We start from the raw sequence: 72,089 nt of genomic DNA, 5'->3' as shown, positions 1-72,089 counted from the left end.
AAAGGATATATCCTTTTTCAAGGGGATCGATCATTTGAGCCAAAAATCTTTGGAAACATGACCTTAAAGGGTTAAAATAATTGAGTAAATTTTTGAAAAGGTTTGACTAAATTGGAAAATGTTTAAACATATTTTTCAAGTTAATTTTGACTTTGAATTATTTTTGATAACTTTTTGACAAATTCAATCAAATACAAAATCAATTTTACAATTTATTATTATATCAAAACATTAATTCAACAATAGAGTACGCCAAAATTTGATTGGTGATATTACATTTAGAGGGAAAGGCATTACAATGGCATCAATTTCTGATTTGAAATCATGGGGGCATTGTAACTTGGCCATAATATTTACAATTCATGAGAAATAGGTTTGCACCGGAGGGGTTTCAGGATCCGATGGAGGAGTTAATGTCCCTTACACAAGAATGTATTGTCGAACAATATTATATGATGCCTTTATTTGTATTTTAAACTAAATTCAATTTCTGGATGACTATGCTCTCCGGTTTTTTTTTAGCAAGTTGAAATGAGATATTAGTGAATAATTGAAGTTGTTTAGGCCTCGTGATTTGTTGGAATCCTTTCACAAGGCTAGATAATTAGAAATAATATTATACTCGATTTCACATTCATCACATGTGTCACCATTTCGTCCTCCACCAGTACCCAACTTAAATGATTATGTTTTGCTTGTTGATCAGTCTGTAAGGTTTTCGAAGGCTGGTAATGGAACTATTAATGTCGACGTAAGGAGTGGGGCTGCTACTCCAAGAGGACATGGATCTTCTTCGAGGATGACAATTCAAAATGGAGCTAAAGATTTGGACAGCCCGTTGTTACAACTTGATAATGAGGACAGACGAAAAGAAAAGGATTATGTTTCTGGTGTCCTGCTAAGTGTACTCCTGGTCATCGTTGAATGAAGTCTCAATTATATCAACTGCTTGTGGAAGGTGTCAAGGTTGAGAATGAACCAGAGGAGTTTGTTGACTATGCCGAGACTCTTGAAGGGAAACAATGGGTCTCGTAATCCTTGGGGTCAAGAATTTTTTTGGAAAGGGGGAATATTGTAATAAGCTTTTATAAATAAATAAATATTTTAGTGGGCTTTCGGATTTTAGGCTTTATTGGTTATAAAACTTATTATGTTTTAGGGGAAAAGGATGAGAAATATATGATGAATGAATTGTTTAGTTTCCTTCTCTCTGTCATTCTTTATTTCTTTTATTGTTCTTGTTTTGCTTATTTGCTGCTCTCTACTTTGTTTTCTATATGATCTTCTCTAAACCTCTGTTAATTTCCTGCTATTTCCTTTTTAGTTTCTACTGTTAACCATTACATTGACTTGAGTGTTGATGTTCCCCTTAAACACCTTCCAGCCATATTGAGTAAATTATTGATGAGTGTATTAAATATTATTTCATCTTGATATCATGAAATTAATGATGTGATTGATTACTTGTGTTGGTTTGTAAAAATGAATATCATGAACAAATCACTTTTTACTTCATTTTGGTTTGATTGAAAGGATCTTGAATTTTGAATTGCAGCATGTTTAAGGACAAACATTGTTTTGTGTTAATTGTTTTGGGTTAAATAGTTTGTTGAACACAATAAAAAAGTATAATTTACAGATTAAAATTAATTAATTTATTTTTATTTATTGTTAAAAATATTTATACTTGTTGTTAAAGATTCAATTTTTAAATTCGTATTAGGCCTCTAAAATCTCATAAACGGTTGACCGATGACTGAACGAAACACGCTGCTAAGTTTGAGATGTTAAATATTAGTTCAATGATTGTTCAGTCCATAGCACGCTAGTAATAGTTTCCACATATTTACCCAAAATTAGCATACAACGGAAGTTTTAAAATTTCAAAAATAAAATACACCATTTACTTTACTTATGTTCATAAGAAACCAAAAGAAATAAAATCAAAAGGCAGGGGAAAACAACTATATTCGAATTCCTAGATGAACTTGAGCCAAATAGAATAGCTAACAATAACACCCTACACTCAACCTTACCACTGAAATTATTAAATGAACCAACAAAAAATCAAATCGCTTAGAAAAAAAAGAACTTTGGATTGCATTTTAGGAAAGAAGAGCTGAATGGGTATTAAATGTTGTGAACTTGTTTAAACCTGGATTTCAATTATCACATGCCGACAAAAAATCATCCGTGTGAGAATCGCTTAGAGAAAGCGGGGCTCCAACCGCTTGATTCATCGTGTTTTGTCAAATCATGCACCTGAAGTCCTGAAAATTGTTCACCCGTGTGTCTGGACTGCACAAGGCCAAGCTCAAATTTTCTCCAAAGAGTTCTGATGAATCTTCATCGCCCATTCAAGGCAACATTCCCTTTCTGTCGTCGCCCAGCAGATAAGCAATGTGTTGAGCTCTTCTCTAAGCACCTGGAGTGAAATGAAAAATCATGACAAAAACAATATATATATAGGGATGGCCGGACCGAGCCAAAATACTAGTTCGAGGAGACAAATTATAATTAACAATAAAAAATGAGACACAAAATATAGATAACAACAAGCAAGCCAAATTCGTTTTTGATATATACTTTGAGAAATTATTTCAACTAATCAAAAAGGCTTTTCTTTCGTTCGTTCTGGGCGGTGGTGGTACCGTCCTTGCTACTTCACGCTATCTTCTGACCACTTCTCTCTAGATCTCAAAAGCCCTTAACAGTGACGCTGATTCTCTTTTTGGTCTTTGAACTTGGGATTGGTCGACCCAGCCCTGGTGTTTTTGGGGATTAGTTTTTGTTTGGCTTTCGTCCCCAAATTTGCTACTCGATTGTTTGGGTGTCCTCTTCTAGCTTGGTGAGATCGCTTCTTTATATACCATTTGTGATTTTTCCTATTTCTAATTGATTGTTGGTTCGTGCTTGAGTCTTGGGTTTTGTATGAATTAGTTTCATAGTTTGGAGTATCTGCGTGGATTTACTGTCAGCTTATGGAATCAGATCGTGATAGTTATTTTTGCTTTCAAGCCGTTTCTGTAAATGCCATAGTGAACCAGTATTTGGCTCGTTTGATATTTTACAGTATGTGGGAGAGTGTTTCAGATCTTTAGTCGGAATCTGTTTCTTTATTCGTGGATTTTCCTTCAAACACTCTTCATTGAAAAGGTTATGGCTGACAGTGGGTAGCTTTGGTGAGGTTGTGAGTGTGTTTATGTCATAGAAGAGGATTCGAGTAGGCTCTAGGATTGGATCCATTTATGTCGTTGGTTATGCAAGTGATGTTCTCTTGGATTAGCGTCTCCAGAAGTGCTTGAGTTTGGTGCAAGTTTGTCCGGGGTTGGTATGGAGGTTTTGCAGTGGTTTTTAGAGGAGCTGGAGTAGTTTTATGTATAGCATTTTAGTGTCAGTTTTTTAGTAGATTGTTTTTATTGTTAGTTTGTTATGCTGTGGCTAAAGTATTTAAGGATGATTAGCTGTTTTCTGGTGGATTTCTTCTATTCTCCGTTTACTGGTGGGTGGTGTGGTTGTCCTGTGGCATGTGCTGTGATGGATGCTGTCGTTTTTGTGCTTTGGTGTTCTAATGCGTTTGATTGCGTGTTGGTGCTGTTGTTGCCTTGTGTTTGCTTTGGCTAGCTTTTTGTTCTTTGGTGTTGCTCATAGATGCTGCCCTCTGCCCGCTCCTGTGTGTGTGTATTGCCTGGTGTATTCATTGATGGGCTCCGGTCGGTGTTGGACCGGTGAATTCAGCAGTAGTCGGTGATGAGAAGTTTCCTAGGTTACAGGAGGGTTTGATGCAGATGCTGGTTTCGAGGTAAACTTTATTGAAGAAAGTTTCAATGAAACTCTATAAAAGAAAAGTGTAGATGGTGCCTTGAAAAGTTGGTTTCCGCATGCAGCTCTTGTTGTGGGAAATAAGATGGCTGTCGGTAATTGTTTATTGGTTGTGCCCATAGTGTCGTTTGTGGGGTCGTTTTATCTGTTGGTGGATGATAACATGGGTTTAGTAGGTCTTTTTGAGAGTCTGCCCTTATTGGTTTGTCCCTATCCTTCTCTAATAATTCTAGATTATTAGATGTTCCAATAGTTGAAGTTTCAGCCATTCTAAGCAGAGTGGTAGGAATTCGGGTGTGAAGCATACGGGTTTCATTGTGAAAATTCATTTCATTTTAGGAGTTTTTGTTCTGTGATGGCCTTGTTAAAGATCGGTGTTGCAGTTTGGAGTTTCTTTGTTGTATTGTTTCGTTGTTAAGCTTCACTTCACTGGTTTTGTTGTATGCGTTTGGTTCACAGTTAGGCTTTCTTCTTTTGTCGGTCAGTATGTGTTGGTTTCTCTTTGTGTTGGATTGGGGTTTGAGGTAGGACCGGGGTATGGTCTGAATATTGTTTGTGTATTAGTTCCTCACCACCTCAAGGTACACTATTTTTCCTCCATTTAGGGTTTGAGGGGGTTTTTAATGAGGTCCTTGAGGTGGTGTACTTTGTTTTATCTTTAATACAAAGTACCCTATTTCAAAAAAAAATATAGATAACAATAAAAAAAATAGGGGTTAAAATCAAAATATATTAAAATTTGAAGGTCTAAATAGGTATTTAGTCCTACATACTTTTTAATAGGTCTAAGTAGGGATTAGAACTTTCTTAATCAATTGACAACAAGACATCTAGGTAGAACAAAATTCCCTTTTACTACTGATTTCAATTGATGGGATCAATAACGTACATTTTTTTTTGTTGAGTTTGCATGAATTTTCAGGTTGCTTGGTTATAATAGTCTGCTGTTATTTTAGCTTTGTTCTTTGATCTTGAGCATTTTAAAATAGCAAGAATGCAACTATGTTGCTCCAACGTTTTACTTTTCTCTGAGTACCTGTTCCCAACATCCGTAGCTGACACATATCTGGATATAAATCTAGGATCTGATTCTCTTTAACAACTCTCCAATACTTGAAAATTTTGAAAAGAATTTAGCATACTCACATTAACACCCGATCAAAGATACGCATGCAATCCATACATACCCTTCAAACTTAGAAGGGAGCCTCAAGTGACTCATCCCAAACTTCTGCACTTCCGTTCGAGGCATCTTCCACATCTTCTTCCATTGAAAGCCGAATGTATTCTCTATGTGCAAAACGGTCCCACTCCGTCAATTTAGGATTCTCGCGTTCCTGTTCATTCCTGTTATGTATGGCTCATAAAAAGTCTCGTTGTGGGGTTACGAATTATGTGGGTTGGGGGTGTGGGGGCGCAGCCCCCGCGGTACGGTACAGGGTTGATTTTGTAATTATGTACCAGGGTTTTCTATTATAAATAGAGATGTAACCTAGACCTAAAAAGATCATTGAATAAAACTTCTAGCGCCGCCTAGGCACCGAGGACGTAAGCACATTGCCGAACCTCGTAAAATTCTCGTGTTCTTTCATTTTCTTTACCCGTTTTCGTCAACAATTGGTATCAGATGTCAGGAGCAAAATTCGAAGTCGCGAAATTCGATGGTCAGGGTAACTTCGGATTATGGCAAACGAGGGTGAAGGATCTATTGGCGCAGCAAGGGATCTTGAAGGCTTTGCGACCTACAAAGCCGGCGTCGATGGATGAGGAAGATTGGGAAGAATTGCAGCAGCGAGCGGCAGGAACCATACGATTATGCTTGGCGGACGAGGTCATGTATCACGTCATGCATCTATCGTCTCCAGACGAAATTTGGAGGAAGTTGGAAAGTCAGTTTATGTCCAAATCCTTAACGACAAAACTGTATCTGAAGCAGCGGTTGTATGGGCTGAAGATGCAGGACGATCACGATTTGGCGCAACACGTGAATGTCTTCAATCAAATCGTTTCTGATCTGGCTCGGCTTGATGTGAAAATTGAGGATGAAGACAGAGCGATGATTCTGTTGTGTTCGTTGCCTTCCTCTTACGAACACATGGTGACTACTCTTACATATGGGAAAGAGACTATCAATGTTGAGGAGATTACTGCAGCCTTGTTGGCTCACAACCAGCGGAAGCAGAATGCAGGGGAAAGCTCTCAAGTCGATAGCTTATATGTCAAGGGTAATCGAGATCGTGGACGGAAGCCAGAGAAGGCAGGGTCCGGGAAGCGGAATTCCAGATCCAAATCCAGGGATAAGAAGACGATTCACTGTTACAAGTGCAAGGAGGCGGGACATATGAAGCGAGACTGTCCGAAGTTGAAAAAGCAGACCGATGAGAAGCGTGATGGCTCATCCAAGTCTATGAACGTGGTCGAGGATGATACTTCTGATTGCAGTGAGGGTGATATGCTTTCTATTTCAACGACACAATTGACGGATGCTTGGATTCTTGATTCTGGATGTTCTTATCACATCACGCCAAATAGGGAATGGTTTTCGACATACAGGCCGGTTAATTCTGGTTCGGTTTATTTGGGTGATGATCGATGTTGCAATATTGTTGGTATTGGTGATGTCAGAATTAAGATGCACGATGGCTCCGTTCGGACGTTGAGTGGTGTTCGACATATCCCAGACTTGAAGAAGAATTTGATTTCCTTGGGCACTTTGCACAAGAATGGTTTTATCCCTAAGGCTGACGAGGATAGGGAAACCATTCGGATTGTTAAAGGAGCATTGACTGTGATGAAAGGCAAGATGACTGCAGGGAATATCTACAGATTGTTAGGGAGTACCGTTGCAGGTGGAGTTCACTCTGTTGAGTCCTGTGATGATACGACAAAATTGTGGCATATGCGCCTTGCTCATCTTAGTGAACGTGGTATGGCAGAATTACACAAGAGAAACTTGTTGCATGGTGTCAAAAGCTGTAAGCTCGACTTTTGCAAGTATTGTGTTCTTGGTAAACAGACTAAAGTCCGTTTCAAGACTGCGAAGCACACAACTCAAGGGATTCTTGATTATGTGCATTCTGATGTATGGGGGCCTTCCACGACATCGTCTTTGGGTGGATCTAGGTACTATGTTACTTTTATTGATGATTTTTCACGGAAAGTTTGGGTGTATTTTTTGAAACAGAAATCTGAAGTTTTTGAGAAGTTCAAGCTGTGGAAAGCTGAGGTAGAAAACCAAACAGGACGAAAAATCAAGTGTTTGCGGTCTGACAATGGTACGGAGTACACAGATTCACAGTTCCTACAATTCTGTAAGGAGCATGGGATTCAGAGGCATTTTACAGTGCGCAAGACACCACAACAGAATGGTGTTGCGGAACGAATGAACAGGTCGTTGAATGAAAGAGCCAGATGTTTGCGGTTGAATGCGGGGCTTCCCAAACACTTCTGGGCTGAGGCTGTTAACATGGCGTGTTACCTTATCAACAGATCGCCAAGGGCATCGCTGGCTGGGAAAGTTGCAGAAGAGGTATGGACTGGTCATGATGTTAGTTTTGATAACTTACGGATTTTTGGTTGTCCTGCTTATGTGCATGTACCTGCTGATGAGAGATCCAAACTTGATGCAAAATCGAAGGAGTGTATTTTTCTGGGTTACAATAAAGGTGTCAAAGGATTCAAGTTCTGGGATCCAGTTGCGAAGAAAGTTGTGATTAGTAGAGATGTCATTTTTGATGAACAGTCTATGTTGCAGCAGAAGCAAGACACGACAGTGGTAGATTTCGAGCAGTTTCCAGTTGAGAAACCAGAAACTTCTCAACCGACTTCTGGTGGTTCCACTACGGATGATTTGCAGGATTATAGTCTCGCCAGAGACAGGGTGAGACGGACGAATATAAAGCCTCCGAACAGATTGGGTTTTGAAGACTTGGTATCTTTTGCACTTACTGTTAGCAGTGATGATCCAGTTACTTTTCATGATGCCGTTACTAGTCAGGAAAACGACAAGTGGATGGCAGCCATGGTTGAGGAGATGGAGTCTTTGAATCACAATCGCACATGGGAGTTAGTTCCGCTTCCTGAGGGTAAGAAGCCGATTGGTTGCAAATGGGTGTATAAGAAGAAACCAGCAGTAACAGAAAAAGAGGGGGAGAAGTTCAAGGCTCGTTTGGTAGCGAAGGGTTTTTCACAGCAGAAAGGAGTTGATTATGATGAAATCTTTTCTCCTGTGGTCAGGCACACTTCAATCCGAGCAGTACTTGCATTGGTGGCTAGTTGGGATTTGTATTTAGAGCAGATGGATGTTAAAACTGCTTTTTGCATGGTGATTTAGAGGAGCAGATCTACATGCGGCAACCTGAAGGTTTCACTCAACCTGGAAACGAACATTTAGTTTGCAGATTGAAGAAATCTTTGTACGGGTTAAAACAGTCTCCGAGACAGTGGTATAAACGGTTTGACTCCTATATGATCAAGATTGGCTACAACCGATGTGAGTATGATTGTTGTGTCTATGTTAAGAGCCTTGATGATGGTTCTTTTATTTTTCTATTACTGTATGTTGATGATATGTTGATTGCTGCGAAGAACATGGATGATGTTATCGGTTTGAAAACTTTATTGAGTCAGGAATTTGATATGAAAGATTTAGGTGCTGCAAAGAAAATTCTTGGAATGGAAATTTGCAGGGACAGAGACTCAAGGAAACTGCGGCTATCTCAACGGGGTTATGTTGAGAAAATGCTAGAAAGGTTTGCGATGAGCAGCGCAAAACCAGTTAGCACTCCATTGGCGAATCACTTTAAGCTCTCATCAGAACAGTGCCCCAAGACAGATAAGGAAGCTGAAGATATGGCAAAGGTTCCGTATTCTAATGCTGTTGGCTGCTTGATGTATGCGATGGTATGTACTCGTCCTGATTTAGCTCATGCTGTTAGTCAAGTTTGTAAGTACATGTCTAAACCTGGTAAGCAACATTGGGAAGCAGTCAAGTGGATCTTTCGGTACTTAAAGGGTACTGTGGGACATGGAATTGTTTTTGGGAGTCAGCGGGATAACCCTTTGGTTGTAGGATATGTGGATTCAGATTATGCAGGTGACTTGGATAATAGAAGATCTACGACAGGGTATGTGTTTACTCTTGGTGGAGGCCTATTTGCTGGAAGTCTACTGTTCAATCTGTCGTGGCACTATCTACAACTTAAGCTGAATACATGGCAGCGGCTGAAGCTGCAAAAGAAGCTTTATGGCTTACTGGTTTAGTGAAGGAGTTGGGTGTTCAACAAGGTGGAGTTCAGTTGCTTTGTGATAATCAAAGTGCTATTCACTTGGCTAAGAATCAGGTGTATCGTGCTAGAACTAAACATATTGATGTAAGGTTCCACAAGATCAGAGAGTTGGTTGCATCTGGAGAGGTTTTGTTTCAGAAGGTACATACTGATGAGAATGCCGCTGATATGTTCACCAAGCCAGTTACGACAGACAAGTTCAAGCATTGCTTGGACTTGTTGAATGTTTCGAGTTGTTAAAGAAGCAAGGTAACCCAACCCACATTGAAGTTTCCAAGGGGCAGGATATTCGCCAAGGTGGAGATTTGTTATGTATGGCTCATAAAAAGTCTCGTTGTGGGGTTACGAATTATGTGGGTTGGGGGTGTGGGGGCGCAGCCCCCGCGGTACGGTACAGGGTTGATTTTGTAATTATGTACCAGGGTTTTCTATTATAAATAGAGATGTAACCTAGACCTAAAAAGATCATTGAATAAAACTTCTAGCGACGCCTAGGCACCGAGGACGTAAGCACATTGCCGAACCTCGTAAAATTCTCGTGTTCTTTCGTTTTCTTTACCCGTTTTCGTCAACAATTCCATCATAAACAAGTCTGTTATCCGAAGCTTGTGAAAACATGTAATGGTATACAAATACAAGTCCTTTTTGAAGGCAATATTGATAAGTTAGTGAGAGCTCAAGTGTCACATTTACCTGACGAATGAGGAACGGATCGCGAGATTCAAAGGCCATGAACTTGTTGAGATTGAAAAGGATATTGAAAACACTTCCCGAAAGTTTAGAACCTTTTAGGTCACGCAACGTGATACAGCTTTCATCCTGCAAACAAGAAAATGTCATTAGTCAAACATGTACAACAATCTATCTTCATTAGCAATGTGTACGAATAAGAACATTGTAGATTGGAAATGGAATCATGTAAATATCTACTATTAATATTGTATTTACTGTTAATTATTATATTTAAGAGTCAGCATTTAGATGGAATCTAAGTCTTATCTCATCGAAAATATAGATAGGCTTATTTTATCTAAAGTAAAGGATATGTTTTAGTCCTAGTAAACCTCTATGTACCTGGCATATGGATAGGCAGCTTTCTGTACGATTTATAGTCATAAAATTAAGAGAATAAAAATCAATTCTCTTTACCTAAATTCTACATTGTATTAGATGCCTAGGTTTTTTCAATCGACAAAAACCTAGAAAATGAATACATGCTGGCGTGAATACTACCGGAAGGTATCTTAAAGACCATTGATGGAAATTGCATGGCAAACTAGTAGACTGGAGATCTCCTAAGTTCAGGCAACAGAAAGAGAGAAGCAAAATTTGGCAAACATGGGGAGCAGCGGCAACAAAACTTTCAGCGAAGAGCAGCTTGAATTATTAAAACAGTTGTTTGGGCAGATGACAACGACCACTAATCAAACAATGGCCTTTGTAGCAAATGAAAGTCGTCTTTCTTTTGCAAATAGTTCTGGTAACAGCAATTTCATCACTTGGATAGTTGATTTTGGGGCTTCTGACCATATGACAAGTGATATAAGTCTATTTCAAAGTTTCACGAAAGCTTCATCAAAAGTCCCACGTGCGAACGGCCGATGGTTACTAATTAATACGGATATTACTTTAAACATTGTCCTCTATGTTCCTAATTTGGCATACAACCTTGTGTCTATTAGTAAACTATCCAGTAATTTAAGATGTTCTACTAAATTTCATTTGAATTTTTGTGAATTTCATGCGCTAGATTTGGAAAAGGTGATCGGCAGTTTTAGGTTGTGTGATGAACTCTATCTACTTCAAGGCCCAATACCTCCTAAAAGACAAGTTCAATCAAGTTGTGTTTCCCAACCCCTTTCTATTTTCAATTTTACACCCAATGAGGCAATGTTATGGCATTTTAGGTTGGAAACATAAATTTCATTTATCTTGAGAGATTGTTTCCCATTTATTTCTTAATGAGAATCCTAGATCATTTACTTGTGACATTTGTCAATTAACAAAACATACTAGAACTTCATACTCACCGTCTCAATATGAGCCTTTCATTCCTTTTCAATAAACCACAGTGACATTTAGGGCCTTTCCAAGATAAAACATGTTGATGAATTTCAACTGTTTGTTTTCTTCATAGATGATTGCTTCATAACCTTTTGGACATATCTCATGAAAGACAAGTCTAAGACAGGTGAATTTTTTATACAATTTTCTCAAATAATTGAGAGTCAGTTTAAAAGTAATATCAAAATTCTCAAAACTAATAATGGGAGCAAATACTTTAATAAGTGCTTAATTTAGTTAATATTTTGCTTTTAAATTACTCCTTAATCATTGGTTTTTGTGGCTTAATTATTCGTTTTCATTCATTTTCTGTGCATGATGTTAGATTCTAGAAATTGCACTAAAAGGACGGAATTCTACATTTTTTTATTTTCGGAATCGAAGATGGATTAGTGGGCATGAATTCGGACATGAAACATCCGACGAGGCGATGACGTCAACACCTTCTAGAAGATCCAGTCAGCATTTCTAGAATCACCAATGGATTGGCAGCACGTTTCTAGAATTCGGATTTGAATTAAACTTAAGTTTAGGGTAATATTTTAAACATTATATTTTATCTTTATATTTTAGTTTAAATAGGTTTTAGTATTTTAATTAAGTTTTAGGATATTATTTTTATATTTTATCTTTATTTTAGGTATTTTAGTTTAAATAGGTTTTAGTATTTTAATTAAGTTTTAGGATATTATTTTTATATTTTATCTTTGTTTTAGGTACTTTAGTTTAAATAGTTTTAAGTGTTTTAATTAGGATTTAAGATGTTTTAGCTTGTTTTTAGGAATTTGAAGGCTATAAATACCCTCTAAGGGTGAGCCTAGAGACATATCTCTCTCATCTGAGAATAAAATCTTCTTTTTCTTTCTATTTTTCGCATACTCCTTTTTTTTTCTTTAAATTTCGTTTTCAATAATTGCTAAGTATGACTTTGGTCATGCTTAGCTAATTTTCTTTCAAGCCGAAGACTAAAGCGAAGGCTCAATTCCAAACGTGAGAATTGTAAGGTACTTAAATCGCTTCGGATTTTTCTCTCTATTTCCTGAGCTTACTTTTCAAATCAAAACGATTTCGACATTGGTCCGGATATTGTTATGGTTAACGTTTGAAGAATGATTTTCTTATTAAAGCATATTCAACTTCCCGAGAACACACTTAGCAAAATTGTTTGCTAAGAGGAAACTGAGATCATAATCAGCTATTGTTGAAACGACATAATCCGAGTTGGCAACAAAGAATTGTCCTTGTAAGACGACGTGAATCTTGAAGTAAAAATATGTTTCGATGATCTGAGGAATTTGAGACAAAGCTGAAGTTTGAGGTTGCTTTCACAATAAGTTTTTCTTTATCTCAATCTCTTTAATTTGTTTATTTAATTATTTTCTTTTATTTAATTCTTATATTTTATTTTAAAAATAACTTTTAAAAATCTCCCTTTTATATTTATTACTATTAATATTCATTATTTTATTATTTTTCCTTTTTTTATAATTATTTATTTTATTATACCTTTTCAACTTTACTTGGAATTCTATTTTTTTCTAAAATCAAGAAACAGTTTTACTAAATCACAAAAATCATAGTCCCTATGGATCGACCCAGCTTCTCTATATTACATTTTCCTTTCTATTTAATTAAAAAGTTGGAATTATTTTGATAATAAAATGACGGTTATCAAATTGGCACTGTTGTCGGGGACTAACGGCAAGTACTGATTTATTTTTCTAGTTTTTGATTTATGACCAGAAGAATCCCAGGTGAATTAGTAGATCTAGATCCGGAGATTGAAGCACGAGCACGAAGAATCCATGTACAAACGCTTCGAGAAAAGAGAAAAGGACAAGAAAAACAAGAACATAATTCAGAAGCAAAATCAATTCCAGAGACAGACTTTGAAGCAGACGCATACAACATCCCGATGACAAAAGAAGAACAAACGATCCAAGAGCTAGCCACAGCTCCTGTCACTCATATGTTATTATGCATTAATTTTCCTAGCGGCGGGACTCTGTTTCAATTAAAGACATGACTCATTCATCTTCTTCCCACTTTCCATGGCTTTCCCACTGAAGATTAGTACAAACACTTGTTGGAATTCCACATGGTTTGCACTAGCATGAAACCACATGGATTTACCGATGATCAAATTAAATTGAGAGTTTTCCATTTCTCTTTAGCAGACTTGGCTAAAGATTGGTTATTTTATTTACCTCCAAATTCAGTTAATTTATGGACTAACATGAATCAAATTTTTCTTGAAAGGTTTTTTCCAGCGGCTAAATCAAGCGAGTTACGGATGAGCATTCTTATCAACCAAACTTCAGCTATGCGGCAAATCAAAGACCAACTTATCAACCAAGACCTCCGCCTCAACATCAAACGCAAAAATCACCATTGGAGGAACTCATAGGAAAGTTAGCAATCTCACAAGAAAAGTTCATTGCATCCCAAGAAAAATTTCAAAGACGAACCGAAACACATCTTCAAGAGTTAGATAACCAAGTGAGTCGGCTAGCTCAAACTATGGGAAAATTGGAATCACAAGGAAGATTACCTTCTCAAACGGTGTTAAATTTGAGAGAGAATGTTAGTGCCATCACACTCCGAAGTGGAAAAGTTATCTCACCCGAAGTTCCAGCAGAAAAAGCCGTACATCAGAAAGAACAATAGGACACACCACCTCCAGAAATACAAGGTACGTCTGACTCACATCCTTCTCTTTCTTTTCATGAAATCACGCCACCACCCTTCCCATCAAGGTTGATGAAGCATGATAAAAGAGCTGAAGAAAGGGAGATCTTAGAGGTGTTCCAAAATGTTCAAGTTAGCATATCTCTTCTTGAAGTAATTCGCAAAGTACCAAGGTATGCTCAATTTTTAAAAGAACTTTGCACTACAAAGAGGAAATTAATGGGGGCGCGAAAAGGTAAATTTGGGAGAACATGTCTCTGTAATTTTTCAATGAAAGCTCCCAGCAAAGATGAAGGATTAAGGTATGTTCGCTATACCTTGCAAATTGGGTATTTTAAAATTAAACGTGCATTGTGTGACTTAGGAGCTTCAATCAATGTTATGTCATTTTCTATTTATAAAATGATTACTAACGAGCCTTTGAAGGAAACAGGAATAACCAACAGTTGGTTGATCGATCTGTGATCTATTAAGTAGGAGTAATGGAAAATGTCTTAGTAAAGGTCGAAGTATTATTTTTTCCTTTAGATTTATGTGTCATTGACATGGAACATGACAGGTCGGATACTTATTCCGAGGTACTTTTAGGCCGACCCTTCCTAAGCACCGCACATACAAAGGATGTTAGAAGTGGTATACTGGCAATGGAATTTGATGGTGAGATTATTGAATTTGATGTTTACAAAGCAATGAAATGCCCTGATCATGTTGAAAGAATTAATTGTGTTGATATTATAGATCCTTTAATTGATGAATATATTGAATCTAATTTTTTTTATGATATTTTTAAGGATCTTGAACTTTGTCACGAAGAGGAAGAAAGGGAGTTTGAAAATATTAATTCAATCAATTATGATTTATCATTATCTTCCTCTAAAATTAAAATTTTACCATCTGTTTTGCAGGCACGTGAGGTAGAATTGAAGCAATTACCGGAGCATTTGAAATATGTCTTTTTGGGCGAAAATGAAACTTTGCCAGTGATCATCTCAAGTAAATTATTCAAATGAGAAGAGGAAGCTTTGGTAGCAGTGTTGTGCTCTCACAAAGCAGCCATAGGATGGACCATTGCCGACATTAAAGGTTAAGTCCCTCAACTTGTATGCACAAGATCAAAGTCAAAGAATGAGCAAAGCCATCACGAGAAGAACAACGCCGATTAAATCCACCGATGATGAAAGTAGTAAAGAAAGAAATTCAGAAACTCCTTGATGGTGACATAATCTATCTGATATCGGATAGTAATTGGGTAAGTCCGATTCATGTGGTTCCCAAGAAAACGAGAGTCACAGTGGTCGAAAATCAAGATAGAGAGTTAGTGCCAACAAGAGTTCAAAATGGATGACGAGTTTGTATTGATTACAGGAAGTTGAACTCTCTTACTCAAAAAGATCATTTATATCTTCCTTTTATAGACCAAATGATTGAAAGATTAGCTGGGAAAACTTATTATTGTTGCCTTGATGATTTTTTAGGTTTTTTCCAAATCCCAGTAGCACCCGAGGATCAAGAAAAAATGACTTTTACTTGTCCATTCGATACATTTTCATATAGATGAATGCCCTTTGTTCTTTTTAATGCACCGGCCATCTTCAAAAGATGCATGTTAAGTATATATTCCGACTATGTTGAGAAGGGCATCGAAGTCTTTATGGATGACTTCACGGTTTATGGTAATTCTTTTAATGAATGTCTTGATAATTTAACTAATGTGCTTAAAAGATGCTTAGAATATAACCTTGTTTTAAACTATGAAAAATGTCAATTTATGGTTGGTAAAGGGTTTAATTTTAGGTCATATTGTTTCTTCAAAAAGGGATTGCGGTTGATAAAACTAAAACAGATGTTATACGCTCACTTCCTTACCCCACAACTGTGAGGGGAATTCGTTCTTTTCTTGGACATGCAGGATTTTATCGTAGGTTTATTAAAGACTTTTCAAAGATGGCACAACCTTTATGCAATCTACTTCAAATGATCAAGACTTTGACTTTAATTCAAAATGCATGGAGTCTTTTGATTCATTAAAGGAAAAGCTTATTTCAGCTCCAATTGTTCAGCTGCCAGATTGGAATTATCCCCTTTGAACTTATGTGTGATGCATCGGATACTAGAGTTGGAGTCATTCTCGGCCAAAAAATAGGGAAAAAGCCACATGTCATAGCCTATGCATCCCGAACTTTGGACTCGGCTCAGAAAAATTATTCAACTACGGAAAAAGAACTTTTTGTTATAATTTTTGCTTTAGAAAAATTTAGATCTTATTTGCTTGGCACTAAAAATATTATTTTTCTGATAATGCAGCTATAAGGTATTTCATGAGCAAAAATGAAGCAAAACCGAGGCTTATCCGGTGGATCCTGCCACAGAAAAACTGACTTATTTGAGACATGCATTGTTCTTTTAGTTCCTTTGGAGGTGGAGGGCCTTTTTCAAAGTAAAAATGGAGCATTTTCAAGTATCAACACAACAACTATCACCAACTTCATAATAAAAAGGCAACTATGGCAGATAAAACACAACCAAGGTCAACAGTTGAGAAAGAAACCTATCATATCAATTAAACAGGATTCAAGCCTGTGGTATTAATTCTTTCACAGACTCACTAACTACTTTCAGTGGAGAACCCAAGTTTGACGGACCAGTCTTGTGTTTTACTGTTCGAGGAGAACCTGATGTACTTCTTGGTGAAAGGGGAGGAACACTGCCACAGGAAACATGGAAGGTAAATAATTTCCTGCAACAGTACTTCCAAAGGAAGTATTTCCAGGAACAGTCAAAGGATTGCCTTAGCATCATTAACCAATGATGTTGCCTAGCAAAGTAACAAAAATTAAACAATGGTGCACATCCAGTCATAGGCTCAGATGAATGTTTTAACAAATATATGAATTACATATGATGTGCTTCAAATATAAAGTAATATAGATTCTATCATAGTTTGAGACTACACAAAAGCTATTTCGGGATATATTAAGATTAGGGTTTTAAATCACGGTCCGAAAACGTGATAGCACCCGCAAAATAGCATTTTCGCTGCCGTCCGAGTTACCCGCAATAGATGCCAATAGCGCCCGCGACGGCCACAATCACGGTAAACCCGAAATGACCGAAAACGCGATCGCGACCGCGATTTGAAACCCTGGACTTAAGACGACTAAGCAGACTTAATATCAATTACCACAGAAACAACAATAGTAGGTCGCAATATTACTTTCAAGGGGGATTGCATATTTAAATGCAAAGTAATATAGATTTTACCATAAAGATGAGACAAAATCTATTACGGGATATTGTTAAGATCGCTAAGTTTCTTAACATAAATTCAGTTCACACATGAAACTCTAAACTTGACCAATGTTTGACAATTAACAAAGAGTTCTACAGAAACAACAAGCGGATGTCACCAATATTCTTTCCAAAACCATTAAAATACCTTGATTTCTTCTTGAAATATGGATTTCACATACATATATTGTTGAAAGTAAAAGTCAGAAAGGGGGCGCATGGCTTTTCAACAAAGGGCGAATGGATTTCTTCTTGAAATATGGATTTCACGTACATATATTGTTGAAAGTAAAACTCAAAACCAATTTTTTATTAAAAATATAATAGGGTTAATTACATTTTAATCCTTACACACTTTAGGATATTTACAAAATTAGTCCTTAAGTTTCAACTATAAACAATGTTTTTAAAACCGGACCGGACATTGAACCGGTGAAGGTATTGGTTCACTGGTTCAACTAGGTTCAACCGCGGTTGAATCAGATTTTATATAAAATAATTTTTTTTTTTAATTTTACATAATATTCAAAGAAATATTAATATATATGTAATACTTTTTTTAAGTTTACAATATTAAAAGGTATAAAAATATCACAAGTCATAACATATATAAATTAAAAACCATAAAATCAAGTGAAACAAAATGATTCAAATCAACTACAACATAATATTTAAGGTAAAACATATTAAATAATAAATATAATTATATAACTATAATCAAAAAAATTGGGGCTTAAAAAATCATAATAAATTATGTCATTTTGTTTAATTAAAAAACAACAATCCCACATGGCTAAGAAACATAGAAGAGCATCCCAAAAGTTTAAAGAGTAAAAATATGAGAACAAAACAATCTCACATGGCTAAGAAACATAGAAGAGCATCCCAACTTACTTCTATAAATAATAGAAGTAATTTGACATTCAAAATCATGGAGCCTTTTGGTGAGCACAGAGCGAACTATTCTTTCGCTTCAATTGAGCTCAAATTTTAGGCTTCAATCGAACTTCTAATTTTTTTTGAGTTCGAGCCTTTTCGAGTTCAAGTTTTAATATTATATTTCGAGTTCGAGTTGAACTTGATAATTTTTAGCTCGTGAGTTTTTGAGTTGAGTAGAGCTTACTTTTAAAGTTTTCGAGTTCGAGTCGAGCTCAGCAATACTCGAATTTGACTAGGCTCGTTGAACAAACGGCGTCGTTTGGTTTAATTTTTTTTAAAGAAAAAAAATGAACCGGCGGTTCTAACCGATTTTACCGGTTCACCCCGGTTTTACCGATTTTCAGCCGGTTCATTGTCATACCGGTTTTGTGAGGTAACCAGACCGAACAGGCCACTGGTTCACGGTTCAACCGATTGAACTGGCCTGTCCGGTTCGGTTTTGATAACCATGACTATAAATACCTTAACCCATTTAGCTTCAAAACCATCCCAAAACATTTCTTTCTTCCAATACTAAAGAATTTATAGAGTTTTCTTGTGAGTTGTGAGTGTTTTGTAAACACCTGTAAATTTTTTCTCTTTAGTAATCTGCAGCAGTCCGGAGACGTAGGCAAAATTGGCTGAACTTCGTTATCAATTTCGGGATTATTTATTTCGCTTTTATTTCATATTCTCACTAATCTGATTATAGGGAAATTACTCGTTTATTTCCTAACAACTGGTATCAGAGCTTTTGGTTGTGAATTTTATCAATTTTTGTGAGGTTACTATTCATTACTATTCACATGAATAGTAAATTTCGTGAATAGTAAAAAATTGTCGGCAATACGAATTTGTCGACGGAAGTGTTTTAATACACAGTGGTTCGCAAGAATTATCAGAAACGATCCAAACAAAGCCAGATTCGAGTGGGAGCGATGGCTGCAGACGAATGGATTGTGAAATTTGAAAAGTTTGATGGTGCGGACTTTAGCTTTTGGAAGATGCAGATTGAAGATTTTCTGTACTAGAAAAATCTATATCGGCCTCTCTCAAGAAAGCAACCAGATGGCAAGAAGAATGAAGACTGGGCTCTTCTCGACATACAAGCCCTCAGAATTATCCGACTAATGTTGTCCCGAAATGTTGCTTTTAACATAGCAAAGGAAAAAACCACGACGGGTCTTATGGCAGCTCTCTCCAGTATTTATAAGAAGCCCTCAGCCTCAAACAAAGTTCACTTGATATTATTCAATTTGCGAATGGCGGAAGGGGCATCAGTGGCTCAACACATAAATGAACTCAACACAATCACAACTCAATTCAGTTCCGTGGAAATTGAATTTGATGAAGTTCGAGCTTTAATTCTCTTATCATCTCTACCAGATAGTTGGAATGATACTGTTACAGCAGTCCGCAGCTCGTTGGGAAATAGTAAATTAAAATTTGACGATGTTCGAGATCTGGTATTGAGTGAAGAAATTCAATGGAGAGAATCGGGTGAAGCATCAAGCTCCTCATCCTTGCACACGGAGTCTAGAGGTAGAACTTCATAAAGAATTTCAAATCGTGGCAGATCGAAATCTAGAAGGGAAAATAAGAATGGGAAAGAAATATTTTACTTGTTATAATTGCGGCAAGAATGGTTACATTAAAAGAGATTACCGAGCACCGAAGAAAGATATCGGCGCACAGGAATCTGCCAACATGACAGATGAGATAGGTGATGTCATGATTCTAAGCGTCAACAGTCCGATTGAATCATGGATCTTGGATTCAAGGGCATCTTTCCACTCCACCCCACCCCATGCCAAGAAATCATGGAGAACTATGTCAGTGGTGATTTTAGGAAGGTTCATCTAGCTGATGATGAAACCTTGAAGATATTCGAAAAATGAGACATCCGATTAAAGTTGCCAAACCATACCACATGGAAGCTGAAAGGAGTGAGACATATTTTTGGCCTCAAAAGAAATTTGATTTCTTTAGGACAGCTTGATGAAGAATGATATAGTACAACATTTTCAGGCTGTGAATGGAAGATTACCAAATGAGCATTCGTCATTGCTCGTGATAAGAAGATTGATACTCTCTAAGTAACCTCAAATTTAGAGAATATCATTTCAGTAGCAGATGTTGATGGAAAGTTAAACCTATGGCACCAAAGGCTTGGCCATATGAGCGAGAAAGGGATGAAGAAACTTTTTTCAAAAGGAAAGATGTCGGATCTAAAGAATGTAGATGTCGGACTAGGTGAGGATTGCATCTTTGGCAAACAAAAGAAAGTCAGTTTTGCAAAGATTGGCAAGACACCCAAGGCAGAAAAGTTAGAGTTGGTTCATACTGATGTATGGGGACCATCTTCAGTTCCATCTCTTGCAGGCTCATATTATGTCACCTTCATCGATGATTCTACGAGGAAGGTGTGGGTATATTTTCTGAAGAATAAATCAGAAGTCTTTGATACCTTCAGAAAATAAAAGGCCAGGGTGGAAAATGAGACTAGTTTGAAAGTCAAGCGGTTGAGGTCTGATAATGGAGGAGAGTATAGAAATAGTAGATTCAGAGATTTCTGCGCAAACAATGAGATCAAGATGGAGAAAACAGTTCCCATGACACCGCAACAGAATGGTGTAGCAGAGCGTATGAACAAAACTCTGAATGAACAAGCCAGAGGCATGAGGATACACGCTGAATTGCCCAAATTGCTATACGCTGAATTGCCCAAATTGCTATGGGCTGAAGCTATCAACACTGCAGCTATCAACACTGCAGCTTACCTGATCAACCGTGAGCCCTCAGTTCCTTTGGATGGTGGAATACCATAGGAAGTTTAGAGCAAGAAAGAAAAAAACCTTTCACACTTAATAGTATTTGGTTGTATTTCTTATGTACACATAGATTCTGCTGAAAGAAGTAAACTTGATGCCAAGTCCAACAAATGTGTCTTTGTTGGTTATGGTGGTGATGAGTTTGGTTATCGGTTTTGGGACTACAAAAATCGAAAGATCATCAGAAGCAGAGATGTCATTTTGAATGAAAATGGGATGTACAAAGACATATCAACCATAGAATCAAGTAGCTCTAATACCGAAGCTGAAACAAAGGAATTTGCTTAGTTTGAGGAGATTTCTGGAAATGATATTCAGATCAGTCCTGAAGCAGTTCAAGAAGAACCAGGCACACCAAAACTGAGATGCTCCTCAAGAATTCTGAAACCAACCCAACGTTATTTGTCTTATTTACATTACTTGTTGCTGACTGACAACGATAAACCAGAGTGCTATGATGAAGCAATGTAGGTGGAGGATTCAGTCAAGTAGGGGTCTTCCATGAAAAATGAGATGGACTCGTTTATGTCAAATCAGACGTGGGAATTAGCTGAATTATCACCAGGCAAGAAAGCGCTCCATAACAAGTGGATTTACAGGATCGAAGAAGAGCACGATGGGAGTAAATGCTACAAAGCTATATTGGTTATCAAAGGTTTTTAGCAAAAAGAAGGTATTGACTACAATGAAATTTTCAATCTAGTCGTAAAACTGTCTACAATCAGACTGGTGTTGAAAATTGTAGCTGCAGAGAATTTACATCTTGAGCAGTTAGATGTGAAGACATATTTCCTTCATGGTGATTTGGAGGAAGAAATCTATATGAGGCAGCCAGAAGGCTTCATAGAGGCAGACAAGAAAAACCTGATATGCAGGTTGAAGAAGAGCTTGTATGGTTTAAAACAAGCTCCTAAACAGTGGTACAAGAAGTTCGATAGCTTCATGAGTAGCAGTGGTTTTACCAGATGCCAAGCAGATCATTGTTGCTACAACAAGAGGTTCAACAACAGCTTCATTATTTTATTATTGTACGTTGATGACATGCTCGTTGCAGGCTCAGACATGCAAGTGATTATAAACTTGAAGAAAAAATTGTTGAAGCAGATTGCTATGAAGGATCTGGGCACTGCAAAGCAGATTCTTGGGATGAGGATTAAGAGAGACACAAACTCGGGGACTTTGATGTTATCACAGGCTGAGTACATCAACAAAGTACTCTCCAGGTTCAACATGCAAGATGTTAAACCAGTAAGTAAACCTTTAGGTGTTCATTTTAGACTCTCCAAAGAACAGTCACCAAAGATGGAGGAATAACGTGCACACATGGTAAAGGTGTTGTATGCCTCAGCAATTGGAAGTCTGATGTATGTCATGGTTTGTACTATACCAGATATTGCTCATGCAGTGGGAGCTGTTAGAAGGTACATGAATAATCTAGGCAAGTTACACTGGGAAGCTGTCAAATGGATCCTCAGATATCTGCGGGGTACCACAAACAAAACACTTTGTTTCAAAGGTGGAGATAAGATACTAACAGGCTATGTAGATGCTGACTTAGCTGAAAATGTTAACATCAGAAGAAGCACTACAGGGTATGTCTATACTCTAGGAGGAACCGCAGTGAGTTGGGTTTCTCAACTACAGAAGATAGGTGTTCTCTCCACAACTGAAGCATAATATGTCGCTGTTACGGAAGCCAGCAAGGAGATAGTTTGGTTCCAAAGTTTCTTGGAAGAGTTAGGCAAGAAACAAGAAAACGATGTTTTGTATTGCGATAGTCAAAGTGTTATCTATCTAGCGAAAATCCAGGACGAAGCACATACAATTACGATATCATTTTATCCGATCTCTTCTGGAAGATGGGATTTTGAAACTTGAAAAGATTAGTGGAGCTTAAAATCCGGCAGACATGTTAACAAAGACGTTGACTACGGACAAACTGAAGTTGTGTTCAGCTTCAGTTGACATCTAGAGTAACAAGACCAGAAATGTTGTTGCATTGATCGAGATATGAAGAAAGATTAAAATCAGTCTTCAAGTGGGAGATTGTTGAAAGTAAAAGTCAAAAAGGGGGCGCATGGCTTTTCAACAAAGGCGCATGGGTTTTTCAACAAAGGCCCCAAAATTTTATTAAAAATGTAATAGGGTTAATTATATTTTAGTCTCTGCATACTTTAGGGTATTTATGAAATTAGTCCTTAAGCTTCAACTATAAATACCCTAACCCATTTAGCTTGAAAACCATCTCAAAACATTTATTTCTTCCAATACTAAAGAGTTTAGAGAGCTTTCTTGTGAATTGTGAGTGTTTTATAAACACCTGTAAATTTTCCCTCTTTAGTAAATTATCTGCAGCAGTCTGGAGACGTAGGCAAAATTGGTTGAACTCCGTTATCAATTTTGGGTATTATTTTTTCCGCTCTTATTTCTTATTCTCACTAATCTGGTTATAGGGAAATTACTTGTTTATTTCCCAACATATATGACACATACACACATAATGAACTAATTAATAAAATCTGAAAATTCGACATCAGATATACTTTAACTATCATAAAATTAAATTCCTTTTCTTAAAATCAATAATTGTTATCATCAAATAACCGAGCAACGAACTGATTAAAAGAATTAATGTTAACAACGATCAAATATTTTCATTCGGAGTAATCTAAACAGAATAATTCAAATCAAACTCCGTTAGGCATCGAAGCTAAAAAGAGAAAGTAAAAAGCGAAGAGTACCAGCTTGTTAGCAACGGGAAGAGAAAGCCACTGTTCGAAAAGCATTTGAGTGAATCCAGGATTGGATTTGAGAGCTAAAGGAGACATCTCCTGGAGCTTTAATAACTCCAGATCCAAACATGCAATATCTCAAAAAACAACAGTCTCCATTTTCTTTTATTCGCATAACCAAATGCAGCTCCCGCACAGATGAAATGAAAATCAGCTTTTCAAAAGTTAAAAAGCAACAGATTCAAGCTAAAAATAAAACGTTTCAAGTAAAAAAATTGTTGAAAAATCCGACTTGGAGCAGAGAAATCATTGGAAATTATATATATTCATATAATGAGGGAAAGGAGCTAAACAAAAACAAAACAGAATCTTTTTTCGTTTCTCACTTTGACGTTAGCAAGAGAAGTGACTGGGAGAATAGAAAGTCAAAGAAAGTGAAGTATTTTCTTTTTCTCTTTCTCGGAGAGAGAGTGTGATCAATGCGATTAGCTAAGAAATTGCAGAAATTTGAGCAACTGTTTAAAAAAAATACCCAGTTTGGCGGGGACTAACGAAACGGTTTGTGCTAGTGATATTATATTTTGGGGTAAACTATACATATGACTACTCAACTATTGCTTCATTAATTTTTGACCACTAATTTTGAAATTATTTCAATTGAACCACCTACCTATTTAATTATGTCAATCAAGCCACTAATAGTTAATATTTGACGGAGATACTAATGTGGAAGTTAGCAAAAATGACATAATTATATATTTGGTCCTCGTTACTTATATATTCTATTAATTTAGTCAAAGTTTTAATTTAATTTAATAAATTTAATCTCCAATTAGATTATGACATGTGTCACAACATAATTAAAGGGTGTTTTCTTAATTTTTTTAATTTATTTTTTTATTTCCACCGAATCAGATGATGACTCATATTACCACCGAATTGGACGGAATATTAAATGAAAAAGAAACAACAAGCGAAGGAAGAGGATTTGAACCCCAAGTATTATGCATATGAATCAACACTTTGACCACTAAGCTACATTGCTTAATTTTTTTTTTATAAATTTCATCATTTTAAATATGATAAACTACATATTTAATACTTAAATTATCAGTTTTTATTGAAAGATGTTACACGTGTTGTAACTCAACACTTGAGTGGGTGTTGAAAAGTTTTTATTTATTTGTTAGCTATTAAGAAGTTGTTGCGTGGGTTCTTAAGCCTAGATGTGGATATTATGCATTCTTTAGATAGCATTGTAACTAAAACGTTTGGCAACGCGTCGTTTTAATTGTCAATAAATTTATCCTTAATCTCAAATAAAAGAAATAGAAAAGATAGTATAGAGAGAGTAAGAGAATGTTGTAATTTTCGATAAATTGGTCTTCCTTTTATTCTAGGCATTAACTGCAAAGAAAGTAAATAAAATGGGGTTGTTGTTGATCAAATAATAACATAAAGTAAAAATTAAAAGTAAATAAATTCAAAATAAATTCAATTTTTAAAAATCAATCTTGGACTTTCATTTTGCCTCAATTTTCAAACGATCCTTGAATAGGATTTCACTCCAGTTAAATGTTGGTTTGAGTCCGCAAGGTTCAACCGTTGTAGCTCACTCTTCTCTTTTGTGATTGATTTTCTCAAATCTATTTTAGAAATCCCAATCCTTGTTTGGATTAATTGCAACTATCGTTTTCAATTCAAAACAATTTAAAAGTGCTTGAAAAGCATACTCGAATTATCCTTTCTCTATAAAAGTCGAACTCGCTCTCAATCTTCCTATAGAGCTTAATTGCTAAATGTGCTCGAGGGAATTCGAATCAATTGATTATATAATCCCAACGATAAACCATAACAAAGTTCAAACCAAAATCTATTTCTGAAATGAAAGCGTTTTGATTTAAAGAAAGACTATCCGCCAATCTTGCTTTTAGAAAATTGAGAAATTTAACCTAAGAGGGTATGAGGTGCTTTTCAATTCTCACGTTAGGAATTGAGTCATTGTTTCAGCCTTCGGCTATGAAAAAACTTAACTAAACATGATAGAAATCATACTTAGCATTTTTTATAAAAATAAATAAAACTTGAAAAGTAAAAGAAAGATAAATTGAACAAAGAAAAACTTTTATAAAAACTAGAGAAAAAAAAGAAAAAAATACAATCTTTGATATGAGAGATGTGTTCAAGCATATTCTAAAGAGGGGTATTTATAGTTTTCAAGGTTGAATCCTAACAAATGCAACAAAAGATAAATTCCATAATTGTTCAAATTAAATCCCCAAAATAAAGGAAATCCTGAAATTCAAATCTAATTTGTGTTGAGTGTTCTATCCACACGAAATTGCCAACTGGACCTTCTAGAAGATGCTGACTTGTTGCCACGTCAACAGTCATGCCCCAAATCATGCCCACTAATCCAACCATGATTAGAGAAAAACAGAAAAGCTGTAGAACTTTGACCTTTTAGCTTAGTTTTCATAATTCAATGTTCTGCATGAAAAATAAGAGAAAACACCCAACTTAGCAACATAAACCGACGAATCAATGAGTAATTAATAATAAAATAATAACAAAATCAATCACTTACTAGCGTTGTTGAATGTTCCTTTTCATTAGTCTATCTTTTTAGTAAACATAATATTGTATTATTCGCTATAAAGTCTTGAGGTCTCTTCTATTTAGTTTTCGTTGCATTGTTCATCAATCTTTTTCATGGAGTTATCTACAAGTAATGTCAAACCTTCACCAACAAGAAGGTTAATGTCATCCTTTATGAGATGAACTTTTTGCTAAGGAAGCGGTAAATCTTGTTTATAGTTCGAAGTCATCAACTTAAGCAACTGCTGACTGGTTCTTTACTTCCTCCACCTAAGATCGTTGTTGATGACTCTTGCAACACCATTCTAAATGATATATATAAAGAGTTTATTTCTCAATATAGTACTCTTTCGTCTTGGTTGCTATCAACAATTAGTCCTTACATCTTTTCTCAATTTGTTGGAGAGGATACGATTATGGTTGTTTGGAGCACCATCTTTTAATTCTTTATCAATAGATCTACCACTACGGTGACAATTTTACACTATAAGCTTCAGTCCCTCAAGAAAGGGTAACAATAATATGAGAACTTAACTTACGCGTGTGAAAGAAGTTTGTGATGCTTTGGCATCATGTGGCAGTGCTATCTCTCAAGCTAAACATGTTGTTAGTATCTTGAAGGGTGTACCTAGAGAATACTAACCTTTTATGGTGATTATATATACTATAAGTTATTCTCTAACTCTTGATAGTATATACACCATGTTGATCGATGTTGAGACGTAATTGGCTGGGTTTGAGGATGAAAATGAGTCTTTATCGATGAGTGCAAGTCTTGTAAAAGGTGATATTGGAAGCAAGTCAATCACACTATAGTTATAACTATCATGATCATAAAACTACGTGTTTGACGTCTTATTCTGGAGGATGAGCTGGTGGATGAGGACGAGGTCATACTTTGGTGCAATGCCAACTTTGTGATAAGAATAGGCACTTGGCGGACTAATGTTGGAATCGGTTTGATCATGATTTTCTAGGGATAACTGCCAATAGTCAGTCGCACTGTCAAGTGTTGAATTTTCCAAACAAACAAATAATCTAATTTCAAAATAAATAATAAAGGTAGTATAGAGAAATAGAGGTCCATCCACAAGGACTAAGGAATTCTGAAAATTTGCTTGTTTCGATCATTGGATTTTAACTATAAAAGTAAAAATGGGGAGTTTAAAAATAATGAAAGTAATCAAATAATAAATGAAAATGATAAGAAATAAATAAATTAAATAAAGTAGAAGAATTCTATTGAGATGATATAGCCTTAGGTTTTGCTTAGTGTAACACTCGAATCCTGGGTTAGCAGTTTCGAGTATATTTGATTTGCACCTTAGAATAAAATCCCCTTATTCCATAAAGATTTTGGCCCAAGTAGCATTTGATTTGGGCTTGTGATGAGCCAAACAAGTTATAAAAAGGGTGTTTTTAATTTTGAGCTAAATGAGGAGGGACTAGGAGAGTAATTTGACTAATGTTTGAAGCAATACTGAAATCCCATTAATTGGGATGATAAATGATAGAGAACTTAGTGAATGAGAGGAGGTTTATCTGAAATTACAGTCGTACAGATAATCTTCGCTTACTCTTAGGAAGAACTTGAAGTTAGCTGCTAAATTTTATGGCCCTTACAAGATAAGGTGGATTGGGTTAGTTGCGTATGAATTAGAGTTATCATGACATTAGAAAATTAATCCAGTGTTTCATGTGAGTTTGTTGAGGAAGGTGGAAAGGGAAGCGGTTACCTCAATGGATCCACCGGAATTGAGTGAACAAGGGCAGTTGAAGATCTATCTTGACATTGTACTCAACAAGAGAATGGTGAAGAAACAGAACAAGGCTATCACCTAATTTTTGATCTAATGGTCGAATTTGAAAGCTGAGAATACAACTTAGGAGGATTATTTTGTTCTCAGGTCATAATTTCTAGATTTTAATTCTTGGGACAAAAATCAATTCAAGAATGTGTTATGGCTCTCAATGAAAAGGAAAGGCAATTAGTGTACGCTTGGATGGGGGAAAAGAAGATTACTCGGGGTTCCAGAATGTAATCCCCATGTTTGGATTACAAAGATTTCCAATATGGGGTAATAAGTTGATCCCAACAGTGGCATTTTGGGGGTGTTTTACCAGGAATGTCATTCCCCCAATTACCTAGGTATTTGTCATTTCTCATGGTTTTGGTCGAAAATGCCCTTAAAACATTTTTTTCAAAAATATCATTTTCCTATTGTTGAATAAAAAAATATTTTCTATAAAGGGTAAATTGCAAATTTATCCTTAAACTGTTTTAGATTTACAAAAAAAGTCCACAATTAGAATTTTATATGAAGTTCAGGTGTTAAAGTAAAATTAAACCATTTCATTAAACCCATTTATCTTTTAAATTTTGTAAAAAAAAATTATATAAATTTTATGAATTTAAATTTTATAAAGAAAATATATAAATTAAAAATAATAAAATTATATATTTACTATAATCTTGTATATAAATATTTTCATTTGAATATTTAGAATTCAACTTGTTAAAAACAAATATATAACAAGGACAATTTGGTAAAATATACGTTCCAGTAATATTTTATTCTTTTAACCAAACAATGTAATCTTACATTACTGCAAAACAAACCAAACATAACAATGCAACATTTAGTAATGTGTCGGGTAATGTTACATTCCGGTAATCCTATTCCCGGAGGTAATGCTACATTCCATGAACCAAACACACCCTTAGGGTTTATTAAAAGAGAATTAATTATAGATTTCATGTGAAAAAGGGGGTGGGTTGTACGTGCAAAGAAGATATAGATTGGGACACAAAAGAAGTTTGGGCCCGAGAATGGTGTGTGATTAACCAACATTAGGAAGGAAGTGGAATTAATGTGACTAGGCTGATTGAAACTGAAAGTGGGCCTAATAAAGACCAACCCAAATAGAAGGAGCCCGCAAGGATTACACTTAACAGTTATTTACAAATTGGTTGGAGCAGTACTATCAGCTGTATAGAATAATACTATTAAATTTTTTCGTAAAATATACTTTTAAAAATATTCTTGAAAAGAGCCATTTAAATTTTATTTGTTTGATATTGTTGTTAAAAAGTGATTTTAGAAATTAAAATATCCACTTTAAAGATTATATTGTAAATTAAAATTAAATAACTGATGATAAAAAAATATGTTCACCCTAAAAGTGAATTTTCATAGTAAACACAAATTTAAGATTTTGAGATTAAGTTGAAAATCAGTTTTCCGATCATAATTTTAATTCAATTTTTAAGTGATTAACATTGCTTATGGGATGGAAAACCACTTTTCTATTGTCGGGAACATTCTCAAACTAAGTGAGAGTTTATATGTATGAATGTATGTATTTCTTGCTTTCCATTAAAATTTAAAATTTAATGTTTCACTTAGGGGTGTAACTGAATAATGCTTGAATGAATAAGATTATGTTCATGTTCGTTTGTTTATTTTTGAAAGTACTCATATTCAGTTTAAATTTTTAATATCGTGTTCGTGTTCATTTATTTAATGTTCACGAACATGTTTGTTTATGTAACATCCAAAAAAGCGGGCTAGTGACCAAAATGAAAATTTTGAAAGTTTGATGGTAAAAGTAGAAAAATGGGAAAAGTTTAAAGATCTAAATGGTATTTTTCCTAAAAATAATTTTATTTCATAAATAGATTTAGTTTAGTGACCAAATTATAAGATTTTGTAAATTTTGGTGACCAAAGTATAAACTTTAAAAAGTTTATGGACCAAAATAGTAATTTTAAAAAGTAACAAATTGGTCACGAAAATAAGAAAATAAATATATTATTTTCACAATTTTAAATGTTGGAAAAATATTTAAGGGTTTAATTTTATGTTTAATTTGGATTGTTTGATTAAAGCGACAGAATTGTAAGTTTAGGAAATTGCAAGGGCAAAATGGTAAAGTGGGAAAATATTTTGTTCATCTTTGACTATTGGAAGATGATAAGGTTATTGTAGCTTGGTATTAATGTAAATATCAAGTTCATTAAGGATAAATTAATATGGATATTTTGATTTTAAGGGTAAAGTGGTAATTTGACATTTAATGAATTTTTAATTCATTATTAATAAAGAAAGATGAATAATTGTAATATAAATTTCTTCATATTTTCCAACAGCTGCACGTGAGCTCTCCCAAGGTAAGAAAATATTTTTTTTTCAATTTTTGAGCCAATTCATTTGGAATTCGAGTAATGTCGTGAAATAAGAAAGTGATCTACGCGAAAAACGCTATCATTTGGTACCAATGTTTCTTTCTAATATTGCTGAATTTCAAAGATCTCAAATCTAAGGGTTTATGTTCATGATAGAATTCATGAAATTGATGATAAATCTTGATGATTTAGAGGTTGTGGATTCATTTTCAAGCTTGGTTTATGGTTAAAACATGTTCAATCTTTTTAGAAATCATTCTTTGAAAATTCGAGCATGATGTATTTGAGTGAGAAAAATTATGGAAAAATTATATAAGGTCTAGAAATGATGTAGGAAGTATTGTACAACCTTAGAAAATTTGGTGACCATTCTATAATTTTTGAAAAGTTGGGGGACCAATTTGGTAATTTTGGAAAAGTTGTGAATGGTTATATAATTGTCTAATAGTTGATGTACTATACTGGAAATTTTTGTTTTGGGATTGAAATGAGCATTTAGATGTGAAATATGTCCATTTTGAAAATTTGAAAAGATTGGTGATTTAAGTGCAATAGTTATATAGTTGGGGTGCTTAAAGATAATTGTAAATTTGTAAAAGTATTTGGTTGGTAATAATTCCAGTATATAAATTTATGGAATTTAAAATTTAAGTGATAAAATGGTGAATGACCATTTTGTATAAATTGAAAAAGTTGATGCCAATATTAAAAGGAATTATTAAGTGTTAAGTATTTTGATAGAAAATGAGTTTCAAGTATATTATGGATTTTGTTTTGGGGATGTGTTTATGTTAGTACAATACTAACATATGTAACGTTATGAAATTGTGATTTGTACAGATCGTGATTGATTTGTGACTAAGACAAATCAAGTATAAAAGGTTGTTGTGGATTAAAGTGAGGAACATCTTTTGGATATATAAAGTATCAAGGTGAATGCAAATTTAATTTGTACTTATGTTATAGAATAAACATTGATTTGCTACGAGCTAGTGACGGAGTTACTATGGTAAGAAGTGACTCCTAAAATATTATTTGATTTATGATGCATGCATAACATTATACATGAATGTTTTATACATCATTGGGTAGGATTTGCGATAAGTTTATTTCCATGCTGGAATGCACGATTCCATAAGCGATATGTGTGCATGAGTACATGAAAGTGGGTATATGTGTCTTATGTTATTATAAATGACATGATTTACATGATTACATGTATATGCGATATGTGATACTGAACTACATAAATATATGAAAATATGATATCATTTGTATGATATGTATGATATGTTATTCTATGTGACATGATTGATGTGAACATATGAGAATAAAATATGAGATACATGAATCTAATATATGTGAATACATTCATATGTGAGCAAGATATGACATACGTGTTTATATGAATATATGAGAAATGATATAAGTTATATGATACGATCTACATGATTACATGCACATGTGATATGATATGAACCTATTTGATATGTGTAATATGACAAGGATCTATGAGATCATACAACAATGTTATACAATGATCTATGAGATCATACGATAATAATACAAGTGATGTGAAATGTTATAAATGATAATGCTCATGTTATGTGATATGAGAGCTAGGGTATAGTTGGCATGCCAAGAGTTGAGGGTTACATATGTCCTTCGGGACATATGATAGGTCCTTTGGGACATATGACAAGTCCTTCGGGACACAGACATCCTTCGGGATTATAGGTCCTTCAGGATGATAGGTCCTTCAGGACACAGATGACATCCTTTGGGATGATAGGTCCTTCGGGACACATATGACATCCTTCGGTATGATAGGTCCTTCGGGACACAGTTTATACGAGCTGTGGTGCCAACATATGTGTGCACAACCTCATAGTACTCCCATACCTTGAGTTCTATGTAATGTTCATGGGCTTATAAAAGATATCAGTATTGTACATGGTCTTATAAAAGATATCAATAATGTACATGGGCCTATAAAAGATATCAAAAGTATACATGGACTAATACATGGGCTATTAAAGAGATAACATAAATACATTTTATGTGATGTATATGCTTTATTATATGAAGTACATTGCAAGATTTATATGCGATATTGTGTATATTGCTTGGTGAAATGTATTATATGATATGTTACAAAGGTTAAGTACAAGGTGACATGTTTTAAATGGGTTAATGATAATGATAAAGATCATGATAATGATATTGATGTTGATAATGATGGCATATGTGCATGTATGCATTATGTTATATGAAATGTTCTATGGTTTCTATTATATGTTTTATATGTCTCACTAAGTCAAGGACTTAGCGTGTAATTGTTTCACACGTAGGTTCCGAGGAAAAGAAGAATGATAAAAGTTAAGCAAGATAGGTCAGTTTCTCCTTTCTAAGGATCATATCAGAAAAGAATTGAATGGTATGTATTTTGTAATACTGATTGTGTCGGCATGTGACTAAAGCTTTAAATCGTTTATGCGCTAATAAGTTTTATAAACTGTTTTGAGATAATTTATGTAAATAAAGATTTAAATCTGATATGCTCTAATCGGTTTTGTAAAATCATATGATTGTATTTTATGTAAATTATTCAGTTGTATTTAGTGAAAGATTTAAAATTATTCCCTATTTTGTACAAGTAAATATTTTGAAAAGTCAATGTGACATCTCAGACTCGTATCCGGGTCGGGTACGGGTTAGGGGTATTACATTAAATGGCATCAGAGCTATGGTTTAATCGATTCTAGGCTTAAACTGAAGTTAAAAGTGTTTTAAAAAGTAAACATGCCAACACAAAGTGAAAACTTTTCTAATCTGATAGTGTAAGGAGTGTGTTGTCTTGTTAATAGAGAATATTTTTCATGATGTTGAATGATATTTTGATGGATTTTCAATCTTCTGCTCCTTTAATTCATAGAATGAATGTATCGAAATAGTTAAAAGGGTGCTCTTACCCGAGTTCAAGGGTGAATTTGAGGAAGATTCTATTGTTATAGACCTTTGGTTAAATGATATGAAGATAATGTTAGAAGATTTTCACTGCTCCAAAGTGGAGAAGTTAGATTGAGTAATTTCGTTACTACGTGCACAAGTTAGAATATGGTGGACAAATGTCACCATAAGAATGATTCAAAAGAGTCTTCCAGCCATTATTAAACTCTTTTTCCTTTGTAAATTTGTGACCTTAATTTAGGGTTATACGAACTAGTAAGGCGTGCCCACGCCTTAACTGAAGACTTTTTCTGCGATAGCTCAAGATGAATAAGCCGTGCCCACGCCTTATGCGAAAACACTTCTGGTCTTGCCAACTTCTTGAATTCCGATTTTTCCTCCTTAATTTGAGGAAAATATCATAGAATATACGAGATTAAAGCAAGAGAATTACACCTTGTATGGGTATGAATGTAAGCTTAATAAGTTAAGCATATTTGTAGCTGAGTTATTAATGATTATGAGTTTGTTTGAGAATAGATATCAAGTCCATAAAACTTGATAGAGTTACCTTTTGAAGGTAAATTTACGAAAATGGATTGTATATTATTCCAAGCTACAATGAATTATTGTTTAGATTGAGATAGAATCTCAAGAACTTGAAAAGTGTCAAGTTCGCAATGATAAGACAAAGAGTAAATTTGTTTACTAGTGTAATTTTAGTATTAACTGCTATGAAGTTATTGCTACAAATTGTCAATTCTTATTATTGAACAACGTGGACATTTAGAGTTTCATTTGATATGGAAAATGTTTCAACTGTTGGAGAATAATTTCTATGGATTTGGAAAAGTTATACAGATTACCATAGGAATGAAATAAGGAAATCTAAAGTAGAAATATTCAATTCAACTTGATAAAAAGTGTTATTATGGCGGAAGACCTATGGGTCATGATACTAGTGTTAGTCAGACAAATAGTAAATGTATGATAATTACCGGTGAATCTTATGGGATTATCATTAACAAATTTTAGATTATTTTGATCATAAGTTGGTTGTCTCTGCATTAATGTTGGGTTAATAGTCGCAAGAAGCGGTTAATTTAGAAAAATGCGGAGAAATTAAAAATTTTAATGAATGATGAAAAAGTGAAATCATCACTAACGTAATATCAGCAATGGTTGAGATTAAGATGATGTAAAAAGGATGCTTAGCTTTTATAGCTAAGGTGATAGATACTCAGGTATCTGAAATAAGGTCATATGATATTTCCATAATTCGGGAATTTCTATATGTCTTTTTAGATTTATTATTTGGGTTACCTCCATATTGAGAGGTGGAATTGAATATTTATGATTATCAAGGCATTGATCCTGTATCTATGGGTTTGTATCAAATGGTTGCGATTGAGTTGAAAGAATAAAGAACCCATTGCAAGAACTGCTAGATTGAGGATTCTTTAGACCAAGTATTTTACCTTGGGGTGCACCGGTGTTATTTGTGAAAAAGAAAGATGGATCTATACGATTATGCATAAATTATCGATAGTAAAACAAAGTAACTATCAAGAACAAATATCATATTTTGAGGATTGATTACTTGTTTGATCAGCTTAAAAGGAGTAGCAATTTTCTCTAAAATTGATCTTCGAATGCGATATCACCAGTTAAAGATTAAAGGGGAAGATGTTTCAAAGATAGTTTTCAGAAAATGGTATGGACACTACGAGTTCGTAGTAATGCTGTTTGGTTTGACAATGGCTCCAACAACATTCATGGATTTGATGAATCGAGTATTTCAAATTTTACTTGGATTAATTTGAGGTGGTCTGTATTGATGATATTCTGGTATACTCGAAGACAAAGATAGAGCATGATGTTTATCTTTGTACTGTGCTCGAGATACTTAAGGGTAAAAAGTTATATGCCAAACTGTCAAAGTGTGAGTTTTGGCTGTCAGAAGTTGTTTTTCTTGGTCATGTTGTCTCTGTAGAAGGCATAAGAGCTAAAAAAAGAAGAAGAAAAAGAAAAGAAAGAAAAGAAGGAAAAAATAGAAAAAAGAAAAGAAAGAAAAGAAAGAAAAAATAGAAAAAGAAAAAAAAGAATAAAAAAATGAGAGATGCTTAAAAAATATTTCACTTATGAAAAAGGTGAGACTAAAGACTTTGAAGTCAAGTCTGATGGGTGTGTATTTTTTCTAGGAAGAATTTGTATACCTCATAATGATGAGTTGAAGAAAAATATTCTTTCTAAGCCACATTATAGTCCACTGATTATACATACAGGTGGGAATAAAATGTATCAGGACGTAAAGAGTCATTTTGGTGGTCCGTTATGAAAAGAAACATTATTGAGTTTGTTGCTAGATGTTTTACGTGTCAGCAAGTTAAAGTTGAACATCAAGTTCATTCACGATTGTTGCAACCAATCTCCATTCTCCAGTGGAAACGGGAGAATGTGACGATGGACTCTTTGACGGGGTTACCTCTAACTCCGAATAAAAAAAAATTCATAATATTTTCCACGTTTCGATGCTTCAAAAATATAGATCCGATCCTTCTCTTATTGTTGCAACAGAAGAGATAGAAGTTCAAAATGACTTGACTTATTAGGAAGAACCTGTGTAAATCTTAACACATGAAGTGAAGTAGTTAAGAAATAAAGCGGTTCCTTTGGTTAAAGTGATATGAAGAAATCATAAAGTTGAAGAAGCAACATGGAAACATGAAGAGGATATGCTTAAACAATACCCCCAATTCTTTGTGCAGTGAAAATTCGAGGACGAGTTTTTTTAAGGAGGATAGATTTGTAACATCTCAAAAAGCGGGCTAGTGACCAAAATGCAAATTTTGAAAGTTTGATGGTCAAAGTAGAAAAATGGGAAAATTTTAAAGATCTAAATGGTTTTTTTCCTAAAAAGAATTTTATTACATAAATGGATTTAGTTTAGTGACCAAATTATAAGATTTTGTAAAGTTTGGTGACCAAAGTATAAACTTTGAAAAGTTTAGGGACTAAAATGGTAATTTTAAAAAGTTATAAATTGGTCACGAAAATAAGAAAATAAATATATTATTTTCACAATTTTAAATGTTGGAAAATAATATTTAAGGGTTTAATTTCATGTTTAATTTAGATTGTTGGATTAAAGTGATAACATTGTAAGTTTTGGAAATTACAAGGGTAAAATGGTAAAGTGGGAAAATATTTGTTCATCTTTGACTATTGGAAGATGATAAGGTTACTGTAGCTTGGTATTAATGTAAATATCAAGTTCATTAAGGGTAAATTAGTATGGATATTTTGATTTTAAGGGTAAAGTGGTAATTTGACATTTAATGAATTTTTAATTCATTATTAATAAAGAAAGATGAATAATTGTAAGATGATTTTCTTCATCTTTTCTAGAAGCTTCACGTGAGCTCTCCCAAGGTAAGAAAACATTTTTGTTTTCAATTTTTGAGCCAATTCCTTTGGAATTCAAGGTATGTTGTGAAATATGAAAGTGATCTACGCGAAAAACGCTATCATTTGGTACCAATATTTCTTTCTAATCTTGCTGAATTTCAAAGATCCCAAATCTAAGGATTTATGTTCATAATAGGATTCATGAAATTGATGATAAATCTTGATGATTTAGAGGTTGTAGATTCATTTTCAAGTTTGGTTTATGGTTAAAACATGTTCAATCTTTTTAGAAATTATTCTTTGAAAATTCGATCATGATGTATTTGAGTGAGAAAAATTATATAAGGATATAGTAAGTATTGTACAAGCCTTAGAAAATTTGGGGACCATTTTATAATTTTTGAAAAGTTGGGGGACCAATTCGGTAATTTTGAAAAAGTTTTGAATGGTTGTATAATTGTCTAATAGTTGATGTACTATACTGGAAATTGCTGTTTTGGGATTGAAATGAGCATTTAGATGTGAAATATGACTATTTTGGAAGTTTAAAAAGATTGGTGATTTAAGTGCAACATTTACATAGTTAGGGTGCTTAAAAGTAATTGTACCTTTGTAAAAGTATTTAGTTGGTAATAATTCCAGTACTGAAATTTTTGGAATTTTTTGTATTTAAAATTTAAGTGATAAAATGGTGAATGACTATTTTGTATAAATTGGAAAAGTTGATGTCAATATTAAAAGGAATTATTAAGTGTTAAGTATTTTGATAGAAAATGAGTTTCAAGTATATTATGGATTTTGTTTTGGGGATGTGTTTATGTTAGTACAATACTAACATATGTATCGTTATGAAATTGTGATTTGTACAGATCGTGATTGATTTGTGACTAAGACAAATCAAGTATAAAGGGTTGTTGTGGATTAAAGTGAGGAACATCTTTTGGATATATAGTGTGTCAAGGTGAGTGCAAATTTAATTTGTACTTATGTTATAGAATAAACATTGGTTTGCGACGAGCCAGTGACGGAGTTACTATGGTAAGAAGTGACTCCTAAAATGTTATTTGATTTATGATGCATGCATAACATTATACATGAATGTTTTATACGTCATTGTGTAGGATTTGCGATAAGTCTATTTCCATGTTGGAATGCATGATTCCATAAGCACAAGCATGTGATTTATATGAATGCTTATGTGTACATGAGTACATGAAAGTGGGTGTATGTGTCTTATGTTAGTATAGGTGACATGATTTACATGATTACATGTATATGCGATATGTGATACTAAACTACATGAATATATGAAAATATGATATCATTTGTATGATATGTCTGATATGTTATTCTATGTGACATGATTGATATGAATATATGAGAATAAAATATGAGATACGTGAATATGTTATTCTATGTGACATTTGTATGATATGTCTGATATGTCATTCATATGTGAGCAAGATATGACATACGTGTTTATATGAACATATGAGAAATGATATAAGCTATATGATACGATCTACATGATTACATGCACATTTGATATATGTGATATAATATGAACCTATGTGATATGGGTTGTATGACAAGAATCTATGAGATCATACAAGAATGTTATACAATAATCTATGAGATCATATGAGAATAATACAAGTGATGTGAACTGTTATAAATGATAATGCCCATGTTATGTGATATGAGAGCTAGTGGTATAGTTGGCATGCTAAGAATCGAGGGTTACATATGTCATTCGGGACATATGACAGGTCCTTCGGGACACAGACATCCTTCGGGATGATAGGTCCTTCGGGAGACGGACTTCCTTCGAGATGATAGGTCCTTCGGGACACATATGATATCATTCGGGATGATAGGTCCTTTGGGACACAGATGATATCCTTCCGGATGATAGGTCATTCGGGACATAATTTATACGAGCTGTGGTGACAGTATATGTGTGCACAACCTTATAGTACTCGCATACATTGAGTTCTCAGTAATGTTCATGGGCTTATAAAAGATATCAGTACTGTACATGGGTTTATAAAAGATATTAGTAATATACATGGACTTATAAAAGATATCAAAAGTATACATGGACTAGTATATGGGCTATTAAAGAGATAATATAAATACATTGTATGTGATGTATATGCTTTGTTATATGAAGTTTATTACAAGAATTATATGTGATATTGTGTATATTACTTGGTGAAATGTATTATAAGATATGTTACAAAGGTTAAGTACAAGATGACATGTTTTAAATGGGTTAATGATAATGATAATGATCATGATAATTATATTGATGTTGATAATGATGGCATATGTGCATGTATGCATTATGTTATATGAAATGTTCTATGGTTTCTATTACATGTTTTATGTGTCTCACTAAGTCAACGACTTAGCGTGTGATTGTTTTCACACGTAGGTGCCGAGAAGAAGAAAAATTGTAAAAGTTAAGCAAGACAAGTCAGTTTCTCCTTTCCAAAGATCATATCAGAAAAGAATTGAATGGTATGTATTTTGTAATATTGATTGTGTCGGCATGTAACTAAAGCTTTAAACTGTTTATGCACGAATAAGTTTTATAAACCGTTTTGAGATAATTTATGTAAATAAAGATTTGAATCTGATATGCTATAATCGTTATGTAAAATCATATGATTGTATTTTATGTAAATTATTCAGTTGTATTTAATGAAAGATTTAAAATTATTCACTATTTTGTACAAGTAAATGTTTTAAAAAGTCAAATTGACATCTCGGACTCGTATCCTGGTCGGGTACGGGTTAGGGTGCTACAATTTAGCGTCCATTTAGTTTTCATTTAGTGTTTGTTTATCGTTTGTTTATATGTTCAATTTTTAGTTTTTCTCTTTCATTGGCAAGCTAAAGAAAATGATAAAATTATGTTACTAGTGTTTGAACTCCTTAAAGTTCACATTTTAAATTTTAACTTTTACCATGTGTTCAATTTAGCCCTTATATTCATCAATATTTAAAATGTAAAAAAATAAAATGAAAATGAGAACCACATAAATGAGCTTGTTCATGAACATAAAATAAATGAATGAGTCGATGAACGAGCTCGTTCGTGAACATAAACGAACTGAACACACCTCTATTCGTGTTTATTTGTTCATTAAATGAACATAAGAAATTTTATTCATACCCTTTTATTTAACTTAACAAACGAATATAAAATAATGTTATACAAACAGTTCGCCGAACACTTTGTTCATTTACACTCCTAATTTCACCATATTTTTTTGTTCTTTTAGCATTTCAAAACTTTTCTAGCTTTTGTTCTCAAATATAAAAAGAAATAATGCGAAAGCCTCAACCAGTGTAATATTGCATAAATTTACGAATGGTTCTTCTAACTAAATCAAATGCAATAAAAAAATTATTCCTTAATTTCAATTTTGTTCTTAAATTTTTCATTTCGATGGTTATAATTACTCGAGTTTTAGGTTTAAAGGAAATTTCACAATAATAGGGAAGCCTGATATAATCCAAGAATTAACATGATAAATCCATATTTATAGAGAGAGAACGCTTTAACTTGAAGAATAAAAAGAAAACTAGTTGTACGAATCAAACAATCTTTGTGATAAATGAGTTATTATTATTTTTTGAAGTTTCGGGTTCAAACACCATGAATATGAGAGGTATGAATGTTCAATATCAAATTGTTGAGAGTTATATTTGAACATAAATTACCTTATAATTATTCAAGATTAATTAATAAAAAATAATCTTTATAGAAACCTCGAACCCTAAATTATCCCTAATTTCAAACACAAATCCTGGCTTTACGCTTCGACTTCAAGACAATTTGAGTGATGGGCTTATTTTGCTTGCATATAGTTAACATTAAATCTCAGAATTTCATACCTTTTGATTCAGTCACCATTGATGATTCGGAGCTTGCTTATCGGCAAAAGAAAAAAATAATAATAATTACAAACTTGATTTGTGGTACTACCGATGAAATCATGCTCTTGTATTTTACACAAAAGTCGTTGTAAACAACTAGAAGCAATTACTCATGGAGGACGATAAGTGTTGCTGTTGTATTCTTTCAAAAGATGCGTTGAAATCAATATACGATGACCCATCTTTCGTTTACGATTATGCGTTTGAATCGATATCCATTGCTTCCTTGAGCTTGCATGACTTGCTTTCTTGTAAAAAGAAAAAAAATCAAACCTTTAAACTAATTTTGTGCCGTCCATATTGGTGCTTCCTAGTTTTTTTTTAACGATCTTGATATCTTATAGTTGTAAATAAGCCGAGTCGAGCTCAAGTATTGTTGAGCTCGACTCGACTCGAAAACCCGTGATTTTAAAATTTTCAAGTTCAACTCGAACTCGAAATCATGAATTGAAGCTCATAAAAACTCGAAAATGCTCGAAATGAAAAAAAAACTTAAACTTAACTCAATTAAAGCCTCAAACTCGAACCTGAATCTTAAATACATGAAAACCTTAAACTACTTTTTTTTTAAAAAAAATTAACACATAAATTTTAATATTATTAATAATTTATTTAAAAATAATAATATCTTAATATGTTATATTTTCGAACTGCTTTCAAGTTTTTTGAGTTGAATATCAAGTAGTTTGGTTCGACTCGTAAGAACTAGAGTTGAGCTCGAGTCGAGTATTTATCAAACTTTGATCAAATCAATCTCGAATAATACGCTATCGTTGATTTAAACCATATCTCTTAGACCAATCATTTTTGGCTTCGTTGGATTGACAACAGAGACAACTAAATAAATAGTCAACAACGTTAGCAAAGTTGAGTATTGGCTAACAACCTTGTTGTTCAATGAAGTGCTAACATATTTGACTAATGATTCATGGTCCGAGAGCTCGAGAGGGACGACCATGGTGATGAGGACATAGACGACTTTAATTGAAGCCTTGTGGAGAGAATCGAAGATAACAATAGGATGGATACTGATAAGAAGCAATATGAATTTAAGGAGGGCATCAGCGATGAAGACGGTCGGGTGCCATCATCGTGCCATTTAGATAGGTCGACCTTGGCGACATGTTGGATCGACATCAACCAATCAAGTGGGACCGAGAGAGAGTTTTGGTCAAATAAACTAGCCTAATATGTCACATCAGCCTTCTATTAATGAGATAGTCAAAGATAGCGACCAAATGATTAATATGTTATAACACAATAATATTAATGATTGTACCAACAATCAGTTGGTTAATGAGATGATGCATTAGATTCTTTAAGTAAAATTAGGAGTTTGAACTCTTGACGTTTGCGAATGGAGGGTTGGGAGAGTCGCACTCATTTCTATAGTAACCGATATGGATTAGTTGGTCAATAGACTGAATTTCAGTGATTAATTTAAAAATAACATTGGTGATTGTTTTATTATTATTGAAATTTCAGTCGTAAAAAAAAGGAAATTACTAATACATCAGTGACCATAAAATGTAATTTACGCTTTTTTTTAAGTTGCCGACGGAGTTGGCAAGTGACGTCATTTACTAGGGTTCAATTAGTGGTATAATTAAACTTGTGTACTTAGTATTTCAGATAATTACAATTCACAGCCATTCAGGTTCCATTTATTTATATTATTCGAAGGAAATATCAATTATTTTTTGTCAATTATTCATGAACTTCCCTCTCCAGAGGCCCCCAATTTTTATTTTTTTTTGCTTTTAATTAATTTGTGGAAAACCCGTCAAAGCTGATCCCATCATCATCATCAAGACATCAACTTTGAGCTTCCATTCGCTCCAATCTCAAATCCTTTTATTCCTCAACAATCTCAATAGAGATGCAAGGGTTTTCCGATGGTGGCGCCGATTTGGGGCAGCTTCAAACAACTATGCGCCACATCGAAGTCGCTTGCACTTCGATTCAGGTTCACCGTTTACTCACTCAAGATTGAACTGTCTAGATGGTCTATTACATTACTTCATTTTCTTCGTTTATTAATCTATCATTTCTTTGCCTTTTATTTCTGGGCGACTGAAATTTACTATTTGTTTTATCCGCGAGTTTAAAATTTGAAGTTTGTTCTACTAGTTGATTGGATTCTTTTAACACTTAAACTGGATTCCATTTGTTTTGGGAGCAGATGCATATAAATCCAGCAGCGGCAGAGGCAACAATATTGTCATTATCACAGTCTCCTAAACCGTACGCGGCATGTCGATTTATCCTTGGTGAGTTAAGCTAACTGAATATAGATATCAATGTACCAATGCCCTTCTTATAGTATTTAGTTTTTGGTTCCTGAAAAGTCACTAAAAAGTGAAGTATTGTTTTTCAAACAAATAAGCAAATAGTGGAAATATAACTCTGATTCTAATATGGCTGTTCCATGGAATGTAAAATCATTCAAAATACGACCATCGCTTTTATATCCAATATCATTTTGGTGGCAAAAGCGACAGTTGGACAGCATTGAAGATGCTCATAAGTGCTCAGAATTTCATCTGTAATTGATTGAAGCAAGGATGTGGATCCAATGGATGTTTGATTCTGTTGATGGCCTATGATTATTAGGTAAAAATTCTATTATGTGTAAAATATTGTTGAAGGTATTACATGAAATGTATTAACTGACAGATTATCTGTGAATAGAATTGAACTGCTTGATTCATTTGCTTTTTTTTTGGTCATAGAAGGTTTTTTTAACCATACAGTCACGCTACAGCTTGTTTTGATTGATGCTTGGGGTTGACAGTGACATTTATGTTTCCACTTCTTCGCGAAGGATTGCAGCAGCAATTGTTGTTTGTTTGTTCTTAAGTTTCTTGCTTGTCTGGTTCACAATGTTATTGATCACTTTTGGAGTTGTACTTTTAACTGGTTGTCATGGTCATTTGACCTTTGTTGAATAAGCTTGAAAAATTCTGTACTGAAGCTGGTGAGATTTATGTAGTTATTATGGTTTAGAAAGTTAGCTTTCTTACATTTCACTAAAAATCACTTTATTATTCAGAAAATTCTCAGGTGCCAAATGCCAGGTTTCAGGCTGCTGCAGCCATTCGAGATGCAGCTATCCGAGAATGGAGTTCTCTTTCCGCTGAAGAAAGGAGAAGTCTGATTAGGTTCCATCAAAATTTTGAAGATTACATTCTGCTAAAATATTGTTATTATTAAAACAGAGTCGTGTCAGCATTAAGCAAGGCACAAAAGCATGCATTTTCCAATTAGATTGCTTCTGGTCGCTGTGTTTCTTGGGTTTTTCTTATTTTTCAAGTATACCCTGTTTCTGTTATGCAGTTTCTGTCTGTGCTTTGTTATGCAACATGCTAGTTCACCAGAGGGCTATGTCCTAGCAAAGGTGTCTTCTGTTGCTGCTCAATTGATGAAAAGAGGCTGGTAGGTCGCATGAGCTTCCATATTCAGCTTAAAGAAAATGTTTACTAGCTATTCTTCTGACCTTCTCATCATTAAAGCATGTAGTAAAAGTTTTCTCATGCTGAAGTAACATTCATGACATTGCTATTTGCTCCGAGATATTGGAAACATTATATGTCTAAATGAAAGTTTTATTTGTAGGCTTGATTTTACAGAGACTGAGAAGGAGGCATTCTTTTATCAGGTATGAGTCCTGTTGTCGTTATTCTTTCTGAAGATGTAGTTGTGATTTAACTTAATGGGTTATCTTTCAAATGGTTCTGTTTGTTTATCTTGCTTGCTTATAAAAAGAGATAGATGATACATGTTCTGCTTCTATCCTTCACTTCTCTGTTATAGCTTGAATAACATTTTGGAGGGTAAAATAATAAACTTATTTATGTTAACCATTTAAGCTGGACGTGATTTAGTATATAAGTACCGTCTCATACAATTTTAACTTTGCTGAGCTTTTCAAGTTTTGGAACTCACTTAAGGTCACCAGTTATAGATTGAAATGTCTTAACAGTTTCATGGTTACAGGTTAATCAGGCCTTTCTTGGTGCTCACGGGGTTGATGTACAGTTCATAGGAGTGAATTTCTTGGAATCTTTGGTATCGATGACCTTTTAGGATTCTAATTGGCCTCTGTTCTATCTTTCACTATGGTGACTTTATATAGTTTTACACTCAACTTCCTTTTCTCTTTTAGGTTTCTGAATTTTCACCTTCTACTTCTAGTGCCATGGGTCTTCCCAGGGAATTTCATGAGCAGTGTCGGACATCATTAGAGCTAAACTATTTGAAGGTTCCCTCAGTTTCTCTCTACCTTGTATTGATACTATTGATTTATTGATATTATCCATGAAAGATTTGACTGTTGTATCTGCAGAGATTCCTTTCTATCCTAACGTGTTTACTTGTGCAACCCTAGTGTTTTAATTCATAGATGTTCTATTGTTGGGCACGGGATGCTTCTTTAAGCGCCACAAACGAAATAATGGAACCTAATGCTGTGACACCTGAGGTTAAAGTTTGTACTGCTGCACTGCGACTCATGCTTCAAATTCTGAACTGGGATTTTCGAAATGATACAACCAGTATGAAAGCTGGTATTGATGTTTTTTCAGCTGGAGTTAGGCATGACAATGCTTCATCTAAGAGGTCTGAATGTGTCTTAGTGCAGGTAATGGACGTATTTAGAGTATCTGATTTTGCTGGTTCCCCCCCCCCCAACCCAACAAAAAAAAAGTTGACTTTGAAACATTGCATTATTACATCTTCATTGAAGATAACATGAATGCATTGGCATCTGTAATCCTTTGGAGACTTCAGAATAGGAGAATACCTGCCCAGAGATCAATCAAAAATACATTACTTCTGGCCTTCCACAAAGAGATTGGGTGTTTTTAGATGCTGTAGTTGAATAATTTACTTGCACAAATCTTGTTGATTCTCGTTTTTGGTGCAATTTTTATGTAGCCTGGGCCTGCATGGTTTGATGTTTTAATCTCAAGTGGACATGTTAGCTGGTTGCTCAGCTTATATGCATCTCTTAGACAGAAGTTTTCCCGTGAAAGTTACTGGATTGACTGCCCTATTGCAGTCTCAGCTCGAAAGCTAATTGTACAATTATGCTCTTTGACAGGAACTATATTTCCTTCTGGTATGTGTTCATTTAATACCTTTATGTTTACTGTTATATCTTCTATTTGTATTAAATCCATGTTTGTTGCTTCTTTGGTATAATATTTTTTTCCAATTGCTTGATGAATCCCTTGAAGTATATATTTTATAACCATAGTTGTTGTGTGTACTTGTTGCTGTGGAGTTATAATGACAGTGTCTTAATCATTGCTTGAAATTGAAAACAATGAAGTTATGGTATGTCGACATAACAGATTCCTTATGTTGAAAGGCTTTTTGTATTGCTGGAGCCGAGCGGTTTGACTAGAACCACCTGAAATTGTGAGATAAGAAATCACCCCTTGTTTTAGCTTGAAACTGTCACAGATAGCATTCTCCTCTTTAAGGCCACTGGTGATTGGTTCCAATGATCATCACTTTTAGATTAACTTTGTTGCTAAGTTAAAGGTTAAATTTTGATTCTAGCTTAAAACCTTGTACAGATGATAGATTTCTTCAAGGAGAGTTTCTTGAGAGATAAAGATTGAGTTAGTGGCGACTCTCTCTCGTTTTAAATGAACCATCACTGTGCTTATGAAAATTAATTCTCATTTATGAGTTTATTAAGATCGTTAGATCTATGAAGTTTGTTTACCTTCTTGTTTCTTATTAGCAAGGGTCCTCATATCTAACGTTTTAACCAATATTTTTATTAAATAATTTTAGATAACGGGAAAATGCAAGAGAATCATTTGCTACAATTGCTATCTGGTATATTACAGTGGATAGATCCTCCTGATGTTGTTTCAAAAGGCATCGAAGAGGGGAAAAGTGAAAGGTTGTTTTTCCGTATTTGCTCTTCTGTTGAACATTTACTTCTATGTCTATGCGCTTTCCATGAAGTGACAAAATTTTTACTGTATTATCCAGTGAAATGCTTGATGGATGCCGTGCATTGCTATCTATTGCAACTGCTACGACTCCTTTTGTGTTTGATCAACTCTTGAAATCCATAAGGTAAATATATGATGCTATCCATTTTGTTGTTCTACTTTATTATTTGTGTAGTCTTGGACAAATGTTGCCTTCTTGCTTTGCTGCTCAGGCCTTATGGTACTCTTACCTTGCTGTCCACCTTGATGTGTGAAGTTGTTAAAGTTCTGATGACTAATAACAGTGATGAGGAGACTTGGAGTTGGGAGGCCCGAGATATCTTGTTAGATACATGGACTATTCTACTTGTGGTATGTTGTTCAAGCTTGGTAGACCATTTATATTTTGTTGCCTTAAGCTAATCTATCAATTTATTTAGTTTCTATAAGTTCATTATTTAGTGTAATTAAGACATATCAATGGGGTATTTGGGCCATTTCAGGACAAATCTTAAAATTTTTGGATCCTTTTTGGGTCTGGGTCATTTTGTGTTTGGTTCATATTAGTTGAGTCATTTCATATTTGGATCATTTTGGGCTTGGGCCATTTGGGTTTGACACTTGGGTTATTCATGTTCGGTCATTTTTTGTATCTTGGTCATTTTGTGTTTGGTTCATGTTAGTTCTAATAATTTTGAGTCATTTCAAGTTCAGTCATTTTTTCTTTTGGATTGTATCAGGTTCGAACGTTTCTGGTCAAATTGGGTTGGATTGGGTTTGGGTGGGTTATTTGGGTTTCTCAGATTTGGAAGAATTAACTGGTCTAGTGTGAATATATGTTTCATAACTTCATTTAGTGGTGACCATTGAAATAAAATGTATTTTACAACTTGGCCTACGGATGGTAATGGTGATGATGCATTGCTTCCTACGGAAGGGAAACATGCTGCTGCAAATCTCTTTGCAATGATTGTAGAGTCTGAGCTAAAAGGTAATGATAGTTATTTACTGACTGTATTGCTTCACTAAAGTGCTAGTCAGATCAACATTTAGTTCTGTAACTTCTGTTACCGGTGAATGTAACATTCCTTTGTTTGGTTGATACAGTAGCTTCTGCTTCAGTAGCAAATGATGATGGTGATTCTGACTATCTTCAGGCTTCTATTTCTGGTAAGGAAAGTGACTTTCATTGTTTCTTCATGCCAATGTCTTATTGTTATCATTATGTATATATTTTTTACACATGCTAAAGAAATCATTATAATTATTTATCATATTCTTCTTTCTTAACTAATGTTCGGAGTGCATGAATACCATTCAACATTGTCATTGCATTTCTTTGCAGCAATGGATGAAAGATTAAGTTCTTACGCTCTCATTGCAAGAGCAGCAATCGATGTCACAATTCCTTTGCTCACAAGATTGTTTTCTGAACGTTTTGCACGGCTTCATCAGGTGCTCCTTTCACGTTCACAGAAAAGAAAAAAAAAGAAACTAGCTGATTTCCCTATCGTATTGCGATGTTTATTAAGATTCTGTCACATGTATCTATTTGCTTTTTTCCTCCCTTAATTTTTAAGTTACTTGTTTGAGTGTAGGGAAGAGGCATTATTGATCCTACTGAAACTTTGGAAGAACTTTACTCACTATTATTAATAACTGGACATGTACTTGCTGATGAAGGGGAGGGAGAAACACCTTTGGTAATTTTTATTTCTTTTCTATATATTCCAAAGCTTTGTTATGAAAGAGTATCTATAATTTGTGTATGTGTGCGCATAATGTCTTTACCCATTTCACTTTTTAGCTTTTTGGCTTGAAATTCTGTATTCACTGTTGTTATTATTATTATTAGACTTAATTGAAAAATAAGTGTCTAAATTATACCTCTTGTTAATTTTAGGTGCGAAATTTTTTTTGGTCAAAGTAGTTGCCTAACATTTTCAAAGTTATCATTTTATTGTCAACTCTATCACGGCGGTTAAAAATAGTCAACTAATCAGTGTTTTACATGTGGCCTATTTTTAATTTCCTTTAATTTTTTTTAAAATAAAATTCTTAAATTTAAAAAAAAAAACCCTAAAATTTTCTATTTTTCATGAAACACCCAAAAATTCATAAAGCCATGATTCCTAAATCTTTAAAACCCTAATTCCCTTAAGTTTAGGGATTTAGGGAATTTGGGTGGGGACAAGGGAGATGGTGGGCAGTGGGAGTCTAAAGATTGGTTGGTATTGGGTGGTGCTGGTCGGCTGTCGTATGACTTTGGAATTAGGGATTTGGGTATTGGGAACATAGGATTTAAGGTTTATGGAGATTTATGGATTTAAGTTTAGGGATTTAGGCAATGAAAAAGGGGGAAGATAGATAGTGGGGTATGGCAACGGATGGGTGGGTGTTTGGCGACGTCGGTGGTGACTGGCGGCAGTAATAGGATTTGGGATTAGTGATTTGGGTATATGGAATTTACGGTTTAGGGATTGGGGTGACAACAAAGGGATGACCAACGATGGTCCAACAATGGGTGGGTGGGCGTTCGTCAGCGGTCATGAGCTTTGAGAATAGGAATTTTAGGGCTTTTTTTGGGATTTTTGAGAATTTTTTAATAATAGTTTCAATTTTTTAAAAAAATAAAAAAATTATGGATGGGACACATGTCATGTACCTCACGTTTTGTGTGGTTGACAAATTTTATTAACATCTGTGATGGAACTGTCCTTAAAATGGTAATTTTTAAAATGTTAGGCACCTACTTTGAAAAAACACTTTAGCCACCTATAGTTAACAAGAGATATAGTTTGGGTACTTATTTTTTAATTATTCCTTATCATTATTATTATTGATATGGTATAATAACTTTTTTCAAATTGATTTCCTTGTTGAATTTCTCAGCAGTTATGGAGGAAGTAGTATTAGTTGAACATGTTAGTCTTCGTCATATGTTACAGTAAGCAGCGATGACTGACTTTTCTTGTTATGATGTGTGATATTAAAGTTAGTATAGCTAATTGAGTGCTGGCTGGGTCCCTTGGTTTTAGATTGCGTGTTTTATATTCTTCTTGGAGAAAGGTGCCTGGCCATCTTCCCCCATGAAGTTTAAGGTGTTTCTGGCAGTATTTATGTGATGTTTTATGTTTATATTTCTAAGCTTATTTATTTTAAACAAGCATTTGTCTTACATGGAATCTGATTCTAGTTTTGTTATTCGACTTAGGTACCAACTGCCATACAAATTCATTTTGTTGACATTGTAGAAGCAGAAAAGCATCCTGTGGGTGTTCTCTCAGGGTACAACATGGCTTTCTTTTAATTACTTTCTCATAGAAGTGTGTTGATTTTATCTTAAATTGTACTCATTTATTGCCAGTTTGAAATATTTCTTTTCAATGGTCTTTTCATTTGATGCAGTTCAATTATAAGGTTTGCTGAGCAGAGCATGGATCCAGAAGTAAGAGAAACTGTTTTCAGTCCTCGGCTTATGGAGGTAATGTTTTATCTCTAGCACCCTAACCCTTCTTTTCTAGTTCCCTTGACCATTGTTTCTCTTACTTGGTTTTATTAATTTTGTATATAGGCTGTTATATGGTTTCTTGCAAGATGGACTCATACATACCTAATGCCTCTTGAAGAAACTAACTGCCTTAGTAATAATGTTTATCAGCAGCATCAATCAATGAACTCTAAAAAAGCTTTATTAAGTTTTTTCGGAGAACATAGTCAGGGACAAGTTGTTCTTGACATTATTGTCCGCATCTCTGTGATGACATTGATGTCATACCCAGGGGAGAATGATTTGCAGGTATAAATATTTAAACTTGGAAAGCTTTCGTCTCTTTTGTAATGTCTATCTGGTGCTCCCTCCATTCTCTTCCTGGTTATTTTTATAAATTGTTTTCAACGAACTAAATGATTCATGCTTGTTTTATATTCCCTCCCTCTTCACACGGTCTTACTTGCCACCATCTGCTCCATACCCTAGTTCGCCGGAAAACCATTTATCAGCTTGTCTCACTGGTGGGGCCCTAGTTATTTCATTTATACCTTTTAGATGCATTAACTATGGTCTATATCAGTCCTGTGCCATCATTAGAGTTCACTTTTACATTTATTTCAACTCCTATTATAAATTTGTAGTTGCCTGCTTCTGACATCTTTCTCTGTTTTCTTCTACACAACAGGGTTTTGTTGAATATTAAGTACAACTGGTTTATGTTGAATATTAAGTCAAACTTATTTGTATATCTTCATATTCCTGCTTAATTGATGCATCTAGTGTTATAGCTACTCTTATGAAACTCTCTGGTCCCATTACCTGCATTCATTATATAAAATCATTGTTAACTTGAGCTAGTTTGTTTTAATCTATGTTTTGCAGGAGTCATGGCGTAATCTATCGAATGCTTTTTCAAATGAGAAAAGCTTGTTCTTGTTGAGTTCTGCCAATCAGGTAAGAATATGCTATAAGCTCATTGTATTATACATGTCATTGGTCCTATTTCCATATTATAATGATTATTTTTCCTGTTCCAGCGTTCACTGGCTCAGACCCTTGTTCTCTCAGCTTCTGGACTTAGGAATTCAGAGGCAGCAAATCAGTAAGTCTTTGTTTTTTTTTTTGGGGGGGGGGGGGGTAAGGGTGCTGGTTTGGTTTACCCTTTTTCCTTTTGAACTTCAGCTTCTGATGGGCTAATTTCCTCTCATTATTTTCAAAGATATGTAAGGGGTCTCATGGTTCATATGACAACGTATCTGGTGGAGCTATCTAGTAGAAGTGATCTTAAAAGTGTTGCACACCAACCGGATATCATCATGTCGGTAAGGATATTAAAAATTAATTGCAAAATCTTATTAATTATTTAATCACTTGGAATAGTTGCTTATTGGAATAGTTGGAATAATTGCAAAATCTTATCATATAAGTCATGGATACTATGCAGGTTAGTTGCTTATTGGAGAGGCTTCGTGGAGCTGCCAGCGCTGCAGGACCTAGAAGACAAAGAGCAATGTATGAGATTGGTATCTCTGTAATGAACCCTGTCCTACATCTTCTTGAAGTTTACAAGGATGAGGTATTACAAAATTTCATCCTTTCATATGCTTTTGGTAGATCATCTTTTGAATCTTGTTTTATCCCGACACTGCAGTTTTATTGTCTCACTGAGGCAGTTGTCTTATAATTAGTTGGCTAGTTACAGAAACCATCGACTGCAACTCCAGATTACCGTAGCTAAATGGATGCAGTATGTATATATGTGTCTGTGAAACCTTGTTTGGGCCAAGTTTATATCATTTGATTACAATTACTTTAGAACTATGTTACTCGGACTAGGATATTAGTTTTTGGTATAGGTATGTGTCCAACATGGGTATGTTGATTTGTTTTTCAGTTTGAAATTTATTTGGAGGCTCATATCAAAATATCTGTCTACATATGTATTTAACATGGGTTTCATAGATGAGTACTTCAAGAAAAATGAGGAATCATTGTAACATAGATTTAGAATGTTGTTATACACTATTCAGATCTCAGCATTTTGCCATCTGATGACTTCATTTGCAGTGAATTGATTCTGCTTTTTCTTATTCCCGTTTAACCTGTAAAACAACATATCTTCACTAGAAACAAAGTATCTGTACTAATTTCTAATTATTGCATAGTCTGCAGTTGTATTCCTGCTGCTCAAATTCATTGTTGACTGGGTGGACGGACAAATATCCTACCTGGAGTCTCGGGAAACTGCTGCTGTAATTGATTCCTGCATGCTTTTGATCCAGCTTTATTCATCACACAACATTGGGAAGGTAATTTTTGTTCGAATTCCTTTAAAAGTTCCTTAAACGTTCTGTTTAGAGTTCTCCATCTCCTTATCATCCCCATTGTAGACACTAATTTTTCAGTTTGCTTTTATTATTATTATTATTTATTTTATTATTATTATTATTAAATAAATATTACAAGGCCCAAAACCCGGAGCCCAATTACAAACAGCTCCAGACCCAACTTGAATCGGCCTAGATGGCCCAGCTAAACCCTAAAACCAGATTAGGGTTTTCATCTCATCCCAGCCGACGGACAATCTCAGCCGTTGGATCTGGAAAGATCCAACGGTCCAGAAGCTTCCGGATGAAAACCCTAGGGTATCATAACCCAAGGGCCACGCGGCAGCGACGACCGCTTCCAGAACATCCACAGCCGCCACGCCTCTGCCAGGTGGTCAAACACCCCACTGCCGACGCCTCCACTGCCATTGCCGACACTCCTTTGCCACGCTACACTCGAAGAAGCCTCCAGTAGAGCCAGCTGCTCGCCACACGTCGCAGTTATGGGATGAGTCACCACATATTTCGGTGACTCACCGAGACTTCTACCCTTTAACCGGTCTGAGCAGAACACCATGGTGGCTATAAAAGCCACCACCCCCTGCGAAAGAAAAACCAAAGAAAAAGAACGGAGGAAGAACCACAACAACCAACATAGCAAGAACGACAGCAAGACAGAGAGGGAGACACCACGACAGCAACCAGCGAGCAAAAACATCGAGAACAGCAACACCAAACCCAGAGCAAAAACAATACCAAAATCACAAAATCGAAAGGAAAACGGAGAGAAGCTTACCAAGAGAACTACGCAACCATCATAGCCTTTACTCGTCGTCGGAGAACCCGAACGTCGAAGGTGAAAATCGTAGATTTACAACGTATTGTGGGGTTTTAGGTTAAAATAACCTTAGATCGAGCTTTAGGACGTTTAGATCTACGTTTTGGGGGTAGGATTGTAAGTTCCGACCACCACCCACGGTGGTCGGCGGTGGCTATCGGCTCTGGAAACGACGGCCATTTTTCTCCTCCGGTGACAGAAAACGAGAGCTTCTCTCTCTAAAGAGAGAAGCAAAAATAGAAAATGAAAGAAAATGGCCCTTAGGGCCGGCTAAAAAGGGTATTTATACCCTCCCCAAACGACGTCGTTTTGTATCTTTGCATTTTGGTAGCTGAAATCAAATTTAGATCCTGTTAATTCGGTATCTTAATTTTATTTACTTTATAATTTAATCACTGACATAAATATATATATTTTATGTAAAATAACAGATTTAGACCATTAATTTTGTTAATTAATATTTTTATCCCGAAATACATGTTTTAATTTATTTTAATTTGAGCTTCGAATTTAATATATGTTTATTTTAGTCGCTAAATTAATAATAGGTAAAATAACATGCTTAGCCACTGAAATTTTAAATAGCTAATTATGAATTAGGGTATTTAATTTTAATATATTATAATTTAGTCACTAATTTCAAATACTTTCATTTATTTTACAAGTTTTATTATTTATTTTTTATATTATAATACTATAGTTTTAATTTTATTTATTTTAGTCATTGTTTATTTATATTTTAATTTTATATGTCTATATATTTAATTATTATTGTTATTATTATTATGTAGTCATATAAACATATATAATAAATAATATTTATTTACTTATTTTTTTATATATTAAATAAAAATCCTATTTATAAATTTAATTTTATATAAATTACTTTTATGAAAAATAATCATATTTTAATATTTATTTATTTTTTAATATTAAGAAATAGGCTGTCTTAAAGCACCTAGAAGTTTTTTTATGATATTCTTAAATAAATAAATATCCTATTTTTATAAATTATATATTAATTTATTTTAATTATTTTTAGAGAAATGTTTTATTAATATTTATTTATTTTTTAATATTAAGAAATGGGTTGTCTTAAAGCATCTAGAAGTCATTTTCTCATATTTCTAAGTAAATTAATATCTTATTTATAAAATTATAAAAATTATAAAAATTAATATATTTTTCTTAAAATTATACTAATAATTTTGAAATAACAGGATTATGAATTCAATATATTTTTGAATTTTTATATTTCCAATAATAGAGACAATTTATAATTAATAAGTACCAATTTTGGGCGTTTTAGGGGTGCTAATCCTTCGCTAAACGTAACCGACCACGAATCCTTTTTTATTAAAAGTTTTTTGGTTATACGCAGATCAATTTTTCTTTTAAATTATGTTTTCTTAAAAACTATTTTAAAAGATTGTTTTTAGGTATTTGACCTACTTAACCCAAAAAGATCAATGACGACTCTCAAAATATTTTTTACTAAAATCATTTATTTATTCATTTTAATTTTCCCGCTAAGTAAAAATTTCGTGTCCTGGCAAAAACCGGTTATGACAGCTTGGGGACTCTGTTGGGGACCTTGTCAAGTTTTAAAATCAATTATAAATTCTCTATTAATTAGAAATTAAAAATTCATATATTTAATTTATAATTCTTTCTTTTCAAATTTTTTATATATATACTTATTATTTTCATAATATTTTATATATTCTTCTTTATTACTGTTTTTATTTTATTTTCAGGTATTAAATTTCATTGTTTATTAGTTTGTCAAAGGTTTGAATATTTCTCCTCACACACAACACGAACATTGCATAACATAAGTTTTATAATCAAGCTTGTCCATTTTAAATGGGAGTGAAAGCGACGTCTTCGTGAGAATTTATTCTCCGTGTCAAACCTAGCAAGTAACTTTCGGGTTTCATATATCCTATGTCTTCGTGAGAATTTATTCTCCGTGTCAGGCATAAGGAAATGTGTCATCTCGAATTGAACTCGATCCGCTTAAGTCTGTAATGGACTAGGATTGAGAGTTTGGTAGCTCAAGGGGGCACCAACAAGGACAGTTTGAGTACCTTTACTCCTAGAACTGAAAACCCTGCATATAATAAACCCTAGAAATTCTTCTGATCTAAGACAATATACTGAAACCCTGTTCATAGGTGTACACAAAGGAGAAATAAGATTTAGCTTTTAATTTATTTTGATTTTATTTTTTCTTCTAAATAAATGCCTGCGAACTAGTAATCATGCGGTTAGGTTTATTTTTCCAAACAAAGCATGGAACTAGAAAGCATGAGGTTAGGATTTATATACCATGATAGATAAAATCTTTTCTTTCCATTAATTGGTACTAACCAATTTATTTTTTCCTTTCTCATTTTTATTTTTCATACATTTTGTTTTGCTCTAACTTGTTTATATTGATTTCTTTTGTTTGCATTGCATGATCATGACATAACCAAAAGGTGTTGACTTGAAAGATTGTTCATCAAATTGGAAAGAATTCATAAATAGAAAAAAAAATTATGATCGAACAAAATATGATGCAACCATGGAATGACATCCTGAGGGAACTCCGAGGATAGAGGAGAGCTATGCACCCAAAGATCGTATGCCCATTGAAGGGCAAAAGGAGATACGAGAAATAAGAGAGCAGATGTCCAAGATGATGGGTAGAATATCTGTTTTGGCCAAAGGAAAAGAGACCCCTGCACAAAAAAGAGAGAGGTCAATGAACATAACCCTGCAATCTCAGATATACAAGGAACTTCTGATCCTAATCAATTTGAGAAATTACAGACAGTCATCATTCGTATTCACAAATTATCTGAAGATACCCAGGAAGTGGTGACAACTGTAAAAGCTCCCAGAGATGAGAAGAAATCATGTAATCTGAAATCGTCGAAGTTTAGTCTGCTCCCAACGTCTAAAACTCAGGTTCAATCCAAGACAAAAGGCAGTTCTCATTTTGATGCTATCCCTATATCATATAAAGAGTTATATGAGAAGCTACTTGAAGCACGAGAAGTGGCTCCGTACTACATAAAACCATTCCAACCTCTGTATCCGAATTGGTATGACATCAACGTTTATTGTGAATATCATGCCGGCGCTCAAGGACATACCATTGAGAATTGTCTTGCCTTCAAACGTCGAATCCAAAGTCTTTTGGATCATGGAACCTTACAATTTATGATAAATGATCGACCTAGTTGGGTAACTGAAGGTCCTGCTAGATTAATACCAAAAGTCTTCAAAGGTAAAAGTATCAGTAGGGGTGTCTAGAAGGAAGAAGATTTGCTAAGGTCCGAGGCTCAAATACGTCATTTAAAGATTAAAAATGATAAATTGAGCACCAAAATGGAAACCATGCATGAAGATTTCCAGAAGGTCAGTCAAGCCTTTCAAAATGCTGGCATAGGAAACACCCCAGAAGAGTGGATAACAGGGGTCACCAAACTGAAAAGGAACTGCAACATATATGAAGATCTTGTCCAAAAACTTCTTGAACACAAAGGTTATCTTACAAGAGAAAATGAGCAACTCTGAGAATTGACACAAGAAGATAAAGGAAAAGGAGAATGTCATGGAAGAAGCCGAAGTCCAGACAAGCAATACGGCCAATAAGCTGATAGACTTAGCTGACTTTACAAGGAATTGAAGCAGATTGATAACTCAACTTTTGAGCATGAATGGAAACTAACTTGGCTTTAGAGAAGTTAGGAGCGAAAATTATCCCCTATATGTAAAGTTTTGTTGAAGTTAGGACTGAAAGCTGTCACCTACATGTAAAAGTTTTGTTTGATGCACGAAAACTTTTGTGTTCAATGAAATCTGTTCTAAGATGATCACTCTTGAGTAACACCTTTTCATTCATGCATTTGCATTTCACATCTTTGCATTTTCATTTTGTATTTATACTTTTATGTTTACATCTTTGCATTCCACAGTTTGCATTTTTATTTATGCATTTTCGCATTGTTTTATTTATTTAAAGTATTGTTATATACATTAATTATGAAAACATGTAAATAATTCATGAAAGGTTTCTGTAACAGTAAAACCAAGATCATTCATTCATTTTATTTTATCATCATGAAAACAATGGAGCAATCTTATGAAAGACTACAAGATCAGTGGCCAGAACAATTGATAGGGTTACCTCAAAATACAAGGAAAGAAGCATCAGATTCAGTACCAGATGGATCAAATCAAATTAGTCAGGGGATGACATCTGATAAAAGAGAGATAATTGCTAAAGGACAACCATGCTATCAGATTGAAAAGTCGAGAATGATAACATACCCTGAGGCATCCCACTTGAACCCAAAGAATAGCCTCATTAATTATTCACAATATGAGGAGAGATTCAAGAGGATGGATGAAGCAATCAGAAATATGAAAGGTGTTAATGCCTCCCACAAAGAACTAGAAGCAAGAGAGCTCAGCTTGGTTCCAGATATGGTTATTCCCCATGAATTCAAAATGCCTGATTTTGAGAAATATGATGACACCAATTGTCCCCTAATCCATCTGAGAATGTTTTGCAGAAAAATGGAAGGATATTTAAGTTATGATGATCTGTTAATTCACTCTTTCCATAATAGCCTCGTTGGCCCAACAGTAGTATGGTACAATCATTTGACCCAAGAACAGATCAAGAGATGGGTTGATTTAGCTAATTCATTTTTGGAACAATATCGATATGTGAAAGACTTAGCTCCAACACATATGAATCTTCAAGGAGTAAAGATGAAAGCCAATGAAGGGTTTAAGGAGTATGCCTTAAGATGGAGAGGAGTGACAGCACAAGTTCAACCTCTCATGGTAGAAGAAGAGATATCACGTATGTTTCGAGATTCCCTTCCCGCTCCTTTCTTTGAATTAATGTTGGCAAATCCGACGAAAGAATTCGAGAATCTTGTGACAAATGGAGAATTAATTGAAAATGTAATCATCGAAGGAAACTTAAAAGTCACATTCAAAAACCAGACAGATCAGAAAGTAAAAGCTGATGATGTGAATGAATGTAGCATCCATAGTCCCCGCAACTGCAAAAGAAAAAGAGCAAGTAATTGTTCGGATCGACCAAACAAAGTCATGCGATCAAGAAATACTTTGGAGGTGTTCCAAACTTCCATTTCAGACTTGTACCCTCATTTGATTAAAGGTCAATACATCACACCAAGACAAACGAAAGTGACACCAAACCCTTCTGCTCATAGTTATGATCAAGGTAGTGTTTGTGATTTCCACTTGGGGGTATCTGGGCATTCAACATGGAGTTGTTGGCCACTGTTAAAAGAAATAGAGACGCTCGTTGGCAAGGGAGTCTTGACACAAGAAATGATCAAGAAATGGGGGGAAAATAAAGGTGAAAATCCTGGGCCAAATACATACCCAACATTCGAAGCAAGCTAAACAAAACAAGTGGAAGTTGTTATCTACCACTGTATTACTTTCTATTTTCAGCATCTTGTTTGCACGTTTTTTGTTCCTTTCTCCTTTTGTGCAATAAATAAATTTGTGTTGCTTTTAAGGTTATGAACATTGAGTTAATTTTGCAATCTTGCAGTTCTTTGAATATCAATTGGATTAATTTTTTTTTAATAATTAGAGTTATAATCTTTGACAAAATATCAGGATTGAAAACCAGAAAAACAAGGACCATTGACCTTACCTTAGAAGAAATATACCCAAACACTATCCTATTACAAATATGAGATATCCTTCTCCTATTGAAAGGAATTACAAAAAGGCTTGATATTTATATAAAGGAGCTTACAACACGGGGCATCGTTGGTGTATTACATTGCAAAACTGACTAGAGTACTTTTCTATTAATGACGTTCGATGATGAATATAATTTTTACAAATAGGTAAATCTAGTTTAATTCAGTTGCTTGAGAATCGAACTCTAACAAAGAGATTTTCTAAATTCCACCAAAACACCTAGACTATAACAGGTTCTTCTTAACAAGCTTAAGAAATTGGATTTGGATACCAATGTTATATTATTATATATACAATAAAGCTTGAGTTATCCCCTTAAAGTAATTGGTTAATAGCCCCAACTTTATGGATAATATTAAGTTAATCTGTTATGCTTGAGTTATCCCCCTAAAGCAACTGGTTAATCGCCCCAGCTTTATGGATAATATTCAACTAATTTGTTATACTATTATACACAATAAAATTGTCCCTCTAGAGCAATTGGTTAATCGTCTCGGCTTTATGGCAAAAAGTCACTAAATAAAAATGGACTAAGTGAGTTGTGAAACACCTGTTATAGTCAACTTCACACAAGCACTCAGAAATTTCATTTTTAGACCGATATTTTCGCACTACTTCGGTTAGAAAAGTCTAAATGAAAGATTCCAGAGAATTGAAATAGAGGTATTCTAGATAGTCTAGTAAATAACAATCCTAGTTGCGTCATTTTGTACGCATCCGGTTAAAATACCAAGTCCTTAAAGTAAGGAATGTGACAAAGTTCACAAAGAGCGAGAGAGGAGTGGCATCTTAAATAGATGTAACCATAGAAAATAGGAAAGACATCCTTAAGCCAAACCAAATTTTGATACTTGTCAAAGAACTATAATTCTCAAACATTAAAGAGTTGTTGATTCTTTTGATATTCTTTGAATTCATGCTTATAATTTGATTCTATTGTGAACCTGTGATATGCAACATTTTACAAAATTCTTTCATTCTTCGATAAAGAAAGGAGAAAAAACATTTTGAAACAGGACGGTCTCAAAATGAGGAAGGTCCTTGAAGCAAGTTGATTCCTATTCTACCTCCATTGGAGAAAAAGAATGAGTGATGCCAGAATGATGAAGCATTTCACTTTCTTAAAAGCAAATGATCCAAGAAGCCAGAAAGTCTGGAGAATTGAACTTGTGACTCTTTCTTGTGACATTATTATCAGTTCATCAAGAAAGATTATCATTTATTTCATGTTGAGGGTGATAAGTATCAACAGACATTATTTTCCCCAGTTATCAATCCATGTCTCTAGTAGATTCTCCAATCACAGAGTCATAAGTCCCATTAAAGTGTATTATGGGAATGAATAAGTCACCACTTGCACTCTGGTTATACCATGATACTGGTTCAGATCTTGATGCATCATTGTTACCTCTTCCATGTCGATCATTTTCTTTGTCAAGATTATATCCATTATGTCCTTCAGAAGATCGTTGAACTTGAATTTGAGAACTTATGGCACAGAATAAGACATCGAAACAAATTCTACACTTATAGATCTTTCATATTGGATAACCTTGGTTACAAGATTCCAAAAATAGAGATAACCAAGTTTTGTTATCAACTAAACCTTTCCATGTTTCGAGAAGAGTGAGATATGACAGTGCGTATCTTGGGGTTACAGAAAAGAAAGTTGTTGTAGCAGCCATTGCAAGAAAATGCACCAATAAAAATCTTCTAGTTCATCCTGATGATGTTTATTTCTTCCGGTAAGGTTGTTACACGGAATGCCATCGACAACAAGGTCGAATTCGACAAATCTATTCATCAATTACTCTAACTGATCACCATTCAGTTCTTGCACATTTGCTTTCAAAGGTATGCTGAGCCGGTAAAGGACAACCTCTGCACCACCAATCCTAGAGAAAAGAGACAGGACATTGATACCACCGGGGAACATGTCTCTAGCAGATCCTCCTCCTCATGTATGGTTTTTAGGGAAACCTAGAAGCATTTCCACCTTATTAGGTTCAAGTGGAACAACTTTATTCCTTCCAACCCATACCAGATTCCATTTTCGACACTCATCAAGAACATACTTCTGGACATTCGAAGGTGGCTCATCGTCATAAGCTTCAAGAGCCTTACAGATCCTTTCTGTCAATTTGGCACTTCCTGTACATGTTTGTAAATAGTTCAAATTTGTTCTTGGATCCCAGGAAGGCCACCATTTTTTTTAATGGAAAAGCATCATGTATGGTGCGTGGAGGAAGCTGAATAAGAGGAAATTTGTTCTCAATTGTAAGATTATGAATATAGCCCCTTTTCCGTATAGCAGCACAAAAATACTTCGAATCTACAAATTCTGGCTCTACATCGTATAAGTACTGTGACATTTCGGTCCAAACACCAACTGGAGAAAGTGTCACGTTCTCGTAATAGAAATAAGGAGGCCCAATAGCATCTTCTGGAAGTGTTCTTTGAGTTATCTGATCTGGTTCTGTAGAAACCCCAAAACCAATCATTGGATTTGGAAGATGAATTGCATGATCGTCTTCATTAAGAAGCTTTTTTTCAAGCTTCCTCTGCTTCTTCCTTTTCCAAAAATCATGGCTCGATTTTCGCCTTTCTTGTAATTGGGGTCATTGCATAATGGCTTTTTATCTTCTACCGGAAGAAGTGCGTCAGCAGCCTTAGCCATTTAAGCAACACATATAAAATCTGTCAACTCTGCAATTGATGAATCTGGACCACATCTCTCCATGACTATTGAAGCCTCAGCCTCTGAGTACCCCATTTTCGTCAAGTATAACAGTTTACTCTCCTCATCAGAATCAGAATTCAGGATTTCCTCGGTATCAGAAGAATTATCAATATCTGTGAAATCATCCTAAAAGATCGCTTCATAATCAGATTAGTAGTTATCAGAATCAACATGTTGCATGGGTGCGAACTTTTCAAGAGCATTTACCACTGTATATGTAATCTTGCTATTGCATCAAAATAAGATTACTGTTCATATAAATTTTTTCTCTCCCACAGAAAAGTATATTTCAGAAATAGCCTTCACTGAAAACAAGGTTCACTGTGTCAACCTGGAATGAATTACCAAGCAACTTATACTACTTTGTCCGATTATATCCCTCCAGATCTAAAAAAATGGGCACCTCATTCAGAAGAGACACATATCTCAGACATTTCCGTCTGAATGATTGATTACTTCTTAAGTTTGTGACAACACGAAGAGAATTCCTCAAATTACTTGACAACTGTTGTTTAGTGACACCAGAATAAGAGCATTCAAGATTAACAGATTTGTGCGTGGATAGAGCCACGAGTACCCTCAATGGGGCATTAGCAAAATTGGACCTCGTGGGAATCATGAGATTCAAATCAAACAAACATTCAGAGTAAGCCTTGCAATTTAGAATGTTGTGGCATTTTGAAGGCCCAATTTAGACAGATCCATGTGGGACATCTTGAAGGCCCGTTTCAAACAGAAATAGAATGTTGGGGCATCTATGTAGGGTATTTTTAAGGCTCACGGCAATATGAATATTTGGGCATCTTTGAAAGCTCATATTAGCAAGAAGCAAATGCTGGGGCATGCTGAAAGCCCATTTTAATCAGAATCAGGAATATTGACACATTTTAAACGTTTGCATCAGCAAATGATGGGGCATGCTGAAAGCCTATTTCAATCAGAAATTGGAATATTAACTCATTTTGAATGTCTATATTAGCAAATATTGAGGTATGTTGAAGGCCCATATCATCTTATGAAAAGATCGTTGCTTTGAGCAAATATTTCCAATAAGACAGAAAGAAATTAAGAATGATAATGGTTAAACAGTGACAGTCGAGCTGACTATACATAATTGCTTCATTCATCAGGCAGCTACATTATGATCCTGATGTTGAACAAATATTTACTCAACAAGTATGGTTTCAAATACCCAATCTTCTTAACCATGTGTCACATGACAGCATGTTCTTTGTTAAGCTACATCATAGTTGCATGAATAAAGATGGTCCCCAGGCAGACCATTCGATCTAGGGTTCAGTTCTTCAAAATCTCGGTTTTGAATTTTGTATTCTGTGTGTCGATGATGATTGGAAATATTTCTTTGAGATTCTTGGCAGTTAGTTTCAACCATACTGTTGAGGTTACGAAGCTGTTTTTCACATCAGTTTTTGTTTACTTGATGACATTGAATAAAGAGGCTCAACTTACGTATATTGCCCTTTCCCGTTGTTATTGGGGTTATCATTACCAGTCAAGATGAACTGAGTTTTCATCTATGTGGTTTATCATGTGCGTTTCATCTACAGCAGCAAGAATTCCATGGACCTTCTGTACATGGATCCTATAGCTGATGTGTTTCTACTTCCTACAACACTCATTACGGAAGAAAACGTGATCGGTATCACACTTGCTCAAGATGATATCAAGATCAGTTGGTATCTATTTTTCAATTCAACACTAGCATATTTTGTGAATTTGACCAACATTTTGGTCATGAAACACACCAACATCTCATTTCTATTCCCACTGAGTTTTGTTCTCAAGTGGTCTTGTGACATCATACAAAAGCTTTGAATACTGTGTAAAGAGCTTCATTGATCAAAAATCTATACAGAAACTACAGAAAATGATGAATGTGTTGTCAAATGCTTTACGAACATCTGACCAGAAGCTACAAGAAAAGATGAATGTGTTATCAAAAGCTTTACGAAAATCCGGGTAGAAGCCACGAGAAAGGATGAATGTATTGTCACATGTTTTACGAACCAGTGATTATGGTGTTGAATCAATGTTGCTATCATATGGTGTTTTCATTTATTGATCTGAAATAATGTTTGACTTCTTCAACTCCAAGGTCAGAAGTGAGATATGATGAAGATTTCTTTCCACAGAAGGGAAGCAGAAATTTTAACAAGAAACTAGTGGAGCCAACTAATGTTGAACGACATGTTGTTAAACATCTCGACATGATATGGTCCAAATTGCCTTGTTCGAGATTTGATTAGATGTGGAGACATGAAATGAATTAGGATAAATCCTCCTTGTGAAGTGTTTCAAGAGTCAAATCCGAAAAGACTCTACTCTCCTAATTAATTTGCTGAGTTAGGCATATCTACATCTACATTCTCCAAAGATGATAGATTCTCTCTTCAAAGATGATATATTCTCTCTCCAAAGATGATAGATTCTCTTTTCAAAGATGAAAGCTTTATTGGATTTCTACACAAGTTCAGATGAAGAAAACCGATGATAAAAATGAGACATCAAGGTCATAATTCTGATTATGGCAAGAGTTCCATAAATGAAACATTTCTTTTGAGACTTAAATGAAGCAAAGAAGACACAAAGATACCAGTTGATCAAATGGTTCTTCAGAAATATAGCATAAGTTGCTACACTGATATCCGAAGGTAACCCTGACAATAAATGATCAAGTGAAGGAAGACCGAGTTCTCTACTTTGAAGTCAAATGAAGATTGCATCAATATGCATGTATTCATAAGAACATCATTTGCGCAATAGACAATGCATTACATTGATACATTTCATTGCATTCAAACATGAAATTTTACAGGTTTTCGTATGAAAAAGAAGATTCATGATGAAAAATACCTTACAAAAATAAGGTAAAATTCAAAACCTCAAATGCAGGAATCACGCAAACATTTGAAGAATAGATGGACGAAATCCACAGAAGAAGTATTATTTTGGGGCATGTTACCCAATCAACAAATTATTTCAATGAGAAAACGATTTTCAAAATTTCTCATTTAATTTTTTTCTGAAAATGAAATTGTTGAACAGTAAGAAAACGATTTCCATAGTTTCTTACTTAGTAAACTATTTCCCACATCTGTAAGCCCTTTAGTGCATGATGTTTTCAAAACCTTCGGGTCATCTGTAAGCCCTTCAGTGCATGATGTTTTCAAAACCTTCGGGTCATCTGTAAGCCCTTCAGTGCATGATGTTTTCAAAACTTTGGGGTCATCTGTAAGCCCTTCAGTGCATGATGTTTTCAAAACCTTCGGGTCATCTGTAAGCCCTTCAGTGCATGATGTTTTCAAAACCTTCGGGTCATCTGTAAGCCCTTCAGTGCATGATTTTCAAAACCTTCGGGTCATCTGTAAGCCCTTCAGTGCATGATGTTTTCAAAACCTTCGGGTCATCTGTAAGCCCTTCAGTGCATGATGTTTTCAAAACCTTCGGGTCATCTGTAAGCCCTTCAGTGCATGATGTTTTCAAAACCTTCGGGTCATCTGTAAGCCCTTCAGTGCATGATGTTTTCAAAAACCTTCGGGTCATCTGTAAGCCCTTTAGTGCATGATGTTTTCAACATTTTCATCCTACTCAAAAGAAGCAAAATTATTGTCTTTTTCGTCTTTGCTCTATTCTTGTTAACACAAGAATCAGCAAAGAGAGGCAGCTGTAGACACTAATTTTTCAGTTTGCTTTTATTATTATTTATTTTATTATTGTTATTATTATTATACATTATTATTATTATTATTATTATTATTGTTATTTATTATTATTATTAAATAAATATTACAAGGCCCAAAACCCGGAGCCCAATTACAAACGACTCCAGACCTAACTTGAACCGGCCCATATGGCTTAGTTAAACCCTAAAACCATATTAGGGTTTCTATCTCATCCCAGCCACCCAGACAATCTCAGCCGTTGGATCTGTCAAGATCCAACGGTCCAGAAGCTTCCAGATGAAAACCCTAGGGTATCATAACCCAAGGGCCACGCGGCCGTCGCCGCCGCTTCCAGAACATCCACAGCCGCCACGCCTCTGCCAGGTGATCCAACACCCCACTGCCGAGCCACCACCGCCATTGCCGACACTCTTTTGCCACGCTACACTCGAAGAAACCTCCAGTAAAGCCAGTTGCTCGCCACACGTCGCAGCTATGGAATGAGTCACCACATATTTCGGTGACTCACCGAGACTTCTACCCTTTAACCGGTCCGAGCAGAACACCGTGGTGGCTATAAAAGCCACCACCCCCTGCGAAAGAAAAACTAGAGAAAAAGAATAGAGGAAGAACCACAACAACCAACAGAGCAAGAACGACAGCAAGACAGAGAGGGAGACACCACGACAGCAACCAGCGAGCAAAAACACCGAGAACAGCAACACCAAACCCAGAGCAAAAACAATACCAAAATCACAAAATCGAAAAGGAAAACGGAGAGAAGCTTACCAAGAGAACTACGCAACCATCAGAGCCTTTACTCGTCGTCAGAGAACTCGAATGTCGAAGGTGAAAATCGTAGATTTACAATATATTGTGGGGTTTTAGGTTAAAATAACCTTAGATCGAGCTTTAGGACATTTAGATCTACGTTTTGGGGGTAGGATTGTAAGTTCCGACCACCACCCACGGTGGCCGGCGGTGGCGATCGGCTCTGGAAATTACGGCCGGTTTTCTCCTACGGTGATACAAAACGGGAGCTTCTCTCTCTTTATAGAAAATGAAAGAAAATGGCCCTTAGGGCCGGCTAAAAAGGGTATTTATGCCATCCCCAAACGACGTCGTTTTGGGGAGAGACCCTTGTGTAATTTCCCACATGGGAAAACCCCTTCCGTAACCATTACTTATTCGTATCTTTGCATTTTGGTCACTGAAATCAAATTTAGATCCTTTTAATTCGATATCTTAATTTTATTTATTTTATAATTTAATCACTGACATAAATATATATATTTTATGCAAAATAATAGATTTAGACCACTAATTTTGTTAATTAATATTTTTATCCTGAAATACATGTTTTAATTTATTTTAATTTGAGGTTCGAATTTAATATATGTTTATTTTAGTCACTAAATTAATAATAGGTAAAATAATATGTTTAGCCACTGAAATTTTAAATAGCTAATTATTGAATTAGGGTATTTAATTTTAATATATTATAATTTAGTCACTAATTTCAAATACTTTTATTTGTCTTACAAGTTTTATCACTTTTTATAATTTAATATTATAGTATTAATTTTATTTATTTTAGTCATTGTTTATTTATATTTTAATTTTATATTTTTATATATTTAATTATTATTGTTATTATTATTATGTAGTCATATAAACATATATAATAAATAATATTTATTTACTTATTTTTTTATATATTAAATAAAAATCCTATTTATAAATTTAATTTTTTATAAATTACTTTAAAGAAAAATAATCATATTTTAATATTTATTTATTTTTTAATATTAAGAAATGAGATGTCTTAAAGCACTTAGAAGTTCTTTTCTGATATTCTTAAATAAATAAATATCCTATTTTTATAAATTATATATTAATTTATTTTAATTATTTTTAGAGAAATGTTTTATTAATATTTATTTATTTTTTAATATTAAGAAATGGGTTGTCTTAAAGCACCTATAAGTCATTTTCTGATATTTCTAAGTAAATAAATATCTTATTTATAAAATTATAAAAATTATAAAAATTAATATATTTTTCTTAAAATTATACTAATAATTTTGAAATAACAAGATTATGAATTCAATATATTTTTGAATTTTTATATTTCCAATAATAGAGAATATTTATAATTAATAAGTACCAATTTTGGGCGTTTTAGGGGTGCTAATCCTTCGCTAAACGTAACCGACCACGAATCCTTTTTTATTAAAAGTTTTTTGGTTATACGCAGATCAATTTTTCTTTTAAATTATGTTTTCTTAAAAACTATTTTAAAAGATTGTTTTTAGGTATTTGACCTACCTAACTCAAAAAGGTAAATGGCGACTCCCAAAATATTTTTTACTAAAATCATTTATTTATTCATTTTAATTTTCCCGCTAAGTAAAAATTTCGTGCCCGGGCAAAAATCGGTTACGACACCTATCATCGAATTTCTACTCAAGTAACATTTGAACAATGGAAGTACCCTATTAATATATCTGAGCCAGCAGTTATTCTATAGTTTTAATTTTCTTGCGTTGTAGTTAAAACTTCTGAACATTAAAAGATAACTCGATTATCAAGCTAAAGGAAGAACTTCTGTTGGTATGCATTGTTTGGACTTTTGAGCTGTAAGAACCATTTTCTTGGCTAATTAAAAAAAAAGTTATATTTATTTTGCTGTGTCTGCATAGCTTGCTTCAATCTAGTTCCAATGCCAGTTTTCGGCATACTCCCATTAGTTGTGGAAATAATTTCTTCTAAGATTGATTGTATGCTAGAGCACCCAAAATCATTTCAAAACTGACGGAAACTTCTCATCTCAATGTTCTATCTGGGCACGAACCAACTTACCTCAGTGGTTAAAGGAATCGTTGTTATTCCTAGAGGTCACGGGCTCAAGCACCAGCAGCTGCAGCATGGTGATTGAGCGTTCATTGCCAAAATGGTTGAGAGTATTTAAAACAGATACTACTTTGTAATCACCTTAGCTTAATAAAAAAAAACAATGTTCTATCTGGTAAAAAATTTCTGGCAAGGATGAATTGACACTGGTATAGTATTACTTCCCTTGGCCGTTTTGGATTAATTATGGTTCATTTTGTTTCTATAGAGTTCTGAAATAGAATACTCTCTTTTCTTTATTCGTATATATACATGTATGAAAGTCAACACCTATTAATGAACTACTTGATTTTGGGCCAATTATACTCTCTTCTAAAGCAATACCTTGGATAGGTTTATTTTGCCTTCTAACACCGTGATGATGATCTTACTTTCGTATTTGTGTTGGATCATCCTCTGATCTTATTTCTTTTGTTAGTTTGCCTAATAATTGCCTGATTTTTTGCGAGTAAAAGGTCTTTTATTGATACTTCTTTATCAAGCAATGTTTCATATAAGAGTTTGCTTTGTGTGCTTATGATTTTTTCTAGGATGTATTTTCTTGTTTCAGTATAGGTTGGTTTGCCTTTCGTGCTTACATTTTTTACTGGATACTTGTGTTCTTTTATTCTGGTTTTGTAATCTATGTTCATTGCAAGCAAAAAATCTTTTATACTTCTTTGTCAAACAATGTTTCATATAACAATTTACTTTGCTTTTTGTGCTCATGATTTTTTTCCTGGGGGCATTATCTTGTTTCATTATAAGTTGGTTTACTTTTCGTGATTACATTTTTCCTGGATACTTGTGCTCTTTTATTCTGGTTTGAAATCTCTGTTTGTTGAATAAAATTTATGCAAAATAGCATTAACTTTTAAAGGGCTTCCTTGTGATTCTTGCTTCTGCCACTCTTACGTGTACTATTGTGATATATTTGTTACCAATACTGTGCCAGTTCACTCCGCAAAGTTATTTTTCTTTGTTTTTCAGTTATCAATAAGTCTTTCAAGTACTTTACTTAGTGAGGAAAAGACAGAGAAATATAAAGATCTGCGTGCCCTTCTTCAACTTCTTTCAAGTCTTTGTTCAAAAGATCTGGTAGGTGTTGTGGTTGATTCTAACGTGGGAGTAAGAATTTATCGCTTAACATTTACCATTTTTGTAGGTTGATTTTTCTTCGGATTCCGTTGAAGCTGCTGGTATTAATATATCTCTGGTTAGTACTTCATTGTTATAGTCATTAAATCTTCAGGATAGTGTTTGATGTTACTCTTGCAGGTTGTTTTCTTTGGTCTTAACATAGTCACTCCTTTGATATCTTTGGAGCTTCTGAAATACCCAAAGCTTTGTCATGATGTAAGAAATTTATCCATTCCGACGAAGTAGCCTGTTTTACTTTTTAGAAGCTTATCAGTAGTGTTTATCCTGCAGTACTTTTCGCTTCTATCACATATTTTGGAGGTATACCCCGAAACACTTCCACAATTAAACAGTGAGGCACTTGCTCATATCATGGGAACTCTGGATTTTGGTCTTCACCATCAGGTAAAGTACTATCCAAATTATAACCTATGATGTCAATGTTTCCTTTTTTGACCTTGGCCAAACACGAGTCTTCAACCCTCACCCCATATTTCTCCTCTCTATCAAGGTTGGGTAGTATAAGATGGAGAAGATTAAGTTGGGGCCTTAATATTCAACTTCTGTGTTAATTGTCTGCTTTTCTCGAGTCTTCCTCATTATGAATATATCTTTTGCAGGTTCGAAGATAAATTTGTACTTCAAATATTTCATGCTTAGTTATTTTCGATTTTTCCCTTGATTATGCAGGACTTAGAAGTGGTTAACATGTGTCTGGGAGCTCTGAAAGCCCTGGCTGCATACAACTATCGGGAGATCTGTGCAGGTAAAACAGGATTGGTTTCTGCAGGACAAGGAAATTTACAAGAGGGAATTTTCAGCCGGTTTCTACGATCCTTATTGCAATTGCTCCGTTTTGAAGATTACAGGTACTGGAACTCTGGAAGCAAATTTCTATGATAAGCTTTACATGAACAGAACATGGGATGCCTGACTGACCCTTTTTGTTTTGCTTATGATCGTACCTTTATTTTCTTGTGATTTCAGTCCTGATCTGGTTAGCGCTGCAGCAGATGCTCTGCTTCCGTTGATCCTTTGTGAGCAAGGCCTATACCAGGTGTTCCTTTAGTTTCTTTATAATAGTAATGCTTATCGGTGCATGTTCTGTAATTCTACGAGTTGAAGCTCCAAGAGTTACGATCGGGCCTTCAAGCATTTGGTTTTTGTTCTGTTAATGGACACAACATGTATAGTTATTAAACGCCCGGAGCTATTTCTGCTTTGTCACAAATATGGACATTCTCCTTATGTTGTTATTCTTCTTCTGCAGAAATTAGGCAACGAGTTAATCGAGAGGCAGACAAATCCGGCAATCAAATCAAGACTGGCAAATGCATTGCATTCGCTCACAAGTTCAAACCATCTTTCTTCAGGGCTAGACCGTGTTAACTACCAGAGATTTAGGAAGAACTTAAACAGCTTTCTGATAGAAGTTCGGGGATTTTTGCGAACAATATAAATATGGTGATATCCTTTACAAGGCTGCAGATAATTTTGCAATATCATTCTTTGAGTGATAAAAAATGGAAAAGGAAGGCTGGACTCAAAAAGAAATTACCCATTTCTCGGATTCTGTCGATGATTGTTGATATTCTGAAGAACCTGCTGATTGAAAATCGATGGGGGCAAAACAGCATAACTGAAGATACGGATTGCAGATTTGGCAGAACAAGAGGCATGAATGATTGGTTTCGATTTCTCTGGTCTCTTTCTGAACTCCAACAGGGCAGATGGAGACATTACTTGTGGTTTGCTATGAAGATCGAAGTTTGTTCCGATTGATCCTCATGGTTGTGGGCTGATTTACCTGGGTTTTTTTTTTCCATTTTGGTTTTTAATGTAAGGACTTAGAATTACATGCAAAGCTTGCATTTTGTGGTTGCTTGATAGAGAAAAGATCCAGCCTACTATTTTGTACAAAATATACAAATAATTTATATTTTGGGTACTCATTTTTTTGTAATATTAAGGGTTCATTTCAGAGTTCTATATACAAATATATAATAAAAGAAGTATGGGCTTGAAAAATGTAATTTTTCAATAAAAAATGGGGAGCTGAACATTTTTCAACAATTGATATTTTTTTCATTAAATATTTTATTAAGGGTGAGTGATAAAAATAATTTTTCAAATGTTTTGTTATATCAAAAAGAGGAAATTGTTGAATCACTTTTTATAATGTTTTAATATAACAATTTAAGGTAAAATATTTTTGGACTTGAATTGAATCTATTCAAAGTTTTCAAAAATAATTCAAAGTCTTTTAAAAGTGAATTTGAGCACAAAACTGATTTTCACGTACAAGAAGTATCAATAATGTTCTTACAGTATTCATACTATATGAACAGTACTAATGCTTTTCATGTGGTACTGATATCCAAGGTAAGAGAAGTATCGATACTCTCAAGGTAGTATCTATACTACTAGCATTGCTCAAATTTAGAATGCAAAAATAGTACCGATACCCAAAGGGATATCTATACTATTTCACACAGTAGTATCAATACCACCAGGATCCAACGGCTAGTAACGACTAGCTGATTTAAAAATAATA

General features: G+C 34.4%; 1 protein-coding gene and 1 long non-coding RNA gene across 4 annotated transcripts; one reads left to right on the top strand and one right to left on the bottom strand.

The window, feature by feature from the left end:
* Positions 1 to 2,298: 2,298 nt before the first annotated feature.
* LOC120179149 lies at positions 2,299 to 9,959 on the bottom strand. Its single transcript, XR_005521581.1, has 3 exons — positions 9,804 to 9,959; positions 5,010 to 5,159; positions 2,299 to 2,425 (listed from the first exon to the last, which is right to left on the bottom strand). It is a non-coding gene; the product is annotated as an uncharacterized LOC120179149 (long non-coding RNA).
* Positions 9,960 to 42,591: 32,632 nt separating this feature from the next.
* Positions 42,592 to 71,075, top strand: LOC120179101 (exportin-4-like). 3 transcript variants are annotated; one of them, XM_039184811.1, is made up of 32 exons: positions 42,592 to 42,686; positions 42,903 to 42,990; positions 43,773 to 43,881; positions 44,057 to 44,155; positions 44,336 to 44,378; positions 44,717 to 44,788; positions 44,886 to 44,981; positions 45,123 to 45,359; positions 45,656 to 45,839; positions 46,526 to 46,637; positions 46,730 to 46,816; positions 46,905 to 47,043; positions 47,566 to 47,662; positions 47,779 to 47,841; positions 48,017 to 48,126; positions 48,270 to 48,374; positions 49,886 to 49,959; positions 50,080 to 50,155; positions 50,246 to 50,470; positions 50,617 to 50,685; positions 51,047 to 51,118; positions 51,202 to 51,266; positions 51,384 to 51,486; positions 51,609 to 51,740; positions 52,330 to 52,473; positions 69,386 to 69,493; positions 69,561 to 69,611; positions 69,674 to 69,751; positions 69,827 to 69,940; positions 70,226 to 70,404; positions 70,523 to 70,592; positions 70,806 to 71,075. In XM_039184811.1, exons 1-32 carry the CDS (start codon positions 42,600 to 42,602, stop codon positions 70,992 to 70,994), a joined length of 3,477 nt encoding a protein of 1,158 aa, XP_039040742.1. In that variant the 5' UTR covers positions 42,592 to 42,599; the 3' UTR covers positions 70,995 to 71,075. The 3 variants fall into 3 exon arrangements, with proteins under 3 accessions (XP_039040742.1, XP_039040740.1, XP_039040741.1); XM_039184809.1 differs by lacking the exons at positions 46,526 to 46,637; positions 46,730 to 46,816; positions 46,905 to 47,043; ... (18 more) ...; positions 70,523 to 70,592; positions 70,806 to 71,075 and adding an exon at positions 46,091 to 46,218; XM_039184810.1 differs by lacking the exons at positions 46,526 to 46,637; positions 46,730 to 46,816; positions 46,905 to 47,043; ... (18 more) ...; positions 70,523 to 70,592; positions 70,806 to 71,075 and adding an exon at positions 46,075 to 46,211.
* The last annotated feature ends 1,014 nt before the right edge of the window (positions 71,076 to 72,089 follow it).

The sequence above is a fragment of the Hibiscus syriacus genome, unplaced genomic scaffold (genome assembly GCF_006381635.1).
Source record: "Hibiscus syriacus cultivar Baekdansim isolate YM2019G1 unplaced genomic scaffold, ASM638163v2 tig00112402_pilon, whole genome shotgun sequence".
Classification (NCBI taxonomy): Eukaryota; Viridiplantae; Streptophyta; class Magnoliopsida; order Malvales; family Malvaceae; genus Hibiscus; species Hibiscus syriacus.
The sequence above is the reverse complement of the archived record's forward strand: the minus strand, read 5'-3'. Positions and strand labels throughout refer to the sequence as shown.

Coding starts and splice junctions, on each gene's coding strand:
- LOC120179101 (XM_039184811.1), top strand. CDS start 42,600: ATGCAAGGGTTTTCCGATGGTGGCGCCGATTTGGGGCAGCTTCAAACA. Junction 46,638..46,729: donor GAAGAGGGGAAAAGTGAAAG/GTTGTTTTTCCG, acceptor TGTATTATCCAG/TGAAATGCTTGATGGATGCC. Junction 69,752..69,826: donor ACCCAAAGCTTTGTCATGAT/GTAAGAAATTTA, acceptor TTTATCCTGCAG/TACTTTTCGCTTCTATCACA.